This window comes from Sinohyriopsis cumingii, unplaced genomic scaffold (genome assembly GCF_028554795.1).
Source record: "Sinohyriopsis cumingii isolate HCF-2022 unplaced genomic scaffold, ASM2855479v2 utg001097l, whole genome shotgun sequence".
In the NCBI taxonomy this organism is placed as follows: domain Eukaryota; kingdom Metazoa; phylum Mollusca; class Bivalvia; order Unionida; family Unionidae; genus Sinohyriopsis; species Sinohyriopsis cumingii.
The window spans coordinates 253,841-323,517 of NW_028315958.1; the positions used below are offsets into that span (position 1 = coordinate 253,841).

Consider the following 69,677-nt stretch of genomic DNA (forward strand, 5'->3'; position numbering starts at 1 on the left):
ACTGAAGTCGAACCTGCATATGAACCAGTAAGAGAGAATATTAATCTCATTGAAAAATTTAATAAAGATTTTATCGAAGATATTATAAATTCTAAAGAAGATGATTTACCGGTAAAAATACACCTTGGTATGCAAAATAAATCTAAAATATTAAAACCGGGCTATGAAAAAGTGAACGATGATAATTTTAAGAAATGGGTATATTGTATACATTACAACATAAAACGAGTAAAACGTAATGATCCCATATTCGATATACTTAATGAAAAAGTAGAAAGACTTAATAAAGGACAACGTTCTCGACTGCGGCAACGAAAACAACCTTCTCCATCGCAAGAGTCTTCATATCAGCTTCCTCCACCCTTGCAACAGGAAGAAAGACAACATAAGACTCGTAAAAAAATTCTGCGCCTGTAATGACATTTATACCGGTAGATTCACCACGTGGATTTCAAAGTGATTCATCTGGCACACCCCAGGTCATCACTGAAGTACTTTCTCCGGCAATGCAACCACCAGTATTTAAAACATCTCAAGATGAACCTAAAACAGGATCTGGTTTATGTTCTGATAACATCATTAATGATGTATCACGGTTAGAAGTTCTCATAGGAGGAAAACGAGCTGGAAATAATTCACCAGAAATAATTAATGAAGCAGCTGATATTTGTCGGCGATTATTTCAAGGTGGTATCATGGATATCGGCGTTTACCGAGAACTTATCGATGAACTTGTTGATGACTAGTTGTTAAATAAATGGTAAATTGAAAAAGATGATCATACATAATAATCATCGTAAACCAGTGCAGGTCAGGGCGGTAAACTCACGATTACCAATCTACAGAGCTACTTACGGAGATGGACTTGGTGAAGTTATTCAGGGATTATTTACAAGGATAGCTCCAAAAGCAGCGCCTATTGCAAAACAATTATCGATGAAAGCTATTGATGTTGTTCGTGAAAAAGCTCCTGGTGCAATTGTCAATGTTGCTGGGAAGGCGTTCTCGGCAATCAAAGAAAGACTAGCACGATTATTGCGACGAAAACAACAACCGGTAAAATTACCAAGTACTGAGGTGATGCCCGCAGATGTAAGTAAAATAATAAATCAGGCTGCAAATAAAAAACTAGCGGAATTATCTGAAGAAGCAGAAAAAAATATAACAGCAAATTTAATAGCAGGAAGCGGTCTTTGTCGACGATGATTTAGATCATCATTTGGAAAAATGGTAATTATAATAAAAATGTTCAAGCGCGAAACAGACACAGCATTTGATATGGAGGCACCTGTCATTAAATATGAATCCGTACGTGATTATCAATTTTATTCCTATGACGCAAGACAACCAAATCAGCGGGGTAGAATAGAATTACAGGTTCACGATACAAGTAGATATTTCTTGCCTGCTGAGGCGTTTATTGAAGTAGAAGGTAGACTTGTAACCAATGTTGTAGCTAATACGCCATATGCTGCTAATTTGCGTGTTGGTTTTGTCAACAACGGGATTATGGCGTTGTTTGATAGCGCCACTTATATGATCGATGGAAAAAATATTGAATCAGTTCAGAAGGATGTTGATGTTGCTACAACAATAATTGGTCTAGCGAGATATTCTGACGACTTTACAAGATCAGCCGGTCCAACAATGATGTTTGCCAAGGATATTACCGACAACGCTGATCATATTCAGTATATTAAATTACGAGCACCACAAAATATTTCAGTTGCTGATCAGGCAGAAGATGCCAACCCCGATCGTGAACCAAGACCAGCTGCTGAATTTGATATTATAAAAAGTGTTAATGAGACTTACAACTTAAGGGTGCAACACGTCGAGCGGCGTTGTCAGGAAATGATAGAAATTTTTCGTGTGCAATTCCATTATCTCACATCTTTGGATTTTGCAGAAATGTTAGAAAGGTCATCTTTGGAGCTAAACACACAATTGTGCTCGTAAGAAAAGGTGATGATAATGATGCAATCTGGCGAGGTGCTGGTGTTGCTGATGGTAAAGTGAATATATTAAAGCTTTCATTGTGGATGCCAGTGATGACTCCATCTATTACTGAAGAACAAAAATTACTTTCTTTTATGGATTCAGGCGGTAAATCATTGCTATCATGGTTAAGAGTAACCACAGATGCTATTCAAAGTTCTATTAATGGTTTATTTACATGGCATATAGCAGCACAACAAGGTGTTTCTGCACCACGGCATATTTTTATTGCACTGCAAGATAATGCTCGGACGAATAATCAAGAACGTTTACATGTGATATTTAACAACCTTGGAGTTAATGAAGTTTCCTTACGGATAAATGGACATTAAGAACCAACTGAAGATATATTGTTAAATTTTAATCAAAATCACGTAGCGCGTGCATATCATCGTTTAATGTCATTCATGGGACGTGATCAAAATATAGATACTGGTTTGCAAATATCACAATTAGATTTTACAGGTCTATATCCGATTTATTATTTTTCGCTGGAGCATCTTGATCTTTCCAAACAATCTGTCGTTGATATACACTTTCGAGCTCGTGTTACTAACCCTCCTGCTGATATAGCTGGTCCACCAATTATTCGCGGCACCTACAGAGCAATCGCGATTATACTCAGCGATAAAGCCATGTTACTTGAAGGTGGTAGTGGTCGAATGAGAATCGTTGATGCACCAGTGGAACATATTTGATCGTGTTATTTAGAAAAATATTATTTATATAAAAATGTCGTATGGTCATGTTAATGCTACTCTGACCCCCGGTCAGGTTAAAAAGCTTCAATCAAAAACCGCCAACAAATGCGGAACTAAAATATCACTAAAACGAGATCGGATTTGTGGTGGTCCAAACAAATTATCATTGACAAATAATCAGATTAAACATTTCTATAAAGCCCTAGAATCAAAAACCGGAGTTCAATTTCATCTTTCTCCGAGCGCCATCAAAGACATGGTTAAAACAGGTGGTATATTTCCACTTCTCGCGGCTATACCAGCGTTAATAGCTGCTGCCGCGCCAGCCGTAGCAAAAGCAGCTGCGTTAGGTGCTGTTGGAACAGCTGCTGGAATGGCTCTAAAGAAAGCAACAGGAAAGGGATACAAAAAAGGGACGCAGCCTTAGATTACCGGGATCTCGTTGGGGAAGAGGTCTGAGGCTTCCACGTTAGACGCTCCAGCATCAAATTTTGATTTACTTGATGCTGCTAAACGATTAAAAATAAAAAACTTCAGAGGTGTTTTCATGCGAGATCAATTACCAAAACAACGAAACAAACTCGAAAGAGGTATTATTAATCTCGATGAACGTTCTGGACCTGGTACTTATTGGGTATCATAAGCGGTTGATCCACGTGGAATCGTTTATTTTGATTCATACGGGTTAGCTCCACCTGTTGAATTTATCAAGTATGTTGCACCACTTCACGCAAGAACCTCTGGTTCAAGAGTTTGGTATTCAACGTTACCCACACAAACAATGACAGATCCGCCAATATGCGGCCGTGAAGTAATTAATATACTTAACGCTACATCAAAATCATCCAAACCACCACATAAAGTCGTGCATGATTATACAAGCAACCGCTTCGTTGCTTGTAAAGCGTTTTAAACAGCAGATCTTATGTAATGGTTGATATTTACGGAAGATCTTCTTCACGCGTTAAGAAAAAGTCCGATGACGTTGATTTGTCAAAGTGCGCGACTAAGAATGACCTCGCTGATATTATGAACCTGGCTGGAGTTGACCCAGATGAGGTTGTTATTTTTCAGGATCGACATGGTAAACTAAAAACGAGCAACAGCAGATGGAATGATATAATTCGACGAGTACTCGGTGCGGTCACGGATAATATTCCTGTGTTTACTGACAGCGGCAGAATTAGGGATTCAAGTATATCGTTTAAAACCATCAGAGATGAAATTACAAAAAATGTTGCTAATCGCGTGAAAAACACCGGCGACACAATGACGGGTGAACTCAGCATGAACGGAAATAAAATAGTAGTTTTAAGAGATCCAACATCCGACGAAGATGCAGCAACAAAAAAGTACGTTGACACCGTTGACAGGTAAATTATCCACGTTGCGGGCCGAGTATGACGTTCACTCAAACGCGTTTGCAAATCTCCGTAGAAACTTTAGAAAGATTAATGAAACCTCAGAGGAATTCTTCGGCACTCCGTTGGTCGTTGACATCAAACTCGTTGATATCAAAACTAACCTATACACGATCAAACAAACACAGCAAAACATCGTAGCGGTAATTCCTGAGATCGTTAATAAAACCAGTTTGATTAAAATTCCAGCCGGAATAACTCCCGGGCATATTACCAACATCGTATACACGGTATCATCGGGATTTGCAACATGGTCGCAGCAAAATAAAACCATTAGATATACCGCAACAGTCACTGGCGTGTACAGGCTGTCTGTGTTTAGTGCTGCAAAATTTGAAATATTTACAACGTATCCATGGCGTCATTCAACTGACAAGTTTTCCGGGGTTGTGTCTGTTATATTAAATAACGGAACCGAGGAAATATTTATTCTGGAAGCAGCTGATAAGAAATTAACCGCAACATCTTTCTGGTGGTGTTTGGAATTTGTAGCTGAAACACCTCAATTGGTTACTGCATAAAATATAATGAGTACCTATATCGACGTTTAAAGATTTAGATACAATCAAACGCGTGAATGGCAGGCAGCGTTGAAAGATCGAGTTGAACAATATACAATAAAAATAAAAAAGTATCAACGACGATTAGTTATCATCGACGTTGTTGTTTATTCAGTATCCGCTGTTGTAGCTGGAGCTGGAATAATATTATCCGCGGTAACAATGATGGCACCAGTAGCTGTGACTATTTGTGTTTGTGCAACTACAACAATTGCAGGTGTGCTTAATATCATTGCAAAAAAATATGTACTTGCACGAATGAAAAATTATCCGATTACAAGATAAAATTACACATAGCAACTGTCGCATACACGAGGTTATCCTCGTTGTTATCAGCGAGTCTCAGTGATGGAATTATATCTGATTTTGAGTTTTCGGAGATGATTAGCGTATACAGCTGGGTTGGTATTAAAGGTACAAGTATTAATAATGACGGAATTACTCCAGCAGATCGTGACGAACACAACCCCGCACAAGACCACGATGATCTCGCTAAACTCGATTAATCCTGAATTTAACATCAATTTTCCAACTGCAATTCGCGCGAATGAAATTGCGCTAGCGCAATTACGAGTATACTCGTTGGCCAAACATCAGATCGAAATCATTTAATGGTACACCAGCAAATAACTCACTTGTATTTGCTAATAAAAACATACCCGATGGAACACCTGACTGGGTTGTTGTTGGAATACCAACTGGTAGTCATGAGATCGAACAAATCAGTGAGGAATTTCAACGTAGAATAAAATCAATAACCGAAAAAGAAGCAAAAATATTGATTAATGTTCATGAGCCGACGCTGTCCTCGACGGTAGAGATACATTCTCCTGATCATGCCGTTGATATTTATCAATCCACGATAAGATCCGTACTAGGTTGGCATGATGTTCCCCCGGTGTATGAAGGACCACCAGAACCTAAATTAATTGAATTTCTCACGGACGATGCCAAGTTTATAACAACTCCAGAATACCGAAATTTGTATCCATGGACTGGTAGGGATGCTCATATTATTCATCGTGATGGTAAAAGATATCCTATAGTACCGTTTTCTATCATTGATTTTGATATAAAAACTTCAACTAATATTGTTTATGAAAGAAATTTCAGATCAGAGGCTAACAAAATTAAAACCGAATACACAACTACATTAACGACATTAGCACGTTTATTTAAAAACTATATCCTGGAGTATCCCAATATCAATCTAAAACATCAGATCATTGCAACGGTACAACATTTAAATCAAATTGTATTAGATCTTAAATATTTTAATCAGACCATTATTGATGTAATAAATGCTAGTAATTATATAGATACAAGAGAAAAAAATAGTATCAAACAAGCATACATTGATCATTATAAAATAACTGAAGCAGAATTATTAAATTTTACACTACCAGGATTTGAAACTGGTGAATTGATAAGATCACTCAACGATATTATCAACAAAATCTTTCCCGAAATACTCGATGCCTGGAGAAAAATAGCACCACCAGCAACTGTTCTTAGATATAATAATGATCCACTCGGCGGCGGCAGACACGTATCACCGGGAATCGTTAATATAACATCGACAATCGCGGTTAATCTAGTTTGTGACGTAATCAAAGGCAGTTATCAAATAGATTTTGGAAAATCAAATCAGGCTCAACAAGGATACATCCTATACACGTTCACACCACAAGTTTCCCCCGACGATTTGATCGTGCAAGTACCAACCAATCCTGTTTATCTACGCACACATAATCAGTATTTGTCACGAATAAATTTCAAACTCACAGACCACCTTAATCGCTTAATTGACCTGCGTGGAGAAGAGCTTGTAATAAATCTATATGTGAAATCGTAGATCTTTGATTTTAAAGATCCAGTAAATATTATACAATGTACCAGCACGTGAGGGTTTTTAAACATGACAAAGAAGCACTTGAAAACGCCATCAGAACAGCGTTTTCACAAAACACAGAGCAATTTAACGTTAATTTAGTTATTGATGAATACGGAAGCGAGGATTTCTTATTAGCACAAAAACAGTTAGATGAACTCCGTCGAGAACATATTGTCGCGATCATTTGTGACAGAGATCAGATTCTAAATTATGCACACTCCTGTATTAAAGTCGATCAACTTAAAAAAAATAATATTTCAGAATAAATAAATAAAAATATTGGTGCAAAATATATTTGATGAGGTAATTGTGTTGAAAAATTCATCTTTTTGAAATATTTTATTTTTTTTTTCTGAAAAATTTATCATTTCACATAAATCTGAGTATCAACTAACACATCAAATTCAGAATAAATAATAATAATAATTCAGAAATAAATAATAATTCAGAATAAATCTGAGTACCAACTAACCCATCAGAGTTATAAATTTGATTGATTTGCATAAATCTGAGTACCAACTAACCCATCAAAATTATAAATTTGATCATTTTACATAAATCTGAGTACCAACTAGCCCATCAAAAATTATAAATATAATCTCAGAATAAATATAATCTCAGAATAAATATAATCTCAGAAAAAAAATAATTTCAGAATAAATATAATCTCAGAAAAAATATAATCTCAGAAAAGATATAATCTCAGAATAAATATAATCTCAAAAAAAAATAATTTCAGAAAAAATATAATCTCAGAATAAATATTATGATCAAAGATTTACACGTGGTCAGGCCAGTCATTTTCACTAGAATTATTACTTTGGATCGTTTCACCAGTAACGGGGTTACTCGCTAACATAATTTTTCTTAATAGTCTTATGCGAGTACTAATTGTTTTCTTTTCCTCGTACTCGTGGGATAACAGCGATCTAATTTTTTCTACTGCGGCAGAGAGAGGAACGAATTCTTTCACCTGATTATCTTCTACGGTAGCTAGCGACTGCAACATTGGCGCCTGAATCCGTTTCATGAGCTTGTATTCAGATGATAGTGTGTGTATTCCTTGGTTTTTACGTTCTTGTAAAATCTCAAAATCAGAAACTATTTTTTCAGGATTTAGTTCATCGGATATATTAATTTAATCTTTTTCCAATTTTTTAATAGCAACAATTACATCATTGATATTTTCGTAGTTCATTATTTAGTATATATATATTTAAAATAAAAAAAAAATTATTTCCCCTATGAACATCTATTCGAGTCTTTTAGCAAGTTCAGGGAGGGGAAGGGACAGTACAACCAAGAACTCGTAGCTTGCCACCGCAATCTACCAAGTTCATCATGCACACGAAATATTCCCTCTACGAGAGCCCCTAAACCGTCAAACAACGGTCTGGAGTCCCAAGAGGGAGGACGGCACAAACATATATTATGAAATGTAAACCTCTATTCGAGTCTTTTAGCAGGTATAAGTATGCAATGAATGAATGACAATCTTAATTAAGGACAGTACAAACATATATTATGAAGTGCAAACCTCTATTCGAGTCTTTTAGCAGGTTTAAGTATGCAATGAATGAATGACAATCTTAATTAAGGACAGTACAAACATATATTATGAATGAACCTCTATTCGAGTCTTTTAGCAGGTTCATTAAGTATGTAATGTAATGTAATGTAATGAAATATATGTAATGAGATGAGATGAGATGAGATGAATGAAATGAGATGAGATGAAATGGAAGGGTTCTGAGAGCGGAGGGGGGGGGGGTGCTGGCGGTGCCCCAATTAATTATAAAAATCGCTAATATGCGTAACCACCCGACCAATTGTCAGTCATGGGATTCGATCCTGGACCGCGAGCGTCACAGTCCAATATGATACCGATTGAGCTATCGAATTTATCTAACACTATATGTTTCGGAAGTTAATATATAGCTACAGCATTTCTGAATAGATTGTAAATTTCTGTATAGATTGTAAATTTCTGTATTAAAACAGTGGTTATAAATAGATTGTAAATTTCTGCATTAAAACAGTGGTTATAAATAGATTGTACATTTCTGCGTTAAAACAGTGGTTATAAATAGATTGTAAATTTCTGCGTTATAAACAGTGGTCATAAATAGATTGTAAATTTCTGTATTTCTGAATAGATTGTAAATTTCTGTATTAAAACAGCGGTTCTGAATAGATTGTAAATTTCTGCATTATAAACAGTGGTTATGAACTTGTGCATTAAAAACAGCGGTTTCTGCCAAGATCTTGCACTAACAGCGTGTTTGGTATTACCACGGCACCACCACCTGCAGATCGGTTTAAATATTTCTGTAAGATTGTAAATATCTGCATTAAAAACAGCGTGTTGTGCCTCGATTTCTCATAACAGGTTTAAAAATAACTCGCTATCTTGTATGATGGGAAATACGTTTATTTTTCTATTTTGTAAGTTAGAAACCATAAATATACTTCTACGAGTAATTAATTACGACGTATATGGTTAAACTAACCAATTACAACCATAAAAATTGGAAATTTACGAAGAAAACTATATATTACAAAGTAATCTCCCTTTTGCCTATTAAAAATTCAGTAGTATAAGGGGGACATACAGCGGCTCCAAATAATAAATGGTTAATAAATATAATTTAAGGTAATAATGATAGTTTATCTGATTAACAATATTGAAAGGTGATTTTCTGCTTATATTTTTTTGAGAAAGTGGATTTGTATATATTTTCCGCAACATAACGTACTGAAGGCATGCAGATATCAAAGTATTTCGAAGCCTCGTTCATTGATTGAAATATAATTTCTTTACCGGTTTCTGTATTTGTAGACTTTACCGCCCTCCTTGCAATTGTTTTATATCTTCCAGTATTACGATGTGTTAAGTTCTCGCTCTGTGTAACAGCTCGAAGATTGGATAAATTATTATCAATTTTCACCCCATTGATATGATCGATTACAAGACCGTCTTTGATCAACCCCTTGTGACACTCGAAAATAAATCTATGACAGAGATAAGTTTTCTTCCCAACAGAAAACAATAGATAACCCATATTATTAATATAACCAACTGGTACTTTTTTCTGACAGTGTCTTATCATACCATTAATATTTGATTCATAGTTTGTTATTGTAGGATGTTGGACAAATTCATTTTGCTCCATATATGATAATATTATTTGTTTTAATCACTGTTTGTCTGAAAACTTAGTTAGTTAATCCTCCACGGATTTTATAGCATTTTCACTATTATTATTTTTTTTGTCATAATATCTTTTAAGCTCTCTGTATCGTTTACCACCGCACTTTCCACATAATTCTGTTTTTCCTCGCACTCGAGCACCACATCGCAGACATGGTATTGGTCCTAAGCTTCCACGGTTAACGCACTGCATGTGTTGTCCGTAGAATTCCTTTTTACAGGATTTATTACAACGAGTCGATGAACACACCATGAGCCATCTGCATTGAGACATTGTATGCATAATATTTTAATTTAAATATTTGTTTGAAATATAATATGAACGAATTCGATAGATTATCCCGAATAAAGCCCTTGAGCGGAGATAGATTTAATCTTGACAGAAGATCTCCTGACGTGCCGATACGAGATTTGGTTGATCCAAAAAACAAGGGTTTGATTAATAAAATTCACGACGCCAAGAAAGAATTTCACACAGATGGTGCATCTCATGTCTGGTCAACAAACGCAACAAAAATATCATTAACGCTATGATGAACGACAAACGAGCAGCAATTATCATTAACTATCTTGATAATCGCAAGTATCTTTTCAGAATAAAATTCGTCATATTGACAGAAACAGATGATTGGATTATCCGTGACAAATATGATCCTGTCCACGGTGATAAAAAAACTGTCGTACTAATTAAAGATTCCAAACCAGGTCTATTGACTAGCATTGACAAACCGTATTATGAACGAGCATATCCTGTGACCGCGGTCATTTATGGAATCTATGTGATAAATGAAAAACCTAGCGTTGATAAACTAGCGCCGATGAAATTTTCAAAAATAAATTGTGTAGCTGAACGAGTAACAGAACATTTTACCGTTTCGACTCGTGGAAACGGTCTAACGGATAAAAGACGTAAAATAATAAACACGTGGGGAGAAATGGTTAAAGATACCGGTGCGTCTATCAAAGATGTCGCTGAGTTAGGAAAAAAATTAAAATTTCCAATAACCGTAGCGACGATAACGGGAGAGATTTTGTATGAATCAAAATATAGATCAAAAGGAGCTTCGATCGAAATTATTGATCATAACGCACACGCGTGGACTAACGCAGAAACAATATTTCCACGAGATAGAACTGTTAAATGTTATCCCGGAGACATGTTTGATTTCATTAACGAAATAAGTAAAAACGATCCTGTGTCAGTATGGTTATTTCAGTCTTGCGTGGAAGAAAAAAATCAATTTGATCAGTTTGTGAGACCAAATGGCATTATTAATCGAACAAATCCTCTTCACGAGAAAATGAAAAATCTTGCACTGCAATATACTGATGACACTGATGAATTATTGAGCAACTGTTTTACTGTTCCGTCAGTTGCGGCTCATTTTGCTAGAAAGAAAAATTCGTGGAAACCAACTCGGTTTGATTTTCTTAATGACATAGTATCCAGTTGTGTCGAATATGGACACGGCGGATTGTGGAATACTAAATACGATCACAGAGATGTTATTTCAGTTGATATGGTTGCGTGTTATCCCGGACGTTTTCTTGGATACGGAGATTGTTCTGTGTATTTTGAGCGATTCGGTCATCCGACGCACGAAATGACGCGAGTATCGATAAATGGACCATTACCGGATTTTGACCTAACTGGATTTGTTCGTATCGAGTCATTCGAAATGTCTAAAGGACTTCATCCAATTTGTTATGTTTGGTTTGGAAAACATTTTTCAGAACAAATGTGGACACCAATAGTACTATTACGGTATATGCTTGATTGTGCGATGTTAACACGGTTGATTGCAAGTGAAGCAATTATATCATATCGAAAACAAACCGAGGTTTGGTTACCACATTCGGACGAAACCGATTCGAAGGATCTTGGTAGAAAAATAATTGGCAAATTTACACAAGGAGGAGCATATGATCACAGACGACATTGCAGAAGATTGATCATGGACGATGCTGAGTTAGATTTTATAATCGCTGATACAACGAACAAGAACACGTTTATAAGTCGAGAAACAGTTTTCTTGTCAAATGGAAATAAACTAGGTACAATTGTGAGCTACATGGACGGTGAATCACCTCAGTATACTCATTTAAGATCATCGATGCTCGCGTATGTTTCAATAAATCTATTATCGATGATAAATAAGGTTTCTACGCTCGCCGTCAGAGTTGCTACTGATTCGTTTTATATAAGTAAAAAACATTCAATACTGTTAGAAGGATTAAACATAGGCACTTATGCTTCGTGGGGTTCGTGGAGAATAAAAAAGGAATATATGCTTGATTATTCCGAATTCGCTGATGTTGCGGTTAAAGATATTTACTGTAAAAAATATCAAACGTTGACAACTTCGTTGCTACCATCGGTATACGATCCAATAACTAGACACAAAACAGTTTATCTAAATGGACCTGGCGGTTCTGGTAAAACCACTCGAGATATCGAACTATTTCAGAATTCAGATATGATTGTGCTGACACCTACACATAGACTAGCGCGAGAGATGAAACAAACGCGGTGTTAATTCCTGTACTTATCACAGCTTTTTCCGATGGAAGGGTGATACATGGACATCTTTAAGGATGGGCGAGAAATACATTCCAAGGATTATAATATGGGATGAAATATGCACTGTACCGCTAGAAACATTAAAAACATTTCTTGATTGGTTGTTAACAAGAAATACTGCTTTGATAATGTGCGGCGATCACGGTCAACCACCGCCCGTAGCTGGACCATCTCCACATGGATGGCTGAAAAATTTCGTTGACCACTTCGAAGAAGTATCTAATGATCATAGAGCACTTGATGCAACGTTGAAGGAATTTAAAAAAATTAATCAGACTACAACCGAATAAAATACAGTGTGAAGTAATGCGCGAGATAATTTCAGAAACACCCATGAAAGACTTTCTGCAAACGTGGCGACCAAACGATTTGATAGTTGCAAGTAGAAAGATAGTTCGTGATACACTTCAGCGGGAGTTGTTTCAGTTACAACGAGAAAAGTTTCCAACGTTGTCAGTTCCGTTATGTTATCGACCAGCAGATACGCGACGGCAAAATATCGACGTTGATATACCAGGACACACCGAGTCAAGGAAACAGAATCTTGTATTGAATGATATTGTTGCAGTTGATGCTGATGTTGTTGAAGATGCTCTACGTGCTGATAAATCCCCGTGGACGCTTGGATTAACTATTACTGATACAGTTGTTTGGATCGTTGATGATCGTATCGAATGGTCGAACTTGGTTTATCTTGCAGTGTCTCGAGCTAGAAAAATATCTCAATTAAGACGAATCGTCATGGACCCGTCAATGATTAGTGATGACCTCGATCGTCGAGGCCTTGACGAATGTCAAAGCGATATAATAAGAAAAAATTATCTGGTTATAAACAATGTGATAAAAACAACAAACGCGATTTTGATCTTGATGTTGATTTTATTAATGCGCTGAAACAACAACAGAATAATCATTGTGCAAGTTGTAATTGTATAATGCTATGGCGGTATCTGAAAAATGATCCAAGACAATTTACCGTAGATAGAAAAAATAACAATCTTGGTCATACACGAGAAAATATCATGTTGACCTGTCTTGAATGTAATCGACATCGCGGCGCTGGCACCAGTGCTATTTAAGTGATTTGGGTGGTAATTGTGTGTTATCGGGAATTATCTGTAATTGTTCACGTACAAATCCACATTGAGGAGCAGTTGAATCCAGTCTGTAGATTGCGGGTCTACCTGAGGATCTTGTCATGGTGGATATCTTATGTGTGGTAACACTCCAAATAGGATCAGTTGCTCTTTTTTTACAGCCTTCAAGTTCACCGGGCTCGTATAAATACCTAACAGTGATATTACCTAATAATGGTTGTGCTGAAAAATCACGTTGTTGTGTAGGTATATTCTTTTTTGTAATTGCATTAATAGGTTTCATGTTGGTTGTTCGAGTAATCTCATTATTTAACGCTGCTATCACATTTGGTAATCTTGCCACCCATTCACGAGATCTTTTATCCTGAATAAATTCCTTCGCGTATTGATATCCAAATAACCGCTGAGCAAGTGTTCGATTAAATCTTTCAACAATTGCCTGATCACGATGAATTGCAGTATGTCCTCGTCGTATTTTAGTGTTATGTTGTTTCATCAACGATGATACTGGACCAAGAAATTCCTTGCCAGGATCAACTTGTAACAACTGTGGCCATCGTAGACCATCTCGTTGATAAATTCGTTTAAAAGCATCGGCTACCTCAGATACTGTTTTCGATGATAGCGGTTCTGCATCTTTATATCTACTTGCAACATCAACAACAGTTAGCGCGTATTTGTACGTTTTTCTACGTACAGTATCATGTGGTAAAAACAGAATATCAGCTTGATGAACCTCATTAGTAACACTGACAGAATATCAGCTTGATGAACCTCATTAGGAACACTGACACTGAAATGTGCAAATCGAATTTGCTTAGGACGCAGTAGATAAATTTACCATATTGCCTGTTTGGATAACCACGCTTTAGCAGCAGAATGTTTAACCGCTGCTGCATCAGCGAGTTTACTAATTGCTGCTTTACCCTTCCAGTATCCAATTGGTGAATAATAAATCGATTCCATTTATATATTACCAGCCCCTAGTGCTAATTTACCTTTCATCGCGGATCTTGCTAACCAATTAGCTAATTTTTCTTTGATATTTTTATTTTTAATAGCATTTAACGCATGCATTAATTTCACATCTGCAATATGCCTATGTTGTAGATCATTGCTTTTATATGCGACATCATGCTCATGACAAGCTCGATCAGTAGCGTTTATTGGATTCTCGCCTGGATTTGGTTGATCCTGATTATCAAGCCTGATATCAAGTCGAGTACCAGGACCGCAATAATTATATCCTGGTAGATGTTTTTCTCCTGCGTATTTAGCCCACCGAGTACCTGGAAACTTTGACGTCAAATTAGCAATATCACCACCCCGCTTATTAGGTAAAAACGAAAATTTCTTTCTACCGCACACAGAACATTTTCCACCATACGCTATTTTTTTATTTTTTGTTATAACCGTAGCTAAATCAGTAGTTGGAGTTTTAACTTTACAGCGTAAACAATATAAATCCATAGATATTTTATACAGCATGGATATAGTTGATTTCTCAGCGACAAGAAAACAAGAACCTGTCAAGCACCATCCTGCGTTACCAAATTCCATCAGAATGATAATAATAGGACCATCTGGAAGTGGAAAGACACAGTTGTTGCTCAATCGTATAATGAGATGGTTAAAATGGGATAAATTGTATTTGGTAGCCCCGTCAGTTGATGATCAACGATGTTATAATGTACTTAAGGATTTTAATGAAAACGCGGATAACGATGTTATCGAGTTTATAACCGATATTGATGAAGCACCATCAGTTGATTCCATAGACGGATTTATTAATAATTTAGTTGTATACGATGATGTGATGCTGGATAAACAATCAAATCCAGTTAGGATTTTTTCTCGAGGTAGACATAAAAATACCGATGTTATTTATGTTACTCAACGATACACACAAATACCAAAAGTGATCAGAGATAACTGTAATATTTTAGTTGTGTTTAATGGAGTTGATACACATACGTTGCGAAATATTCATCAAACCTGGTGCAGCGGTGACATGGATATAATTAAATTCAGAGATTTCTTTTCACGAGAGCAAGCTACTCCGCACGGGTTTATAACAATAAATTTGCACTATCCTAGAACAAGATATTGTATTGGACTTGATAAAATATTTGGATAAATTAATAGCAGCAGAGGGGGTGATTACCTCAAGCTGGTTCATTTTTTTTGCAATAGTAATTTTAATAAATAAGACAATTAACCGAAGTTCTCAAGCAAATGTTCAGCTCGAAATATTTTAGTTAGAAGCCTTATTTCGGCTTTTGGACGCTTCCAAAGTCGGTCTGTTCACCCCCTCTGCTGCTACAATGATCTCATTTGATGATACTGGCAAGTGGTGAATATCACAGTAAAAGCAAAACAAGAAGAAAAGCGTTCGTTTGATAACAAATATCTCAATTACAACAACTGAAACAAATAGAATGATGGAATTATAAAACAAAGTTCAGTTTACTAAACCTTCATATTGTCAATTCAACTTAATTTGAACCCTTGTTATATGAAACTTAAAGGTGCATGCTTATAATGGAAAACAATCAAACAGAGAACGACCTGAACGTAACATAAAATTATTAACTGTGTCGAGATTTTGGATGGGAAAATTATTTTACACGTCTGCCAGGCTGTCGTCGTTAACCAGAAATTGATCAAGGTCATCTTTAATGCAAAAGTGGAATGCAGCAACTCTTCTAAGGTAGACTGTAACTGGAAAATTGGATTATCTCCCATTAACAGCATTTGACTTGTATTAATACATTTAATGGTTGTTAAAATGACAATGCTCACCTTGACTATATGATGTGTTAAATCCAGTTATCATTGAGCTAATAATTGTAATTATTGTACAGCACTACGTCATTATTTCATACACAATTCTTAACAGCTCAACGTACCTGCGAATGAATGAAAAATATATTTCAAACCATTTTAACTGTTAGAAACCGTTTAAGAAGAAACGAAATAATTATTTCTCATTGACGTGTTCATAATCATCTCGTCATATGGTAGGTATAATCCTTCTCCTAATCAGCCTAATATGAATCTAATCGATGCCTTTGAGCTATTTGACAATCAAGCATATATGTGCATGTGCTCAAAATAAACTCCTGATTATTTTCTCATATTATTTGGTAATAGTGTGAAGTCCTTCGATAGCGTGTGTATACGTGACTTTCAAAATTGTGGTTGCATGTAATTGTCATCAATTGTATTCTTGACAAATAAGTGTGCTTTTGTGTGTACGTAACTTAAAATTAACAGAATAAGCAAACTCTGATATTAGGTTGCTCACTTTATTGCATTAGGAATTTGACTTTGGTCGTAAAGAATATATTTAAGAATTAAAATAACATAAACTATTAACTCATTTGATTATACTGGCAGGTAGTGAATATCACATTAAAAGAAACAAAAAAAAAATATGTTGGTTCATAACTCAACTTTCATTACACCATTTGAAATAAATATAATGATGGAGTGATGCAACAAATTTCAGTTCACTAAACTTTCATATTGTCAATTCAACTTAGGTTCAACCCTTGCTATATGAAACTTAAAGATGCATGCTTATAATGGTAATGGGAATATTGGAATATCTACCTTTTGCTACAGCTGACTTTTATTAATACATTCAAAGATGGTTAAAAATACAACACACACGCTGACTACATGAAATGCTAAATCCAGTAACCGTTGAGTTGATAATTGTAAGAATTGTACAGTACTACGTCATTATTTCATATAAAATTCTGAACAGCTCAACGTTCCTGTGAATGAATGAAGAATATCATATTTCAAACAACTGTAAATGTTTGGCAAGATCTAAAAAGAAATTGAATAATATTTGTCATTCATATGGTCCGAATCAGCTCGTACTATGATCGGAATAACCCTTGTCCCTATCAACCTAATATTAATTTAATTGATGCTTACGAACTAATTGAAAATCACGCATTTAGGAGCATATGGTCAAAACAAACGCTTGATTATTTTGCTCAGATTGTAGCGTGTGTAAATGTGACTGTCAAAATTGTGGTTGGTATACAAATATCAGACATTTTATTATTTACAAATGAGTATGGTTCGATACATACCTGAAAATTAATTGAATAGCTAACGTTTTAGGTTCCTCGCTTTATTGCATACAGAATTTATCAACGCTCGACAATAAAAGATGTGTACATGTAATTAAACAATATAATTAAGAATTAAAATAACTTAAAGTATGATCTGATTTGATTGTGCTGCAAGTGGTGAATACCACAGTACAAATAAGCCAAAAGTTTGATTGATGACTAAAATGGCAATTATATCAGTTGAAAGAAATAATATGATGTAACTGGAATGCATATCTGAGTTGACTAAACCTAATTCAACTTCATTTAAATCCTTGGTATACGAAACTTAAGGCTGAATGCTTATAATGATAAGGAAATAATTTATATGTAACAATTTTAGTTAGCAAATTAAAATATTGATTGAACAACATGCAAATTGTAAATGTTAGCGTTAAATTTGAGGGAAACTGAGTAATATTTGTCATTCACATGGTCCAAATTCGCTGGTAATATGGTCGGAATAATCCTTGTCCTAATCAGCCTGATGTGAATCTAACTGATGCTTACCAACTAATTGAAAATCACGCCTATAGAAGCATGTGCTCAAAACCAACTCTTGATTATTTTCTCATATTATTTGGTAATAGTGTGACGTCGTTCAGTAGCGCGTGTATACGTGACTGTCAAAATCGTGGTTGCTTGTAATTATCAGCAATTGAATTGCTTACAAAAAACATTTGTGTATACATGTCTTAAAATTAACTGAATAAGCAAACACTGATTTTAGGTTCCTCAAGTTATTGCATGAAGAACGTATTCGCGGTCTACGGTAACAATATATTTCAGATTGAAAGTAACATAAATTAAGATCTCATTTGATTATTCTAGCAAATAGTGAATACCACATTAAAAGAACCAACAAAGCAACTTTTGATTAAATTGATAAATAAAATGCTTATCATGGAACTCTAATACAAAATTCAGTTCATTAAACCTTCATATTGTCAATTCAACTTAATTTCTACCCTTACTATATGAAAATTAAAGGTGCGTGCTTATATTGGTAAACCATCAAACAGGAAACGAATTGATAGTAGCACACAGTTATTAATTGTATCCGGTTGATGGATGAGAAAATTATTTTGCACGTCTGCCAAGCTGTCATCGATAAATAGAAATTGATCAAGGTCATCCTTAATGCAGGAAAATAGAATGCAGCAACTCTTGTAAGGTAGACTGTAACTGGAAAATTGGATTATCTCCCACTAACTACAGTTGACTTTTATTAATATACCTATTGGTTCATACAAACACAACACACAATGTGACTTTGTGATGTGTTAAATCTAGTTGTCGATGAGCTGATAACTGTAATTATTTTACAGCACTGCGTCATTATTTCATATAAAATTCTGAACATCTCAACCTTCCTGTTGATAAATGAAAAATATCATATTTTAAACAATTGTAAATGCTCGGAAACATCAAAGAAGAGACTGAATAATATTTGTCACTCACAGTTTCCGAATCAGCTCGTAATATGGTCTGAATAATCCTTGTCCTAATCAACCTAATTTGAATCTGCTTGATGCTTCTCAGCCAATTGAAAATTAAAAATATATGACAATGTGCTCAAACAAATCCTGATCATTTTCTCTTATTATTTGGTAATAGTTTGACGTACTTCGCTTTCGTATATATATGTTACTGTCAAAATTGTGGTTGGATGTAATTAACGGTATATATATTGCTTACAAATAAACAAATAAATGTGTTTTGTGTATAAAATTACATTCTCACCCAACTCTGATTTCAGCTTCCTTACTTTATCGCATAAAGAATGTAAGCACTGTGTATGATAAGCAGTATATTTCAGAATTAAGATAACATAAATTAATATCACGTTTGGTTATGCTAGCTATTAGTGACTATCACAGCAAAAGAATTAAGGCAACAATCGTTAGAATAATAACTAAAATTGCCATTAAACCAGTTGAAATAGATGGAATTATAAAACAAATTTCAGTTCAATAAAGCTTCATATTGCCAATTCAGCTTATGTTCAATCATGGTATATGAAACTTAAAGGTGCGTTCTTATAATGGTAAAGCTGACAACGACCTGATAGTAGCACACAACTATGGTATCGGATTGTTAGATGGGATAATTTTTTACACGTCTGACAGGTTATCATCTTTAACGAGAAGTTAATCAAGGTTACCTTTAATACCAGGAAATAGAGCACTACAGCTCTTATGATGTGCATGGTAACTGGAAAATTGGATTATCTCCCTCTAACAACAATTGACTTTCATTAATACATTTCATGGTTGGTAACAACACAAGAAACATTCATCATATGCGTTTTTAAAACCCTTTATCATTGGGCTGATATGTGTAATTATTTATAGCACTACATCATTATTTCATATAAAAAAAATTAAGAACAGCTCAACGTACCTTTAAATTAATTAAAAATATCATATTTCAAACAATTTTAAATGTTATGTAACAATCTAAAGAAAAAAACATGAATAATATTAGTCATTCACATGACCCGAACAGCTGGTAATATGGTCGGAATAATCCTTGTCCTAATCAGCCTAATGTGAATCTAATTGATGGTCCAAAATTGTCGTTGGAGGTAATGATCAGTAATTGTATTGCTTTCAAATATATGTTTGTGTATAAATATCATATTTCAAACAATTTTAAATGTTATGTAACAATCTAAAGAAAAAAACATGAATAATATTAGTCATTCACATGACCCGAACAGCTGGTAATATGGTCGGAATAATCCTTGTCCTAATCAGCCTAATGTGAATCTAATTGATGGTCCAAAATTGTCGTTGGAGGTAATGATCAGTAATTGTATTGCTTTCAAATATATGTTTGTGTATACATATCTTAAAATTAACCAAATACCCAAACTCTGATTTTAGGTTCTTCTCCTTATTGCATATAGAATTTAATCACGGTCTACGGTAAATAATATATTTAAGAATTAAAATAACATAAACCATGCTCTCATTTGATGATACTGGGAAGTGGTGAATATCACAGTAAAAAACAAAACAAGAAGAAAAGCGTTCGTTTGATAACAAATATCTCAGTTACAACATCTGAAATAATTAGAATGATGGAATTATAAAACAAATTTCAGTTGACTAAACCTTCATATTGTCAATTCAACTTAATTTGAACCCTTGTTATATGAAACTTAAAGGTGCATGCTTATAATGGAAAACAATGAAAAAGAGAACGACTTGAACGTAGCATAAAATTATTAATTGTGTCGAGATGTTGGTTGGGAAAATTATTTTACATATCTGCCAGGCTGTCTTCGTTAACCAGAAATTGATCAAGGTCATCTTTAATGCAGGACAATGTAATGTAGCAACTCTCCTGAGGTAGACTGTAACTGGAAAATTGGATTATCTCCCATTAACTGCATTTGACTTGTATTAATACATTTAATGGTTGTTAAATTGACAACACTCACTTTGACTATATGATGTGTTAAATCCAGTTATCATTGAGCTAATAATTTTAATTATTGTACATTATTTCATACAAAAATTCTTAATAGCTCAACGTACTTGTGAATGAATGAAAAATATCATATTTAAAACCATTGTAACTGTTAGGAACCGTTTAAGAAGAAACTAAATAATTATTTCTCATCGACATGTTCATAATCATCTCATCATATGGTCGGTATAATCCTTGTCCTAATCAGCCTAATATGAATCTAATCGATGCCTTTGAGCTAGCTGACAATCAAACATATATAGGCATGTGCTCTAAATAACCTCCTGATTATTTTCGCATATTATTTGGTAATAGTGTGACGTCCTTCGATAGCGTGTGTATACGTGACTGTCAAAACTGTGGTTACATGTAATTATGAGTAATTGTATTGTTGACAAATACACGTGTTTTTGTGTATACATAACTTAAAATTAACAGAATAAGCAAACTCTGATGTTAGCTTGCTCACTTAATTGCATAAGGAATTTGACTTTGGTCGTAAACAAGATAATGAAGAATTAAAATAACATAAACTATTAACTCATTTGATTTTACTAGCAGGTAGTAAATATCACATTAAAGGAAACAAGAACAAATCTGTTGGTTCATAACTCAACTATCAGTTACACCAGTTGAAATAAATATAATGATGGAATTATAAAACAATTGTCCGTTCATTAAACCTAAATATTGTCAATTCAACTTAGGTTCAACCCTAGCAATATGAAACTTAAAGGTGCATGGTTCTAACGGTAATGGGAATATTTAAATATCTCCCTTTTCCTTGAGCTAACTTTTATTAATACATTCAAAGATGGTTAAAAAGACAACACACACGTTGACTACATGAAATGCTAAATCCAGTAACCGTTGAGCTGACAATTGTAAGAATTGTACAGTACTACGTCATTATTTCATATACAATTCTGAACAGCTCAACGTTCCTGTGAATGAATGAAGAATATCATATTTCAAACAATTGTAAATGTTTGGCAAGATCTAAAAAGAAATTGAATAACATTTGTCATTCATATGGTCCGAATCAGCTCGTACTATGATCGGAATAACCCTTGTCCCTATCAACCTAATTTTAATCTAATTGATGCTTACGAACTAACTGAAAATCATGCATTTAGGAGCAAATGGTCAAAACAAACGCTTGATTATTTTGCGCATATTGTCGCGTGTGTAAATGTGACTGTCAAAATTGTTGTTGGTATATAAATATCAGAAATTGTATTATTTACAAAGGAATATGGTTCTATACATATCTTACAATGAATTGAATAGTTAACGTTGTAGGTTCCTCGCCTTATTTCATAAAGAATTTATCAACGTTCGTCAATAAAAGATGTGTACAAGTAACTAAACAATATAATTAAGAATTAAAATAATTTAATGTATGATCTGATTTGAATGTGCTGCAAGTGGTGAATACCACAGTTCAAATAAGCCAAATTTTGATTGATGACTAAAATGGCAATTACATCAGTTGAAAGAAATAAAATTATGTAACTGGAATGTATATCTGAGTTAACTAAACCTAATTCAACTTCATTTAAATCCTCGGTATATGAAACTTAAGGCTGGATGCTTATAATGGTAAGGAAATAATTTATATGTAACTATTTTAGTTATCAAATTAAAATATTGATTGAACAATATTCAAATTGTAAATGTTAGTGTTAAATTTGAGGGAAACTGAGTAATATTTGTCATTCACATGGTCCGAATTCGCTGGTAATATGGTCGGAATAATCCTTGTCCTAATCAGCCTGATGTGAATCTAACTGATGCTTACCAACTAATTGAAAATCACGCCTATAGAAGCATGTGCTCAAAACCAACTCTTGATTATTTTCTCATATTATTTGGTAATAGTGTGACGTCGTTCAGTAGCGCGTGTATACGTGACTGTCAAAATCGTGGTTGCTTGTAATTATCAGCAATTGAATTGCTTACAAAAAACATTTGTGTATACATGTCTTAAAATTAACTGAATAAGCAAACACTGATTTTATGTTCCTCAAGTTATTGCATGAAGAACGTATTCGCGGTCTACGGTAACAATATATTTCAGATTGAAAGTAACATAAATTAAGATCTCATTTGATTATTCTAGCAAATAGTGAATACCACATTAAAAGAACCAACAAAACAACATTTGATTGAAATGATAAATAGATTGCTTATCATGGAACTCTAATACAAAATTCAGTTCATTAAACCTTCATATTGTCAATTCAACTTAATTTCTACCCTTACTATATGAAAATTAAAGGTGCGTGGTTATAATGGTAAACCATCAAACAGGAAACGAATTGATAGTAGCACACAGTTATTAATTGTGTCCGGTTGATGGATGAGAAAATTATTTTGCACGTCTGCCAAGCTTATCGTTAAAAAGAAATTGATCAAGGTCATCCTTAATGTAGGAAAATAGAATGCAGCAACTCTTGTAAGGTAGACTGTAACTGGAAAATTTGATTATCTCCCACTGACTACAGTTGACTATTATTAATATATTTATTGGTTCATACAAACACAACACACAATGTGACTTTATGATGTGTTAAATCTAGTTATCGATGAGCTGATAACTGTAATTATTTTACATCACTGCGACATTATTTCATATAAAATTCTGAACAGCCCAACGTTCCTGTTGATGAATGAAAAATATCATAATTTAAACAATTGTAAATGTTCGGAAACGTCTAAGAAGAGACTGAATACTATTTTTCATTCACAGGTTCCAAATCAGCTCGTAATATGGTCTGAATAATCCTTGTCCTAATCAACCTAATTTGAATCTAGTTGATGCTTCTCAACCAATTGAAAATTAAAAATATATGACCATGTGCTCAAACAAAATCCTGATTATTTTCTGTTATATTTTGGTAATAGTTTGACGTACTTCCGTAGCGTGTATATATGTTACTGTCAAATTGTGGTTGGGTGTAATTAACGGTAATTATATTTCTTACAAATAAATGTATGTTTGTGTATAAAATTAATATTTCACCCAACTCTGATTTCAGCTTCCTTACTCTATTGCAGACAGAATGTAAGCACTGTGTACGATAAGCAGTATATTTCAGAATTAAGATAACATAAAATTAATATCACGTTTGATTATGCTAGCTACTAGTGACTATCACAGCAAAAGAAGGAAGACAACGATCGTTAGAATAATAATTAAAATTGCAATTAAATCAGTTGAAATAGATGTGAAGATGGAATTATAAAACAAATTTCAGTTCAATAAAGCTTCATATTGCCAATTCAGCTTATGTTCAACCCATGGTATATGAAACTTAAAGGTGCGTGCTTATAATGGCAAAGATGACAACGACCTGATGGTAGCAACTATTGTGTCGGATTTTTGGATGGGATAATTATTTTACACGTTTGACAGTTATCATCGTTAACGAGATATTAATCAAGGTTATCTTTAATACAAGGAAATAGAGCGCTGCAGTTCTTATGATGTGCATGGTAACTGGAAAATTGGATTATCTCCCTCTAACAACAATTGATTTTCATTAATACATTTCATGGTGTGTAACAACACAAGAAACATTCATCATATGGTTTGTTAAAACCCTTTATCACTGGGCTGATATGTGTAATTATTCTATAGCACTAGATCATTATTTGATATAAAAATTAAGAACAGCTCAACATACCTTTGAATTAATTAAAAATATCGTATTTCAAACAATTTTAAATGTTATGCAACAATCTAAAGATAAAACCGGAATAATATTTGTCGTTCACATGGCCCGAACAGTTGGCATTATGGTCGGAATAATCCTTGTCCTAATCAGCCTAATGTGTATATAATTGATTGTTCAACATTGTCGTTGGAGGTAATGATCAGTAATTGTGTTGCTTTCAAATATATGTTTGTGTATACATATCTTAAAATTAACCGAATACCCAAACTCTGATTTTAGGTTCTTCTTTTTATTGTATATATAATTTAATCACGGTCTACGGTAAACAATATATTTACGAATTGAAATAACATAAACAATGCTCTCATTTGATGATACTGGGAAGTGGTGAATATCACAGTAATATACAAAACAGGATGAAAAGCGCTTTTGAGCTAGTTGACAATCAAGCATATATGAGCATGTGCTCAAAATAAACTCCTGATTATTTTCTCATATTATTTGGTAATATTGTGACGTCCTTCGATAGCGTGTGTATACGTGACTTTCAAAATTGTGGTTGCATGTAATTGTCATCAATTGTATTCTTGACAAATAAGTGTGCTTTTGTGTGTACGTAACTTAAAATTAACAGAATAAGCAAACTCTGACATTAGGTTGCTCACTTTATTGCATTAGGAATTTGACTTTGGTCGTAAAGAATATATTTAAGAATTAAAATAACATAAACTATTAACTCATTTGATTATACTGGCAGGTAGTGAATATCACATTAAAAGAAACAAAAAAAAATATGTTGGTTCATAACTCAACTTTCATTACACCATTTGAAATAAATATAATGATGGAGTGATGCAACAAATTTCAGTTCACTAAACTTTCATATTGTCAATTCAACTTAGGTTCAACCCTTGCTATATGAAACTTAAAGATGCATGCTTATAATGGTAATGGGAATATTGGAATATCTACCTTTTGCTACAGCTGACTTTTATTAATACATTCAAAGATGGTTAAAAAGACAACACACACGCTGACTACATTAAATGCTAAATCCAGTAACCGTTGAGCTGATAATTGTAAGAATTGTACAGTACTACGTCATTATTTCATATAAAATTCTGAACAGCTCAAAGGCTCTTTTGAATGAATGATGAATATCAGATTTCAAACAATTGTAAATGTTTGGTAACATCTAAAAAGAAATTGAATAATATTTGCCATTCATATGGTCCGAATCAGCTCGTACTATGATCGGAATAACCCTTGTCCCTATCAACCTAATTTTAATATAATTGATGCTTATGAACTAACTGAAAATCACGCTTTATTGCATATATATCTCCACCATTTTTAGGTTTACCCCAGATAACATCTTCACCGAATTGGGCATAATTAGTACAATTTTCTTACGGCCAATTGCATCGGTGGCTGTGTCCTCTGATTGAGTACTTAAATTTAATCCCAGTGGAGTTCCTACGGCTGAACGTTAGAAATTCATAGGTAATTCAAACTATACACACAATCATGTGTTGAATTCAACTCCTTTGTAGTTCCTAGCTTTCTATTACACTTGATTTTCATCATCAGTTGACACAAATTTATTTATTTTTTCTTCAAGATAGATGACTCTGACTCCGTTTATTAAGTACTGAATCATGAAAGAAAGCCAAAAAAAAAAGTGGTTTAGATGATATGAATAAGTTGCTGATAGGAGATTGTATGCAAGTGGGGAAGATATTGCTCTGTTGAGTGAATGAAAATATATTTAAGTAAATATCACAAAGAAGCACCTTTTTATTTTGTAATATTGACAAGGCTGCTTTAGTAATCCAATCAGTTTCTGAAAGCGGGTTCACTGTGAACTCAGTACAAGTCCGTACGTTCTCACGTTTTATATCTGACATTAGCCGATATGATGGGTTGGAAACAAAGTACATACAACATTGTTGTGAACAATGGCTGTCCAAGGAAATGTACACATAATCCAATCAATGAATGATGCTGGCCTAGGAATGAGAAACATAGTGTTTATATCAGACCACATAAATGAGTCCTCTGCCGGATCATATAATATGGATCTTACTAACAAACAGATATGAGCAAATTCGTGTCTACAAGATCCACTGGACAAGGATATCGAAAGTCATACTAAAGTAGCTAGCTGTAGAAATCTTTTTGCAAAAGGTCACACAGGTACGAGCCCATGTTTCACCAACATAGAAAGTCACAAACATTCACAACATTCTCCTGCATTATTTCGCTTCTGGTACATGTACATTAAACAACTGCCCATTAACTTCAGCTCAAAATAAATCTCGAACAAATATCATAAAAATCATAATACTAATCATGTAAACCCATTATCAAAATACTTATCTTTGAACACCACTTTGCTTATAACTGACGGTACCTTAGGACTCACTAATTTATGTTGTGTTTACAGACTCTAATTTATGTTGTGTTCGCGTGATTGTGAAAACTCTCTTTGAATACGATGCAAAGTAGTTCTGATGATATTAATCATCTGATGTGCATCAAATGAAAGCATTAAACATTTTGCTCAAGTAAATATTAAAAGTCAATAAAATTAGAGGAAACGTCAAGAAGTATTGAATTTTAAAAGAGATTATTTTCCGGTGTTCCATACGTTAATCGTGGTATGGCAGTATATTTTGTATCAACATGGTCATCTTCTTCAGATTCATAAATAGCTGGCGAAAATATAGTTTTGGATTAAAAGGAAGCCCTCCGCTTAGTCCAACTTTGCTCTCTTTGTTTACACATCACCTAGCATTCCGTTCTAGCAAAAGTGTATTACACATGCTTTGATAACAATTTGTACAGCTTCTGTTATTTGCATTGTTTATATGTATAATTCTGTATAGGTTGCTGTTATCTTATTCTCATGGGTGGTACACGGGTGTGTGATGTCGGACGTACACAGTATTTTATGATAAAAGACCCTTGTCAAAGCTCAAATGATTAACGGAACAGGCACGACACTTATATTGTTGCCAGACTTTGTTGGATATTTTGGAGACAGTTGGGATGTCAGTTGCTAAGTCCCTACATGTAATTGTTATGTTCTCTTACAGTTCTAATCCTAAGTGCACATTTAACAAGAAATTCATTTAACATTAGTGCTACTTTAAAAAACAAATCGAGATCATCAACGAATGGTTCAACATGGCTTGTCTACAAAATATAAAGTATGAAAACAAATCAAATATCATTTTCCTTACATTTTTCTAAGGACTGTAAAAACTTGGCCAGTACAATTGATTCCGCCCTTCTCTCCAGATTAGATGAACACTAAAATGTTATTAGCAATTAAGAGAATCCGATTAGCATTCTTTACGACATAAACAAAAAAATGGAAGTCATTTACGTTATATTCGATTTTATATACTGTGAAGAGATTGAATACTATGCTGGCGAAGAATCATTGTCCTGGGGCAGCATGTTTCCTAAGCAGAAAATCCGCTCGTGATCTAAGTTCAGCTTCGTGAATTTCTACCTGGAGAAAAAGAATAACCATCATTTTAATTTGATAAAAGCTAAGATCGAACAATGACATTTATTTTAATTTTGCTTATTCTGTCAACATTATTTCGAAGTTATGTATGTATGTATGTATGTATGTATGTATGTATGTATGTATGTATGTATGTTTCTGTGTAAAAATATAAATACCAACATTATACTTATGAAAGCCGTTTCCCTCATTTAATAAATTGATAACGGTTTGATTTTGTATTTGCTATTTTGTTGGGATAGATAAAGAATTATGATACTTTACATGACATAAAGCAGTATTTATCCTTTCTAAGTCTCAGCACAACGTTATTGTATGAATGCTTTACAATCTATTTTCGTAAAGATCATATTTGGATGGTACTTAAACCTTCACAAACTGACATCAAATAAACATGCAAATATTTTATCTTTAAAGAAAACGTTTGGATCTTGATTAAATAAATAAAAAATGATGCAGTGTGTCTGGGTGTTTAATGACACAGCAACTAAACAGGTCATTTAGAGTCGAGGCATTTGTAAAGGTCAAGCACAGAAGGTCAAGGACACAACACATTAATAGACCCAATCATGGTATGATTCAAACTCTTCACTCTTTCCGTTGTAAGTCTTGTAGGAAGAAAAAAGAAAATGACCCCCACCCCCAAAACTAAAATGAAATAAAACAAAACTAAACAAAACGAAAAAGGCCCGCTAAAACAAAATTAAGCCAAAAAGCACTCACATATTGTTAGAATTCCTGTGCTTGCGAAATGTCACAGGTGAAGTGCAATAAAACTAGTCTTACCGTTGTCGTAGGACAAACATCAAAGTCGAGATATTTCTTTAAGTCCACTGTTTGTGACTCGTAATTTTCGTCCAGTGAGTGAAGCTTCTTACACAAATTGCACCAAGACACCTGGTCTGTAAGATCTATGCTGAAATAATTCCTCCATTCAAAATAACTGTTGTAAAGCGTTTCATTTTCGTTTACCAATTTTATGTAGTCAGCAAATTCTTTAACCGATGGAAAGTCATATACATTGATGTATGAGTTAGGCACATATCCACTCAAAATATTTACATGTTTCCAGTTAACAACAGGGATTTGCTCTCGATCTAGTGCATTCCAATACTTTTCTGTTATGTAATCTTTACAATGATTGCTCTCAAATGCTAGGTAAAATCGGTACTTTTTCAACTCCTCGTCACATTGTTCATTGCCATCTCTCCATGCTGTCCCACACATTTTATTGCCGTAACATTTTCCAAACATTTCAATATCCATATATTGGGACATTTCATTAATCAGAAGGTAACGTCTTGCAGGGTCTTTACAATTACTGATAGCTCCAACCATAAACTTGGACTTTTCGGAATGAATGTTTCTCTTCTCATAACGTTTCATTTTGACTTCATCCAAGTACTGGTATCTGCCATAAGGGATGTAAATCGTTGCGTCGGACCTGTACCACATTGTCCAGTTGAATATTTCTCCAAATATATTTGTATCACCAAAGAGGTAAAATGGAGGCTCGTGATTGTGAATTATCCACACCTGATACGGATGTGACTCATTAGGAAACTGAATCGTTCCTTTTGTCCCTATTTTCCAATTAGGGACCCATATGTCAGTCAGATGGAAAAAGACCGCATCACTATCCATCAAAAGCTTCGGGTTATCAGTCACAAAGCACTTAAAAGGACATGTCTGAAGATTTCTTTCAACACGATTACGATATTCAAATTTGTCTTGATTGAACTCTGTCCACAACATAATTAGTTTAAAGTTGCTTTTCATCGTTCGTCTAGCAAGATATTCAACCGTTTGCATAGTGTATGGCCTTTTAATTAGATAATCATTATGTTCATAAGATTTTTTAATAGTTGTAAGAACATATATAATTAAGATCGATATTATGAAGAGAAACATCGGCCGCACTCGTCGCACTTTCATGTTAATCCTCTTTCCAAGACTGAAGTATGGTCGGATTCTTCACTTCATTACAAAATCACCTTAAAATAAATATATAGATTTATATTGTCATTGTAAAACGTATGTTAAAAATGATTCATGTTTTAATGTATGTGACTCTCCAAATCTAAGGTCTAAACTGCTTAAGTGTTTAACGTGGAAAAAATATATGATACAATTACTCCTGCAATAAGCTGGATCTCTGCAGATGCGCACTCCTATGAATAATGTTTTATAAGAGAAATATATAGTAACAACTGTGGTTCAACACTTTTAAAGTTCTCTTTGTTCGTATGGTAGCTTATGACAAAGGAATACAGAAATAGTTAGGATCCTATGATCTTAAACTAAGTAAAAGTTGTAAATATTCTATTTAGAACATCGCTATCACAAAATACAGTCTACGATCGTGGGCAAAAATAACCATGTAATAGTGTTTACACATCATCAATACAATCAACAATCACGGACACAAATTAAGCACACAATATATATATTTATTTCACATCTCACATCTCTTCGTAAAGATTTATACAGTAAAGCTTTGTTTCTAAATATAAGTCAAAACATATGCTTGATACTATAATATTACATTTGTTTCAACTGTATAAGAACCATACTACTTAGACTGAAAATGATTTTGAGGTATGGGCTAGAGTGCCAGAACTGTTTCGTCCGGTTGAAAACTTATTTCCTTTATATTTTCGTCATACATTAATTTCATTTTGGACTGCGTATAGTGATGACTAAAATAGTTCCCTAACAGAAACAAACCAGGAAATGAACGCCTTGATCCCAATATTTTCCTGTCTCAAAGAAATATGATGCACATTATTCAAAGTATGATGAAATGTTTCCAAATCTCCTTGATTTTCGGGCTGATAGGCAGAATATTTAAACTGTTGGATATCTAATTCATGAATAACCTGCTGGAAATTCCAACCTTAAAATTTGACCCCTAATCAGATTAAACAGACTTGGGAAGGTCAAAAAGTACAAAAACCTCATCAAAACTGTTAATTTGGTTATCTTTTATGTATTCCTTATGGTCAACATGTATTGGCGTTGGACACACTGTGCCGAGAGGAATTCTTATTTTAAATGAAACCTTGCGATTCAAGGAATAGTCATCAGCTGTACAAACACCATCTTCCAAAGTTTCTATCCTTTGCAAATCAAGATAGCTCATGACGCCACTACAGACGCTATTCTTGAGCTCTTCAACTAATATGAGCTGTTTGGGATTATTGTAATACTGACAAACCGTTTTGATGAAAACCACCTATCAAATAGTCAATATTCTTTCTTTGCCGATGAGTTTGTTCATGTGTACTTTCTACAATTTTGTAACCTCTGTCGATATGCGTTATGCACAGATCATAACCCTTCAAGATATATCTCTTGCTTTTATGATAATCAGCACTTTGTTATAGCGACAATGAAGTGTAGACTTCGCTAGTTTTGCCAGTAAGTACACTTTGTGATAATAAAGTCCAATGCTCTCTTAGCCAGTGCAGATTGTCTGCAGTTTTCTCAAATCGGATAAAATATTGATCTCCTACATTTCTTTAAAGGGATTATTAACCTACTATTTCTTGTAACATCAAAACCTGTAATTGGAGGTAAAATGGATGAGTGCTTTCCGCATGCACGCTCTAATTATTGTAACCTAAATCCTTTTCCTCTTTCTGAATTTATATTTCCCTCTCTTCTTTTTACTATTTCTATTTCCCTTTCCTCTCTCCGAATTTCTTCGCTCATTTGCTTTTGCATCTAATCTCTTTCTTTTTCTTCTTTTTACTTTGGCTTTCTTTTTATGTCCTTATTAAGCTAAGACTTTCTTAACTATTTTTCCATCTGGTGTTTTAACTGCAATTTTTTAAACTTCATTTCAGAGCCATATCAATACATGCATATCAAATCAAGAGAATATTTATCCAAATAAAGTATTCCCATCAAATACTGAAACAATATAATCTGGAGCAAATCGATAGCTGCGAGAAGATGACTGAACATTGACATAAATTCGATTCCCACTGAGACAGAGAGCTAAACGTCTGAATTTTAATAAACAATGTAAATTGCGACGACATTGATGTACGCACTGTATCTTTTTCACTTCATATACTATATTTTTGAGCTTGAAGTTGAGCAGTAAATTTAACTGAATAAAACAGCAGCATAATCTATCAGTTGCGACAAAATACTTTGATATTGTAGATATTGACTTATCACTCTTAAACACTCTTTAATATAACATTGAAAGATTCTTAATTTTAATTTCCAGTATAAAAAAATATAGAGATCTAACTATATATTTATATATATATATATATATATATATATATATATATATATATATATATATATATATATGTTTGCTTTGGAAAAATGTAACGGACTACTAAAATAATAGAAAAAGTATTATTGTTGTTTTAAATGTGATGGTCACTTTCTAAATAACGACGCAATAATGAAAAATTATGTCTCTGGAAGCAAAATGCACATCTTACGGCTGATATGGAACTGAGAGCCAGATATATAAAATTGATATGTTCACGGAGTGCCTCATACATGAAACAATTTCGTTTCTAATCATGAAAATTTTCTTGGATGTGTCAGCAAAAGCAAACAAAATTTCAGAACAAATGAACGTCTTAGTATATCCACTATATGAATGTCTGACGACCTTAGAAACAGATTTATTTGCCTAGCTAACAATATATATGACATATAAACAATAGTTTAGAAGGGAAGTAACTTTATTTAGATTTGAGTTTGATAGATAGATAGATAGATAGATAGATAGAGACGCACGTGTTATATACAGCTTCAAATATGCATATATTTTCTTCTTTCATTCGAAGTAATTGTTATACAAAGTTGCACTGTTGTTGACTGAAGTAATATAATTTCCCGCTAAATAGCCCACCAGACGAAGCTATAGTTTCTAATATAACAACATAAATGATTAACTTTAGCGTCTGACATATTTTTCCGTCTGAAGTAGTTCACTTTCTTCTCGGAGTGATATAAGTTTCATTTTGTTGAGATAGACATAACTGTCTTATCTGGAAGAATTTAATTATCCAGTTGAGGAAGCCATTCACAACTTCTAAATATAACGTCATTTCAAGGACACACGTTCAACTGATATATCAACAGCAGCCTGAAACAACTGTATGTTGCGTGTAGTCTGTTCTGCAGTAATATAAACTGTTGAGTGTTTTGACGACGCCATAGCACTGGGCTTACTATTGAATGTTCCATGGGAAATATACATGCAGGGCTTTGCGGATTCTTATCACAGTTGCTTCTCTTTTTAACAATTGTTTATCTCTAATATATATTGTTACTTAGAGATCAGATCTGAAACAAAGCCTGGAAACCACCGATGTATTTCACGAAAGCCTTTTTAAAATCAAAACTTCTAAAATAGCTCATGTTACTGTTTTTGAATGAGAAGCGCGTACACGAAATGGTAGACTTAATGAGAATTTCCTATTTCAGTTATATTACGTTCTCCGCGTATTAGAACTTAACCCGATTCTGTGGATGTCCACGTTTGTATAGCGGATATATGAACACGTTGAATTCATCGTAAGATTATTATATTTATTCTGATGCATTTACTTAAATAGTTTTGCTTGGAAACAAAAGTATTATCATGCTGGACACACTATATAAACATAGACAATATGACGCCTGATTCTCAGTTCCATCTTCGCCGTAAAAGTTATATTTTGTTTCTAGCTGTAAGACTTTCCACATGTTCAATACAGTGAATACTTTTATTATTTAATAAGTATTTATCATGCGACTATCCTATTTAAAACAAACTTTTATTATCACTATTTATTAAGGTTTTGTATGCATTTGTTTCCAAAGCAAATAACTATGTGTCTATATATTTGTTTACGTATTTATATATTTTATTTTGTTGGATCAATAAACTTTTTAAAATGAAAATTTAAGTTAAGAATCTTTGTATGTTATTTTACACATTCGTTATTCCATTTGTAAATATTTTGTTGCAACTGTTAGATTATGCTGTCGTTTTGTTCCAGTAAATGTATTGTTCAGCTTTTACCTCAAATATCTGGTATAAGGAATGGAAGAAAATAGTTCGTCCAGCAGCCAGAGATAGATGCTGTTTCAGTTTTGTTATGATAACTTTAAGAGAGAGAGAGAGAGTGATTATCCTGGAATTATACGTTGCAGTGTGGCACATATGATCAAATGGTGGGGTGGTATCTGTCGTGGCTCGGGAGTCAGCATCTATGCCAATAAGTGCACGATAGTTAAAGATGTTATTAGGGTATTCATTGCTTATAGATAATTTTACAGGACATGAATATTCTTGTAGTTATTCACAATCGTGACAATATAAATTCTTGTATTTATATCTGGAAGATCAAGCTAGAAGAGGATAGGGAACGTGAGGATTTCTTGAACAAAGGTGACATCAATTAAATTTGATTGAGAAAATACTAGCGATGAAGGTATATTTGATTTGATGAATTTGATGTCAAGGATTATTCTTTCTCAAGGAGTGCGCAAGACACATGAATTATCCAACTGCATGCGACTATAGTTCTCTATTATCTTACTTAAATTAGTGGCTGGATTGGTACTATTTTGATTGTAGTATGCAACTCGTTCATCGGTTATAAGATAAGTTCTTCTTATTATGATAATTCAGTAAGCTTAATAAAATGCTCTTACTAGTATAACACATAAGACTCAAATATAATACTGATATCACATTTATTTACTATCGGTATTATATCAGTATGATTTAAAAGTAGTTTAATAGACATCAAGGCCTTGAAGAGCTAGTCGAGTTAATTAGTTTGCAAATGTTTATGGCTTTAATAGTTTGAAAGATTTGGACACCGTTATATTCTTTTTAGTCATAGGTTCTGAGGATAGTATTATTGCCAAATGACATAGTCCATAGCCAATATGCCCTTTTACTGAATCCATTTTATCATACTTTGAGTAATTATATCATCGTTGAATTATCTGCATTTTCCAGTGTATACAGTAATGTCGGTATTCATGCTAAGAAGTCATTCTAGAAATATAGAAAAACAGGACCATAATACTACCATCAAGGCTCGATAGACATAGTATTGATAACACAGGTTAACTATCCATTTGACTATTGTCTTTATTAATGATCATAATTGCTCACACTACTCCATTTTTCAAACAATTCTCAGTAAATTATTCAAAGGATTAGAACTCTAAACTTGGCGCAAATAATCTCTGTTCATTTCTCTCTCTCTCACTCTCTCTATCTCTCTCCTGTAAAAGCATTGCTTATAATTATTAAAGGAACTAGGTAAATTTGGAAAGAAAACAGCGTTAAGGATGCAGTGTTTAAATGTGTTGTCAGATCTGGGTATCTATATCCTAAAATTCAAGTTGTCGAATATTTGCTGGATGTGTTACACCACAAATATCTCTCGCTAAGTGAATTCTACCTCTGCAAGAATTGAAGAGTAATTTCATTAGCTAAATATCAAGATCTTGTATTCCTCTGCACCGATTAGCGGTACATTAATCTTGAAAAATGTCCGCTTTTACATTTGTAGGATTATCAATGGGTGAAGTTCCAGTTTGTAACCATATAAACACAAGTGTACAGCTTTCTGCAGCTAATGAACTTAGCGTCTTACATAGAAACTATATAGTTAAATCTTAAATGAGCTATTTTGCTTCCGCATAATCCTGTTGTGATCTAGTCCCTACGAAAATCACTAATATTTTCCTATGTTTTTTTTTCTTCTAAAGATTTGCTAAACGGTAAACAGATCGGCTTGAATTCAGTTGAAAGTGGCAATAAAGCCAACACTCAAAACGAAATGTTTGTTTTATTTCAGCCTCTTGGACTATGCGTAGGATGATCAAACAATAAAGTGTTGTTCAACCCGTATTAAAACTGTTACTTGCACTATAATGCAACATAACCATTACCTATTTTTGACACGTACCGTGTCCAGCGTAAGTATGATAGTCATTGCATAGTCTTAACATTTAATCAATGTACTAGATGTCATAAAAATATTTAAAAAATGAAGGAAACATACATGTAACTTAAACAGAGTATTAATACTTATAGACACCATTTATGAACAGTTTATGAAAGTCATTTTTTCAAAATCTTTAATAGCATATCTATTTTTCAGGATGAGGTGAAAATATAAAATCTTCCTTTAAAGATTAAACCTAACCCTCTGACCCTGTCGCACTCAATTTTACAAACGTTCGGCTTAAAGTTTGAATCTACATTATTTAAAGTCATAAACAGGATGCCAGATTTGTGACTAGAGTAAAATACGGACCTTTTCAAAATTATTACATTAGAAAAGTTATATAGTTAGGATACTAATTTAAGTTGTGTAATTCTTTGATAAATTAACAAAGTTCAGTAACGATTTACAATTTTACAATTTTAACTATGAAATTGATAACGCTATTTCAAGGAAGAAATTCGTTCCGAAAGTTATTTAGTTCCATTATTTATTTTCTTCATGATAGTCGCTGGTCGAATTATATTTACAGATAAGTCTATCAGGTTTGTTAACATTACCTTCTTGTTAAGTACCTGATTCCATGCATTACAATATATACAAACAGGAAATTTACAAAATGTACATTAAAGTTATTCCAATAAGAATTTCAGATGATTAAGCGTTTTATCCAAGTAACTACTCACTCATATTTTTTTCTCATCTGAGCTTTTCCAGATTATATAAAATAGGTTTTTAGTTTTAAAATGCAAATATGTTATATTCAATGAGGAATACTATTTCTATAGTTTGGATTAGAAAGTAAATTCTGTGGTAGAATGTGGCATTTTAGAACAAGCCAATAAGAATATAAAATGTTTTGATCATATGCGTTTCAGGGCATTATTTCCTAATTGAAATCTATTCTATGAATTTCATCCATAACAGCTTTGGAAAGTAGTTAATATGTATTCATGATTTGTCTACAATATCATATAAATTATCTTCCGTTGCGGCATTGTCTCCGTATATTTTCTTTTAAATATGTACATGTTTTGAAATGAATTGTCAGAAAGAGACATTTTATTTATTGGAAAACACTTTCAAAAGTTGGACATAAACAAACTATTTTGGGTTTGTTTTGGTTTCATTCAACATTTATATCATCAGCGTGTCTGCGTGGGAAGAAAAGAAAGTTTCGTTCTTTAACATTAATTTGCCTTTATTAATATAATTTAGTATATTATCATACAAAATAAATGAAGTATTGACGGACAGACATTAACTATTAATATTGATTTGTTTTAATTGTATTTATTGTTTTTGTATATGGTATGAATGTCTTACTATAGTGTTTCTTTCTATTACTTTTTTAAGCGTGACAGTAGTATTTTTGTATTACATTTGCAAACATATGTCTAACATGCTTGTTTAGAATACGTTTTGTTCATCCAGTTAACTGAGCCACAATTACACATTCAATAACAATACAAATATGATTTGTAAAAGACGTTCTTCCTATCAAATGTCCTTATTATTTGTTTTTTGGGTTTAAACCAAAGGGAGAATACTTGCACAAATTTGATTCCATTTTATCTCCGATCACACAAAATATGTTCTGCTATTATTACAGCATACGTCTCCGTTTACGTTCTCTTAGATTTCTTTAACATCTTTTACTTGTTTTGAACAAGATCGATTTTATTTACTGGACTATTATTTCAAAATTATCCCGAATTACACTTTACGGTTTCATACGGTTTAAGGTTTCATACTTTGTTCAAACTTTTAGTAGTGACATATCCACCTTTTTCTAATACACTAATCAATGTTGGACAGACTAAACCGATTATGTTTTTATTGAAATTTTTACGCTTATTTCAATATGGTGTAGTAAAAGTTGTATTGATTTCCAACTCCGTTATAGATAAAAAGTTTAAAACAAATATACTGTTCAACGTTGAGACCTTTTGATAAAAACTGTAAAATAGATTGGCCCTGAAGAAAGATATAATATTTTATCATATTGTCTTATTGTGATCAGTTCGTTTCTTCTTAATGCTTACAAATATCTTTAACGCTATACAGGTTTATTCATCTCATGTGTTATATCCTTTTTAGGTTAGCAGCGAAATATTTCTCTGAATCATTAACACCAGAATTTAGTCTAACTTCGATTCTCGATGACTTTAGAGCTAACAGTCATTTCCTAAAAATATTGATACTTTCGTATGCAGACATTGCACATGTATTTCCGATTGTGAGAACCATAATCTCCAGAATATGTCCGTGAACCACATTGACCGCAAAGTACATTTAATAATTAGTTTCAGTTTATACGTTCAGTTACCTTTATTAACTCAGTTCATTATATTGTTGTCTTTTTTAAAATACATTTATGAAGTAGCGAATGATTGATATTGATTATGGATATTCACATATATTATTTATACCGAATGTTGTCGTACATTGAATATCTACACTGAAGATTTATTTTCAATCTTTAACACAGGTTTGCAGAGGTTGTTTGCAATCTTGTAGCGGGAGTCGCAGTAGGTCATTCGGTAGGGTGTGATCCAAATATCAAGGATCCGATACTACCACATGGCAGCGTCTGTTGTTTGCCACGTTATATCATTGGAATAGGCAGTTCACCTCTCATTTTCGTCTGCATTATATAGCCAACAATGTATTAATGGTCCCCGTAAAATTAATGGAAGCAAACCAAGCAAAATAACCTCTTCACAATGATCTTAGTTATCAACTCTTTTTTAGTTTTGTGATTTCGAAAATTAATCTTCAGTTCTAATATTGTACAATTACTTTTCTGAACTAAATGTACGTATCAAAGGACAAAGTTTTCTGTTGTAGTATTAGCGATGAAATAATCATTTAGAGACCATTCTGGTATCTTCAGCGACTGCAGCAAACATTGCTTCATTGACGCCATTCATATCAATAAGACCGTTTTAAATTTACTTTAGGTAAATTCTGTTTTAAGATTTTTAACTTAAATTTACAACATATTTATTCCATTTGGCCTTCTTTATCTTTAATTGCACACTTTAGTGCATATATCATCTTAGCAGCACAATGCCGAGATAATGTATGTTTTAATAATTCATTGATATGCCAATTATAATCAAAGGTCTATATCTAGCTGTGTCCAAAAATCTTTCAAAGACGCATTTTTAAGTAAGTATTCAGTTACCTTAATGAAAACCGTCTTTTTATATAAATATAAATCAGGATTTCATCCTCCGCTATTTTTCAACTTATTGCAATTCATTAGATCAGTCTCAATGTTCTTGTTTTGTATTTTATGACCTATGAAAAGCGTTTGATCGGGTAATGCACAGTGGTTTGTTATTTAAATTGAACGAATACTGTGTTTCAGGTAATGTGATAAAATGGTTTGAAAGTTATTTCCGTAATAGAAACCAAACAGTGGTTTCGCACGACATGTTATTCGCAGGAAATGATTACAAATGATGGTGTACCGCAAGGACCGTGCATTGGCCACTCTTGCTTTTAACTTATGTAAACGATATTGTCGATGGTACGATTTCTCTCACTTGTTGTTTTGCAGATGACTCATCTCTGCATTTTTTATTCCCTTATTGTACTGAAAAAGAGCTTGTCATGAATAATGATACAATAAAACTGCACTACCGGTCCAACAGAGGCTCGAGAAGTTAATCCAGAACAAATAGTGGCTACGTTTCTCACGAACAAAAACGTAACGAATAATCCTGAACTTGCTGTTGATAATATGGAATTTAAAGATTCACATTGCCATCTATGATTATTATTTTTATCAAATACCAAAACAGCATCGTATCTAACAGCCAATTTAAGAAACCTAAAATGCAAACGTAGCAGGTCAATTGTATGAAAACTATAACTTATATCAGGCCTATCTTGGAATGTGCCAGTGCATTCGTGACGCATGCTCGTTGACCGATTCAGAAGAATAGGAAAAACTAATGCTTGGAGCGGCATTGTCTTCGGACAAAAATTATTATGGTTATTTGGAAAACTAACACTATGCTTAATTGTCTGTATCGTTTGCACATTTTCATCATTTTGTTATTCAATATCCGAATTTTGTCTCACACTCAATAAATGCACTGGTAAAGAGTATATCATTCTGATCTGGATCCAAACAAAATTAAATTTAACATAATTATTTAGAAAAGAAATCTACTTTCAAGAGCCATGAGAAAAATATAAAAACAGCATTATGTGAAATCAGTGAATTCCAACAGTACGTATTCGGCAGGGCAAATAGAAACAAACGTTTGCTTTTCAGAGGCCTGAATAAGATAGGTTCATAATGGAAATGTGATGCTTTAATGTAAAATGTAGACTGTATTACCGTGATTTTATGATTAATAGTAAACAACATTTACATATAATAAACAAGATTTGCCTTATTCCTTATATGTATTACTGGATATGTCCTACGTCATGCTTTCCAAATAGTCAAGAATCGCGCGAGAAATGGTTGATTTAATTGCAAATATAGACCCTGATGTGAATGCTTTTTTCCGACTTATTAGATTCATTCTATTCATCAGAGGCAATGAAATCTTTCCCATTATATTAGCTTAATTGATTTTTTTTATATCAAATTAAGGCTCAAACAACTAAAATACCTGTTTATTTAGATGACATAACCAATAAGAAGTCATAACAATGTTCCATAAATGTAGGTGGTATTCTGTTTTCATAAACATAAAAATAACATATTACTTTCCACACCATATATCATTCAAAAAAATTCTCAAACTCTTGTCTGGGATTTCGACATAGAAATTGACATATATAGAGAGACATATACTTTTTTTGCCCAAACTTAAATAAGACGTTAGAAGATTTGTATTGACAAAACGTTTAATTTGAACCGAGAGGTAACAACTTTAAGCATAATTATTGCAATATTTTCTTAATCTATAGTATTTAACTCGTGTCTAAAAACAAATAAACATTTTTACCTAAGAATACCAAGAAAACTAAACTGAATGATACCATGAAACAGAGATTAAATGGTTTATGTGATTCCGATACATCATGATACTACACTTTCAAAACGTCATAAAGACATTTTTTAGTATCCATCCGTTGAAACGGCGTTACATCATGCTAGAACTAGTTAAATTAAAACCGGATGCAGAAAATCGTGTAATTAAATAATTATAGCTATTAATTGAGATCATTGGATACTTTTGTGAAACAGTAAACTTAATTTATTGATCTTTGTGTCAGTTAATATAAGGCTTAATGGTTCCTTCACGTTTTTTCCATCTCCTCTCAGGTCGGTAATTACATATTATACAACCAACCACGTAGCGACAATACCCTACAAAGTCAACGAAGTCGAATCAATGTGCAAAAATAATTCGTGCAAAACTAAGTGTCGGAATTGTCATGATGATTGCAGAAGAATTATAAAAGGTTCACCGTTTGTCAACATACATATTCAGTGGAGAACACTAAAAATATTGACAGTTTAGTTATTGTTAAGTTAATGACATTACAATCATAAAACATAGGGACATAATGAAAAGAAAAATGCAATACAAACTGTCAACAGTACATACTCGGAATGCAATGCTTTAGCAGACAGAGCGATATCGAGTTTGTACAGAACATTCAAAGATTGTAATAAAGTACCAATTTAGTTACATTTATGATTTTTTCAATAACACAATCATTTTAAATAGCTGTATGATGTCGCTCCTACTGATGATAGTGCTGATGATAATATTACTAGTGTTACTATTAATACTAATATTAATACTAATCTTTATTGGTAATATCGGTCACATGCACCAAATACAAACTTAGCATGGTGTTTATGCAGTTAAAGGAAATACATAAAATTTGGAATGCTCATCAGACTATTATTATCAGATTGACATAATCGTTGCACATAATAGCTGGCTGAAACATAGCATATTATTATGGAAAATTAAGAATGAAATAGGATGGTAATGCATGTATGCTGAGCTAATCAGTAATTAACTTACAATAGCGTATCCATAATATTTCCTACTTGCTATAAAAAAATTCTTACTTCGCTATCTGTTGAAAAAGAAAGTTAAATCATGGCGTTAAGAAGCAAAGTCTTAACATCTCATTTGTTAAATCATATTACCAGAACAAGTTCTGAGCCTAAATTCATATGCCATTCCAAAAGCACATATGACTCGAGACGACACTGCTAAAATGATATTCATAGCAAACCATTACTTATTTATCAATTTTGGCATTCTGTAGTTATGACCTCTTACTGAAAAAGTTATGGTTTGTACACTAAATGCAAAACGTATCTGATACATATGTAAACTAGACCTACTTGTCATAGATTTGTGTTGGAATCACATACATTCACACGCTTCCAGATATATTTTGATCCATACTTCAATAAAATTGATATCTTTCAGTTCTATAAAACCTCTGTTGTACAATTCTTCATACAAATGTTTCAGCGTTATATTGAACTGTGAGCGAAACGTATGAAGAAAATCTACCAACTTGTACACCTTTCGATGCATATCAATTTCTGCGTCAGAATCTCCGACAAGGTTTGAAGAAACATTTTGAAGGACATAAGGTGCGGAGAATAACAAGTTTGTTTCATTTTTATGAAAAAAGAACTGAGCAATGTAGCTTCTCCATATATCGGAAAAACTACTATGAACACTTGTTGGCAGTGCCATGTAAAGAAATGAGGATTTTGTCCATAAAGTTGCACGGGCATTGAATGGACAATACGAAAATCGAGGAACCGAAATAAATGGGAAAGTTTTCGTTGCTTCAAATGTTAAAGAACGTGGTCTCATAAGTCTGAAAATATCGTCCACATCAGGTTCTATGTTCGCAGTGGACTGAATTACACCAATTGTATTCACCGGAATGTTTGTGCTACATAAATCTGGCATTGTAGCCGCATCACGTACGAACTGAAGTGGAAAACCACGAGGCCAAATGTAAGATTCGTCTGCTCCAAAATAAGGGTAGGGATTAAAGAATTTGTACGAACCTTTACATCTCTTTAAAACACGAATATTTCTTCGGTTGTGAATAATACTGATATCAAAAAGCCCTTGATTAGTGTCATCAAAGTCCCAGATCAGTTCAGCTCCATTTCGAATCGCAAAAATATATCCTACATTCTTTCTGGCATAATGTCGCCATGGAATTGCCTTTGATAAATCGGGATATAAATGTTCTTGTTCTTCGGGTCCTAGAAAGACAAATCTCTCGCCTCTATACCCTAAGTCTGATATGTAAATGTCTTTTGGTTGTGAATTTATGTCTGCGACAACAGCCACGCACCATCTGCTATCAGATATTATTAGACGGACTGAATCTGTGGGTTTGGAAGTAGTTGTAACTACTGCCCAGTTTTTGCACTGAATTTGTTTTATAGGTGTTATAACTCTTACATTTGCACCAAAATGACACCCCGGAGGTTTACTGTACAATTCGTCATTTAAAGAATGTGCCAACTTTGTAATTTTACTATAGCTTATACTATCACCAGAAGTAGTTCGTAAATCGATCTGTTGCATAATCCTTTTCTCCAGGGATTCTAGACTGTTAGTCAAGTATAATAGTAACACACATCCAGTAAACCATATAATGAATAAAGACAATGAAGCATACATAGTTATGCTTTTAAGTCTTCGTTTGTTGCACGAATACATTACAAAGACGCCTATTTCCCATATTCCTCGTCCTGTTTTATTATAGTTACATTATTGCTATACATGTCCAATGGAGATCAATCGTAGTCAGGTCTACTTTCATACGAATGTTCGTTTTCAATTTACCAATGAATAGACAATGGTATAAATGGCTGATTCGATATAATCGCGTGAACTTTCATTTCGCTTGTAACTCCTGAATGCAGCGATCAAACTTTAAATGCCATAATAGTTTCATAACAGGTGCAAAGTATATTTCCTTTCATAATCAGAGCTTTTAGCTTTTAACTTTGCAGATTAAATTTTTTTCAATAACTTTAAATCACAATTGTAAAACAATAGTTACGGATATTTAAAGAAAATTAGTAAATATTAAACAAAATAATTACCTAAATTAGCGTGCGGACCTCACATATTCCATCCTTGTTTTCAAACCTTGAAATGTATATGTATATTGCTTAAGGTAAAGATTCTAAGAAAGGCGTGGATAAAATTAAAGTAAAAATAATATGCAATCGTCGGAAACGTATTGAAAATGTAATTCACAAGTTACTCGATAAAACTGAATGAATTACTAAACGTTTACTGAAGGTATAGGTGTATTGCTATGTAAAGTTATTAATGAGTATGTGTTTGTAAACTGTTTTAATTATATATAATAAAACTTCAAAACAGCACGTTTTGAAATTTGTGTCATGAACATCGTGTAATAATAATAATAATAACAATAATTATAATAATAACATTATCCTTTAAACATTCAATGCACCATAATTATATAGTTTCCAATTTAAAATATGAACCTGCAAATGCAGAAAATATACATGTAATTAGTGCACATCCACAAGCTTAATATCTATTGCATATAAACTGCAAATATTGTATAATTTAATACAAATCTTGTGATGTCGTCAGATATATCCATTACAGTCTCCGTATAAAATGTTGTGCAGTCATATAACCAGGAGAAGTCACTAAAATGTTTTCATTGATTTAAATATTAAGTGTTTATTTAATGTAATGATACATAATGTTCCACAAATCGTAAGGAAAATATGTCTAAAATGTTTCGCACCAAGTTTGGTATATATAAATGATTGGCTTTCTTCGAACGTGCATTCCTTGAAATAGTGCTACATAAATGCTTACAAAACATTAAAAAGTTTTACTATTAACACATACCAGAATGTATGATGTCAAAAAATGAAACTTATTCCTCAGCCAACCCGACAATACACATAAGCAGCTGAACTTTCAATCCTTGCATTATGTATATGATGTAGTAATTGATGTAGTAATTGAGCAATTTGAATTCCTCAAATGGACTTTTCCCTTAAATTTAAGTTTAAAGTTTGGCTCTGATGATTACTTAAAATGTCCTTACACCTTAGTCATACAGAGCATTGAAATTCAAGACTTCAGTCTGCAAAAGGATATCAACATCTTGAATTTGTAGGGATTCTATACCTTCAGCGGATCCCCTCCCAACTAATTTACTATGGTGCTGCTAATAATAATTTAATCTTGCATCTGTTGTACATTGTTTAACATCCCAGTGAAGATGGCTGGAAAATTTAAATTGCGTTAAGGAGATTTGAACTTGCCCCGAAATATTGCAAGTTGATACAAAAAAATAAACTAAGACAATAGGTAAAACAAATGTGTGAAGAACTGTTGGTTTTTCTTTGCAAGAGTAGAAGTTTAAAGAATTGTTATAATTTTTCTTGTCTTGTTTTTTTTTTTTTCTTTCTTGGCATCCGTCCGTCTACGAGAGACGATGGCATAGCTCCAAAGTACGCTTTTGCTTATCCTTCTTTTTAGCTCTCTTTTCAGCTTGCTTTATTCTTCTCTTTTCCTCTGCGTTTTGAACTCCCTGCCTGACAGCTAGACGCCAGCTGGAACGTTTGTTTGCACAGCTCTCCCAGTCGTTGACATTGATGTTTGCTGTCTTCATATCCTTCTTGCAAACATCTTTGTAGCGCAGATGTGGTCGTCCAGTTGGTCGTGCACCTTCTGCTAACTCCCCATATAACAGGTCCTTGGGAATGCGACCTGGGTCCATTCTCTTGACATGGCCGAGCCAGCGAAGGCGCCTCTCGCTGAGTATGGAGAACATGCTGTTCATGTTGACGCGTTCTAGAACCTCTGTGTTGGGTACTTTGTCCTGCCACTGGATGTGCAGAATGCGCCGCAGACATCTCAGGTGGAAGCTGTTGAGTTTCCTCTCGTGTCTTGCATAGGTGGTCCATGTTTCGCTGCTGTAGAGAAGTGAGCTGAGCACGCACGCTTGGTAGACACGCAGTTTGGTCTTCTCTGTGAGGTTGGGGTTGTTCCAGACCCTCTGGTTAAGTCTGGCCATCACTGCTGCTGCCTTGGCAATCCTGCCGCCCACCTCAGAATCAATGGAGAGTGAGCTGGAGATGTTAGACCCGAGGTATGTGAAGTTCTCGACAACTTCCAAATTGTACCCATCGATGGAGACAGAGGGAGGGGAGTCTGTGTCCTGTGCCATGACATTTGTTTTCTTCAAACTGATGGTCAGTCCAAATTCCTTACATGCATGGGAGAGGCAGCATACCAGCTGCTGAAGTCCATCTTCCGTGTGTGATGTCAAGGCGGCATCGTCGGCAAAGAGCAATTCACGGATGAGTACCTCTGTGACTTTAGTCTTAGCACGGAGACGGGCGATGTTGAACAGCTTGCCGTCAGCCCTGGTATGAATGTACACTCCCTCGCTGCAGTCCTTGAATGCGTACTGGAGAAGCATGGAGAAGAAGATGGCAAAGAGCGTCGGTGCAAGGACACAGCCTTGTTTGACTCCGCTAACGACTGGGAATGCTTCAGATGTTGCGCCATTGAAGCACACTGTGCTGTGCAGGTTCTCGTGGAACGACATAATGACAGCAAGCAGACGTGTGGGGCAGCCGATCTTCTGCAGGAGTCTGAAGAGTCCACTCCGACTAACCATGTCAAACGCCTTCGTCAGGTCTATGAAGGCAATGTAGAGGGGCATCCGCTGCTCGCGACACTTCTCCTGCAGCTGACGTAGTGAGAAGATCATGTCTACAGTTGACCTGCCGGCTCGAAATCCACACTGGGATTCTGGGTAGACGCGGGAGGCTAGGATCTGCAAGCGTGCCAAGGCAACCCGAGCGAAGGCCTTTCCGACGATGCTGAGGAGGGAGATGCCCCGATAGTTGTTGCAGTCGCTACGGTCTCCTTTGTTTTTGTACAAAGTGACGATGTTGGCATCACGCATGTCCTGTGGGATGTATCCCTGTTCCCAGCAAAGGCAGAGGAGTGTGTGTAGGGGCTGAAGCAGTGCTGGTTTTCCGCTCTTGAGGACTTCAGGCGGAATGCCGTCGCTTCCAGGAGCCTTCCCACAGGCAAGGCAATCGATGGCTTTTCCGAGCTCTTCCAGGGTGGGCTGTGTGTCTAGCTCCTCCATGACAGGCAGGTCTGGAATGGCGTCCAGGTCAGTTCCAGTGACATTGTTTTGGGTTGCATATAGCTCGAGATAGTGCTCAACCCATCGCTGCAGTTGTTTCCCCTGGTCTGTGATGACTTCGCCCGTCTTTGACTTGAGGGGGGCGGTCTTGTAGCTGGGGGGGGGGGGCTGTCGCTTTTTTGATACCCTCATACATTCCTCTTGTATCCCCGGTGTCAGCAGCTGTCTGTATACTGTTGCAAAGGTTCAGCCAGTAGGTGTTGGCACAGTGGCGGGCGGTCTTCTGGGCGTTATTCCTTGCAATCCTGAGTTCTTGTAGTGTTCTGGGGCTAGGTGCAGCCTTGTATGCCAGAAGGGCTTTCCTCTTTGCCTCAGTCACGGGCTCCATCTCCTCCCAGTTTGTCTCATACCAGTCGACATTCTTTCGCTCCCTCTTCCCGTAAGCTGTGATGGCTGAATTGTACACAGAGTCACGGATATGGGACCACTTGGAATCAATGGTGTCATCAGGTGTCACTTTGGTGAGGGCTTCCTTCAGTTTGCTGATGAACTGCTGTGTTTTCTCTGTGTTGCTTGCACAGTAGGTGTTGATACGTGGGTGACCCTTCTTATTGTGTGTTATAATGTGCACACACATACATACATACATACATACATACATATATATATATATATATATATATATATATATATATATATATATATATATATATATATATATATATATATATATATATATATATATATATATATATATATATGTTTTAGAAATTGCTCCAGTTATTTATCCCTAGGTACGCTACCAGACGTTTCTTTTTCACTACAGGCAAGCTTATTAAAATGGTCACCTTCACACGTGGTAGCCTGCTCACAGCGGTATTTTTAATTTCCTTTATAAATGTCATGTACATAGCAGTCATCTGACATCTGCGCTCTGTGACCATGTGTTTACAAACCAAACAATGGTCGATCTTGCTTTCATTGGTCACATAAACAGTTCAGCAGTGTCCAATTTTAGTTTGCAAATTAAACTATTGGTTGATGTGCAATGCATTTATTTGATAAGGGATTGTCATATGAATTGACTTATAAATATTTCATAACTCGGTTGTACCTCACCGTACTCCAGTCACACGGTCAATCAAACTTAAAGGCTTCCATATATACGGTTCAAAAGCGAGGCAGTTTAACATTAGAAATAGAAACATCGGCGATATCCGATATCAGCACATCCATTTATTAAATTTAGTTTTGATAATATAAAAATGAAAAAGCTGTGTATATACGTATCCAAACATTTGTCCAGTGCTGAAGTCTTAATGGTGCAAGCAGTGGAAGTAGTGAACACCATGGGTCTTTCAGTCCCAGTTTTGAAAGAATGGATCTTTTGAATGGGCTGTTCGCCTAACTTCTATATAAATAGTTGCCCTTTCAATAGGTTAAATGTGTTTTCAATATCTTAGGCGCTACATTGATGAATTCTGATCAATCAAACTTGGCTATTGGGCTAGTATTACCTTTAGAAACGCAAAAGGTAGAAGGGTGAGTAAAATCGGGAAGCACCGGAGATTGTCTTTAATGAATATTCTACTTAAAATGAAACTGAAACTGGCCCATATCCCCCTACTCATATATGGATTATGATTGTTGCATTCACAGGACATGGCCTGTAGAAATTTCATTTTTATTATATGCCAAAAATATTGATATGGTGAGAGAGCAACGCGTTTGATAAAGCACAATGGTGCAACGACTGACGGAATTAAATTAACAGTCTAATATAAGATTGCAGCCAGTTGGGTTGAGACAAGAAAATTCAAAACTTAAAGTGATCTTCACTGAATATATAAATAAAGGCCAGGTAGTTGGTCAAGTACTCAGTTGGTCAAGTACCATAACTTCCTATGGTACTTGACCAACTGAGTACTTGACCAACTACCTGGTCTTTATTTATATCTTCTATGTTAGTGTTATGCCAAGGAAGAATGTAATTTAGTGATCCGAATCCATGTCAAGAATCTTAATTGTGAACCACTGGAAAACTAGCCATTTATATATAATGACTCGGCAATGTTGTGCATAACGTAGTTACGTCCTCTGCCTCAATTCTAAGGTCACACGGAAACAAAAAATAAATGACACCAACTTGCAGAACATGTTTGAAGTGTAAATTTGAAACAACTATATATCTTAGTGAAATTTGAGAGAGTGATATAAACACTCACTCACAATAAATTTACTAATTTCAATCTTTTTATGCAACAGGTAAGGTCATGGATCCCATTTAATTACACACATGTTCCTCATTATGAGGTGACTTCACCCTGAGCCACAATACTTTGGACTATGCGATGATGAGGGAGTTCTGTATGATAGAGAAGTAATTTACACCATACTAGTCGCATCTCATCCATTAATGTTAGTAACACTGGAAGAAGATTGCAAGTCTGTAACATATATCCTTGTCCAAGCACAAGGTCTGATCTGAATAAGGATTCAATCAGGCAGCATAGCTAAGAATAAATTGCTGTTGACTTGCAACAAGAAAGTGGTGATCCGCTCTTTTTTTCTCGATTGATATGTTGATTGAGGTAGCAATGCAAAACCTATCCCGTGGTTTCAAGCATTACTTGAAACGCACGAATAAGGGATTTGGGGCCCAATATTATTTTCTTTAAGTAGACAAAAAAGAATACAACCGTCGTGCACGAACAACAAAGTTGAAGTAAGTAATTAGCTAAGGGTTAATCCGATATCTCACACAACCCGATATGCATAATGGTAGTTTCAGATCATGATATTTAATTGGTAGGCAAGCGTCGCATTTAAATGCAGCTTTTCAATTAGTGACATAGAAGCTATTGGATGACATGCACAATCTGCTGTTCTAATTCAGAGTTCTCGACAGTTAAATTTAACAGGTTTATTGGCTGTCAAACACCAGCATTTTTTGATTTCAGCAAAACGTCCCACTATGTTGGCTTAGCGATGTTGCGGGATTCATCCGGTAAACATCGTTGTTGTTGTTATTTTTGCTGTTTTTTGCGCCTAACGCCATTTTTCAGCACACGATAGGCTATAGATAGCGGCCAGTGAAACGTATGGAGGAAGCTACTGGCAAGCTTTCTCAATATAAACACTTGCCCAAAATGCTAACAAACATAGACATAGGTGACATGGCACTGATCGGTAAAAATGAGGATTTAGACCACCCGGCTACCACAGGGCATAGTAAGAAAACCCATAATATTCCTTATCGATGTAATTTTTTTTAATTGCATGTAACCATCGGTTGTGCTGCCTTCATGTCAGTAGCACCATTAATCAGTTATATCGGTGTTTCAGCCATTTATCCTTTGAAAGAAACCAATGGTAGAGATTTGATGTTAAATTTTGTTAGTAAATTTAAGAATACATACCTACTGATATTACTATTACCCATCCCGCACACATTTTTCTGCAGATGTGAGTATACTCGTTGATGCATTGCGCAGCTTAACGGATAAAGAAGTGTCTCTGCATGATATATATATATATATATATATATATATATATATATATATATATATATATATATATATATAATACAAATATATTTTCCAATGAGATGGGAGTTTTCTGTAATTGCATCAACCACGTTTTAATCTAATTCTCTCTACATCGTTACAGATATTACTTTCATTCATATTCGATTCAAACATATGTCTATATATTGTACATATCGTGTCTTTGCAACCGTCTTTTAATATTCGTTCTACAATTAACTCCTTTGGAGATAGCTCGATTGAGTTCATTCTCATTAAAGATGGATACTTAAAACTTTAATTATCAAATCTAGGGCCCCGCTACTGTGGCAATCTGTATAAAAATCAAAATTTCTGTAATGTGGACTTTCTTTCAGTCTAGAATGTGGATACAATTTCTAGTTCCCATCACGTGCCTTTATTCAGTTTTCTCGTGCATTTGTTAACTGTGGTCAAATGTTCATAAGTATAATTATTACGATATTTAAAATGTTCACCTAAATAATAGGTTGCAAGGAATATAATTGTTTAAATGTGTTTTTCAATTTTCTATGTAGCACTTTCAGACACGTCGTCCTCTACATTGCCCAAAGTGTGCACTATAAACATAGTCAATGACCAATCTGCAAGAGATATAACTTATGCTAAAGAAGAAGAAGCAGCTGGCAAGTAGGGCATACCTATATTTTGTTTACATTCAGATTCTGTTTAAGAACAGTTGTATCTGTGGGACGCGAGTGGTTCTGGTGACTCGTGATGAGTCACGCTTACAAGTTGAGCACTAGCATGACCAGCTTTGGTCAGGTTTTCTAGTGTATATGGGCGATGCGTTATACTCTATTTGATTTTGGCACATCCTTAGCTGCATGTGCTGATGGGCTACTGAACTAGCCAAACAAGAAATTCAAAAATATGTTTTGATATAATATACAACGTCGCGTTATGTTCAAAGTAAAATCACAACCGCTATAACCTGCACGAAATGTAACCATACACATTACGATAACATTTTAAACATTAAAGTAATGTCTACCTAATATCATTGTTTTAAACATTTTCTCACAAATATTAACAGTGTGTCTAATAATACTAATACTAATACAAATACTAATTGTAATGTTCTATCTGCAGTAAAAAAAACAAACATGGATTCTTGCCGTTGTTGATTTTAAAATAACATAAGTGATGTCAATGATACCATAAAATAATGCAAGAAAAATTGCTATTTTTGTGTCTCTTGCTATTCTTATTGATCAGCCTTTGTATATTTAAATTCAATTGGAAATAAGTTTAATGTTTTTGTTAGATTAATTTAGTAAATTCATACATGTGCAATTGTTTCTGAACTTGACAAGCACCTCACTTCTTTTGAAATAAAATCGAAATGCTGCACTTTGATTTTCGGAAAGTATGGACGATATAAGATGTAATTATCAAAGATGCTTAGAGAAATATATAACTGCATAACAATCAACCATTTCGTATTGCAAGCAAAGAATATTATAAGGTGAACTGTACAACAAAATGGCAATGTTTACATGATTTACATGGGAAACCAATAAATGGTTACTCAACTGAGAAATTCTTTTTGTCTGAAATAACCTGCCTAAAATTTCCATTTAAATCTTAGCAGATAAGTGATAAGTTTAATTTATCATGCTCTTCCGTAACACTGCATTAGCCATCCGTTATACTTGAGTACTTTACGTTTTTTCAACATCCCCAACATTCCTTAGACTTTGTAGTGATCTCTGTTACAGAAAAAGTAAGTATATACTGGGACTTTTCATATCTCATTTTAACCTTATTAGATTGTCCAACATAAACATTTATTTTCTATTTGCACATCTTTGTAAATGCATTTCTACACGATGTACAATGTAGTATACCCTGCCGATAGATATCAACATCTTACCACAAAACTGTCTAGTCTTTATTATTCATGTTCATTTTCACGGGACAAGCCTTCTAAGAAACGAATACTTTAAATGAACACCTGTGTCTGTATCAATAGTTTGGGGCTTAAATTGTGGGTCAGACATGCTAATATTAAATGATAGTTATGTACCAATGTTGATAACTGAATATAGAAACTGAAACTGCAGGATATGAATGTAATGAATGTGATTTGATTTCATACATGTCCAAATATAGAAAATTCACAATTAGATATTTTTTAAAATATTTGATAACGTCCGTTTTGCTTAAGAAATATTGCAGCTGCCGAGCTGCTCATATATCATAATATTGGTTGATTCCCTTTATCTGGAGGAGTTACCTTCCTACGATAGGTAGTGGCTCCCACTTAACGTTGTTCTTCTCCACAGCGAACTCGTTCCACTGTGGCCAGTCCAGCTTATGGCAGTGCGCCTTAGTGTCCTTGCTGTCCCAAAGGCAAATATAGCATGGAAACGTGGTAAAACAGCCTTGGAGACCCATCATAAATCCCACCATTTTGATGTCTTCGATGACCTCCTAGCCATACTCATCATACTTTAAGGCGTCCAACAAGGTCCTGATGCTGTAGTAATCCTCTTTGAGGTGCACCGAGTGAGGTAGGGAAAGAGACGGGTATTTGTTTCCATTATAGAGCAGTACGGCTTTGAGGCTCCTGGATGAGCTATGATGATAAGGCTCCACTCATTCCGGTTACAGGCTATTCCGATTGCCTCAAACAGACTAGTCACATTGTTATCCAGCAAGTTTCAATGCTTGAGCATAGACGTGAAAAGCTCGGTATTGGACTCGGTGAGACCAAGATTTCTGATCAAGTCGCTGAGGTCTTTTTGAATGGGGCAGTATGGGTTTCTTTCCACAGCTCCACCTCTGAAATTGTCATCTTCTCTACAACGTCTTCCTCGCTCTCCGACTTTTTGCTCTCTTCTAAAGACGGCTGCTTTCTCTCAGGTGGAGTGAGTATCGGGAGGCCAGGGCAGTGTTGCACCGGGGCGATGGATGAAGGAGGGCCCGGATACGTTATAGTAGGTGCATTCTTGCCAGTCCGACGTATGGAATGGTCCATCATGCAGAAGGAGCAGTCGCTTGAGTGGTCAGTGGGTTCCCGTCAAATGCACGGGCTAGCGAACTTCATGCCTCTCTTTTCCCCTCTGTACTATCCTACAAAAATCTCTTTATTTCACCCATGACTAATGTGTAAGAGATTTTCGCAACAGTTTTCATATCTGATATATGTTTTCAAAACCGGTAAAAATTGTTAAACATTTCAAAATTAAAATCTTTAACAATTTTAAAATTTTTAAAAATAATATTTATAACATAAAATTTCGAGCAACAATTGTCCATCTTACCTTCCAGAGTATTTTGTTTGCAGTGCTCGCAAGTGAAACGAGGTGCCCAGGATTTGTCTTGATCCAGGACAGGCATGCTGTAATATGCCTTGTGGGTCTAAGACATTTTAGCAGATGCTTCCACGGAGTACTTTTTCGCGCTTGTCATGATAAATTGGCCCCATACATATCGAAATGCATCTGCCTGATGTTTGCAGCCTCTTGATGCCATCTCAGAAAAATACAGATATGTATCCAGCTTGAACTAAACTGAACTGGTGGGCTTAAGACCCTGTATTTATAATACTATTATAATACTATTATATTACTGGAAGGTTCTAGAACGTTCTAGAAGTTACTAAAAGTTTACTCAGCACTGAATCCATCTGAAATGTTCTGGAAAATAGATACATTTCAAAATATCACTGTAATGGTAGCAAAAACAAAGTTTGTAGGGAATAATAGCTATTTCCTATCATTTTGAGGCATAAGAAATTAGGTAATAACACTTACTGACCAGGAACAACAAATATTCGTTACACGGTGTTTCAGAGTAAAATATATATGGTTCATCTGTTCGTGTTTCCTTTATATTGTTTTTTGGCAGTTCAGTTCATTTATTTAACTTATTGTTTTGTTTGGTTGTGCTCCGATTTGTTTATTTGCATTCTCCTTGTATCTCTTTGGTTATAAGAAAAACAGAATCTTCCGAAGATAAAGTGCTTTAAAAACTCATCCTGTGTACTTTATTATCTAACCAAGTATTCCTTTTCAAGTTCACTTCCTAGCTGGCTAATGTGATTAGTATTACTGAGTATTTCAACGATTTTTACAAGTCACTCAACGTATCTGTGGTTGGGTTCATATGTACATTTGTAAAATAGCTTGATCATCTGGCACACCATTGCAGCTATAGGTAGTAAACATAATTACAATAGAAATTACAGAAATCAATACAAGTTACTGTGCAGCTGATGGCGATAATGATGACATTGATGCGAAAAGGTTAATAATAATTGTCTTTGCTGTTCTTATTATCACTGGTGTTATCGTTACCATCGTTTCATTTTAAAAATAATTGATATGAGCAAGTACAAGCTATATTTCAAGCTGGTCAACAATTGCAATCCTCTTGATCCACCTTTTTACTACCAGACTGATACGTTTTAAAGAGGTTATTAGCTCCTTGAGGAATATTTTAAATGAATAATATTCCAATCTCTAATGCATGCATTTGCTTATCGCTATCATAGATTTTACAAAACCTTACTCGAGCTGTTTTTATAGTAGTTGGTTAATTATATCTGAATCTCCAATGTAAGTATCGCTTATGATCCAAAGCAGTCATGACGAATCGTTAGATTACTATAATTGTTAATTTATTTTAAAGGTGTGTGTGTGTTTTTTTAGAATATACCTGTTTCTTTTATTTGCATCGGTTGATAAAGATGTGCACATATATTTTTGACATTCAAAATACACTTGTACCGACAGTCAGGCTGAATTATTAAATAACGAATATTAAAATACAGTTTTTGTATCAATGAATTAAAGAGGCATATACAGTTCTAACTTAAAACTTGTCGATATGTTCCACGTGTTACAGAAAACAAAGCATTTATTATATGTTTATAAGAAAGACTATGTACTACCGAGACTGAAATAATTTGGGTTTATTGTGTGTTGTCAGTGATAAATGGAGTAACAGAGCTGTTATTGCCACGCGTTTAATTTTTTTCACCCGAAAAAAAGTGATGGTTATAGTAAATACATGGTATTAGATTGATAGTAATAACATAAACGTGATCAATGTATATGATCATAATGATGATAATCGGGACTTTTCTGTGACATAATCGCTCGTTAGTTATCGTAATTCATCTATTATGATTTCGTTGTTAATGAAATGTTGTTCAGGAAATGGAAATTAAATATACAATATTATTTATGATAGAAATCCATTGACAGGAAATTAAACCAGGATATCAGGAATGAACTTGATGTACTAGATTCTTGTAGTGTAGTCAATCCAGATGGTAGAACATTTACTTGGAGACAACCCAGTTCTGTAAAACAATATAGATTAGATTATATCTTGATTAATGAGGGCATGTGTTCAAATGTCACTGTTTCAGCTGTTTGATCTATTGTTCCAGGATACAAAACAGATGGTTCTGATCTTAATTTAACCTTGACATTATCTACACTATCTAATCGTCTTGGGTTTATTGAAAATTTAATCGAAAATTATTAAGAGAACAAGAAAACACTATTTCAGTTAATAAAGAAGAATCTTGAGGGTGATAAAGCAATACCGGATTAAGGTAGTAGGATGTCCTAGAGCAATTTCCAAATGCCATTCCCCCCCCCCAAAAAAAAAATACAAAACTAAACAAAACAAATCAAAACTATTTCGATGCGGTACCAGGCGGCGACCTGGAGCATCAGTTTCGTGGTGATAAGTCTTGCTTGTAATTATCAACTATACTTTTGAACATTTTGAAAAGACATATTAGATCTAAAACAACTAAATATTACCAAGCAATGCAAAGGAAGAAAAAAAAAACAACAAAAAAAAAAAAACAAAGTGCTTAAAGAATTGAAGCTGAAAGTTTAATTTTAAAGAAACAGAATAATCGATTAAAGCACAGGTCACGAATAAATAAGCTAAAACTAATATAGAAACCCTTGATTATTTCAATAATATTTGGTTACAAGAAAAGAAACCTTCAAACTTATATCAGCAATTAAACACTCTTTCAAATGTAAATTCAGACAAAAATGTATACTCAGCAAATACGAATTTAAAATCTGTGATTTAAGAATTAGTCAACACTTAAATAAATAAAACTTATGGAAAATACCTGACATAATCCGAGCAGTTAACGTGTTTAAAAATTGTTTAAAAATATAAAATGATTATCTATAATCTTAGCTAAGAAGTGCACCAAAGATGCAAAAAACTTAATCACATTTTAACTACAATTCATGCACACAATCTTTGTAATTACTCAACTGTTAAGGACGAACAAACTACATTGATGAAAATAAGTGCATTTTAAATGAACAAGGAGAGGTTTGTAGGTAGGTATGTACGAACTTGCAATATAATTTAATATTCGTTAATGCAATCTTTGACAAGAAGAACTATGAGCACTGTTTACTTATGCAATCTACTACCTTACATAGGTCTGTCAAGTAAATCAAAAATGTTTATTTAGGACTTACGGGACTAATGATATCGAAGAAAGCGAATCAGTCTGGAAATGAGTGAAAATATAATATATACATCGGTTTGGTTGTCAGGGATTGTTTTATAACAAAAATAAACTTTAGTGAAAGGAACCTTTTGAAGACATATCCTAATTATAACTGAATGTTTAAACGTTCAAATCTTATTAAAATACAAGTATAAGTTATTTTGCCAAAAACAAAACCTCAGGCACTGTTTAAAACTTTGCAACCTCTTTTATTGATACAATCAAATATTACCATCCAGTTGGTAAATGTGAAATAGCATTATAGAAAAAAGTATGCATCATGTCTAGATAGTGCAAATTAAAAATTTAAAAATATAAAACATATCTAAATTATCAATTCATCTATTAAAATAAAAATGTAATTTCTAAAAATGTAGGCTGACACCAAAGCTACACAAATATCATAAGTCAGTTTGCTCAATGCAGATTCGCTGGAACTGAAGTTGCTTTTGACTCATTATATGACAATATATAACAACTAAAGTTTAAATATTAGGCAGAATAAAACGGAAAGTTAAGCAAATTGCGTTTCATTCGTTTTACAGTTAATTTTGTTTTGTGTATGCCTTGATATCATATGCCCATAATTAAAGCTAACAAAAAGATGTGTGTAAATAATAAATGAAGATAAATATGTACGCGAGAAGGAACGGCAGGGTTAGAATGCATATATATATATATATTATGGTTTTTAAATATTTAGAATTGAGAGAGTATAGATAAAAATGGGTAGGGGTAGGTAAAGCAAATTGAACTGAAATATTAAATATTTTTTTCTTCTAAAGGTTCATTTGATGTGCTTTTGAAACCGTTATTAAATTCACTTTTCTGCGCCTAAATATCTTACCAGATCAACATGTACAGTAATGAAAGCTAGACTTTATGGAATATAACTTTGTTCTTAAAACTGAATGATTTGAAAACACTGGATTATCCATTTGCTTAACAATAACCATCTAATCATCATGAAGTCGGCGACATGCAATTAAACTCTCTCTGACGAGCTGAACTTTGGGAAGGAGTTAAGTACACTTACGTTTATTGTTTACTTCTTTTTCAAACAATAAAGAGTTATCAGCCTTCTGTAATTTTCATGTAAATAATCATAAAATAGATGATAAACACCGGGTTGTTAGTGTTTAGGTTGATTGATTAGGCATTTAAAGAAATAGATTTTGCTATAATAATTATGGATATGTGCTTTACTAAGCATGCCTGTAAAATAAATCTTACACGAGTTACATTATTAACATGTACAAGTATTACCTAATTACTATACGATAGGCGACATGCATCATAACAATCTTTGAGAAGGCGATTGTTTAGGGTCTGGAATCTTTGCATATAATGCAGCCCGCAATATTTCCATGGTTGTGTTAAAGCTTGAAGTCCGCGTACCACGAGATGTATACATTTTTCGTGAAAAGAAAAGAGGCTTGTCGAACATCCTTTCAATGAAAAATGTATAAGAGTGGTTTATAATTGATGCAGCGATACATAGTGTACATATATTATATTTACGTCACCTGCAAATACATGTGTTTACACTTTGAATGGAGTTTAAGATTGACTACAGGCAACTGTGTATTGACCGAATGAATGAAATACTCACATCCCTACCGAGTGTATCCACTACAAAATGTAGTATGTGCCTTTCGTTCCTATTTAAAATCACATTTGCAATTTTATAAGTTGATTATTTGTTTTTTGAGTTTCTACCTTTTACATTGACACAATCAATATAAGACACATTTATGATTTAAAATTGAAAGATGGTATTAATGAAGAAAGTAGAGCATTACAAACACATGATTAGCTCAATCATTGACATGAACGCTCAGCCCTTCAAGGACCAGCGAATGGAAATTAGTACGGAATAGAAAGCAAGCAAATGATGAACAAACATGAGGTAATTCAACTATTTTAATATATTTACTGTTGATCTAAATCATTATTCGCCTTTAATAACAGTACTAACGACCATAAACTCTCTCTCTCTCTCTCTCTCTCTCTCTCTCTGAGTGAGAGAGAGAGAGCCAGAGAGCGAGACGGTGTGTGTGTGTGTGTGTGGACATTTTCATATTTAATTGATAATAATCAATTTTAGAACATTACACTAGGTTTCAAAAATGACAACTAAACATTATATAAACAACAGTATTGACCGCTCCGGTGGACTAGTGGTTAGTGCGACCGCGTCGGATGCGGATGGTCGCGGGATCGAACCCTTGCCGAATCATACCAGAGACTTATAAAAATGGTACTGCTGCCTCGCTGGGTGCTCATCATTAAGAGGCTCGTGTTAGGACTGGTCGGCCTGGTGTCACGATAATACGACTGGCGGGGGACATCGCGGTACCTGTCTGCCGCATGGTTCCCCAGTGCAAGACATCACTATAAACTGCCACACTGCAGATATCGTAGTAGTATGACTGAAAATTTGCTAAGGTTACCTTACAAATTCTGATCACAAACACGACACACATCATAGTACATGTATGAGTACCACGTAACAAAGAAATATACCGTATAATGTGGTCAGGGTTTGTGACTTTCAACCTTTGATTATATGAATCCCAAGGCAAGTGCACACATACCGTTACAAAGAACCATATTCTTGTATGTTACTTGGTTTAAGTTCAATTTCAAATTTTCATACATCTCAAATTCTTTATCTCCCTCACTCCAGGTTGCTCAGCACGAAACGCAGACAGGATACAGTAGCAAAGGCGCAGTTGCAAGAATGTTTATATATGCAGTGCTTCATGGGCGGATCACAAATTGATATACCAACAGTATTGGTATATCAAATTGTTTTATACCAACACTATAAAAGCTATGATAGTTTTAATATATATTCATATTATGTCACTGATTGCAAAATGGAAACTAGACCACTTTGACAGGGATAGAGTGATCATATAAACTGTGGACCATTATGTAAAAGAAGATTGCGATATGTATAATCATTCACAAAGATGATGATGTATAAATACTTTGGGAAGATCGCAAAGTATGAAACTTGCAAATAATAAAGAATTACTAACTGCAGACGACCTTTCTTAATTTGTTTGCCTTGCCCACGGGATAATGCCCGAGACTAATATGAACTTCTTCCTGGCATCATGCAAGTAGATTCAGAAAGTCCTAATAACAATAATACGAGTGTTTATTATATTCTGCATCAAACTGATATCTTGTGCTCGTAACAAATGACGAGATTTACAACTATAACAATTTTACGAGATAGGTGAGTGGGAGAGCATAACATTAGATTCAGTTATTTTGTATTCCTACCTTTTTAACACCTTACATTATCAATATTCAATTGTTTACATGTAATATATTACATTGAAACAGTTTCAGATCACATATCGTAACAAGTTCATGATCTCTCCTCCAAGAGGTTTAAACTAATAGGACCAAGGCAACACTGTTGTGTACATATTAGACATCAGGTCAGCACCATTTTTGTTTAGAACAGACTGGACATCCTACCTTTTTCGTGAAGACCCTGATGGTGGTGATATAACTTTCTATTATGGGGAGCAAAACTATTTTCAGGGTACTTATCATGGTCACCATACTTAACATCAGATCGGCACAAGTTAATTTAAAACCAAAACGGTATAAGAAGTCTGTTGGTGAGAACCTCAAATTGGTGCGACAATCCACTCAGAAGTACCGAGAACAATATTGTCAAGATGAATGCTCTGTTGTCCATTTTGAATGTTTGAGTGGCATCATTTTCATTTAGAAACAATTAGACTACGTGTGGTAAACTTTGATGGCAATCCTCAAGGTCGAGTCGTACTAGTAGACAATGCTTCTTTACAGTGTGTTATCTTAACATATTTTTATGAAAATTCCAATGAGCATAGTTCACTTAAAGTGATCGTGCATGTGACTATCTGAACAATTTCCTTGGATTGTATTGTAAAATATTACCGCGAAAATAAGGCATTACCTGAGACGAATATGAGAAGTGCTAGGCATTTCCCTCCTCATTGCTCTAAATTATGCGCCAATTATTTTTGGACTAAGGATGGGAGCGGAGTTCTGTACAGTTGTAAATTTCCATTCACTTCCTCAGCTTTCCTTGATTAAAGACATACTCTAGTTCAGTACGAAATATATTTTTAGACTAATGGTAGCAGGGGAACCCCATAATGCTGTAAACTTCAGGTTCCTTTTTACTGTCCTCAAAATATCTATTGTTACAGCGTTAGTTTTCAATGAAAGCAAAACTGGTGATGGTTTGTCATTGTATGTATTATACAGGTGGTATAATGCAAGGATTGTTTCTCTCAATATAAATGTGGGAAGTAGCCTAGACTCTAGATACCGCTGACATGTAAAAACGGAACTTTTAAAACATGTAACAACGCTTGTGATGTATATTGAATTTGTATTTGTGGGCCTTTATGATTATTTGTTACGTATCTCTAAAGTGTGATTTTGACCTTGGTCAGTAATTGAGTTTAATGCCTACCTGATAAAACTCTTATATATTTGTAAACAATATAATACATAGCTAATATTTATGTATGATTTTAGATTATAAATTAAGATTACTATTACTTGAGATAAACGTTTACTTGAGTTTGAATTTAGGACACTGGTGTTCCTCTTGGGAATTCCAAGTGTACTTGCTGCATTACATATTCTTTACTGAAATTTTAGTAAGAGAACTAACTTTGTTTAAAACTTAAAACATTCTCAAAATAACATTCAACCTGGTCCTGTTATTAAATGTTGTTTTTTTTTAACAATGGGAGAATTAAGAGAACTTCTTTATTGCATGTCTTGATATCAGTTTGTGAGGACTCAATTTAGGCTGCATTTTAGTTAATGTTTCAGAGGATTCATTTCCTGAAATTATTCACTCGAAATTTCAAGGTACTCATTATAAATTCTTATGCTATATCACTATTTTGGAATTGTACTGAATTGATTTAAGACGATTTGGATTATATCACCCTGATACATGAAGACTGTTGGCATATTAGCACATTCGAGTCTATTGACATATGAAGTTCAATATTATAATTTGTTTGCATTACTGCTGGAATTCATTAGAAGAAGAGAAAGACAACCGCAATTTCAGAAAGAGCAAAGAGAATGAGAGATAGAGAAGATATATAAATGGAGTGTGTGTGTGTGTGTGTGTGTGTGTGTGTGTGTGTGTGTGTGTGTGTGTGTGCGATTTGGATATTTATCATAGCTTTAACAATTTTTCAGTCATATCACTACAATGTCTGCAGAGTGGCAGTATATAGCGATGTATAGCACTCGGGTATCATGCCGCTGTCCTACCAAGACACATGATCCTAACACTAGGATAACAAGTGCCAACATTAAACTCTTAATGCTGAGCACCTAGCGTGGAAGTTGTACCATTTGTATGTCTTTGTTATGACTCGACCAGGGTTCGAACCAGCATCTTCACCCATCCAGGACTGACGCTCTAGCCACTAGGCCACTTGAGTGGTCTAAAGGCAATTCTACCAAACCTATACCGATTAAAATATTAAGGGACACATGATGTTCTCAGAGTCTTTTATTATCAGGTACATTGCCTGTATCTGAGAAAAAATCTGGCCAGAGTGTTCTTATTCAGAATCTTAAGGCATGCTTTGTTGTTCCACTCCAGTGTAGTGAACTCATGACTATTGGATTACGAAACGCAGTGATCCGCCTATTGCGCTGCTATGGCCACCTACCCAATACTGTTTGAAATCAAAGAATTAAAGTAAATAACAGTAGGAAGTTGAGAAGAAAAAGAAAAAAACATTAAATGGTTAAATTGCATTATTATTTAATTGAGCCAGTTACACATGTATAAATATGACACATATTTCAGTGCATACAGTAAATGTTCATCTCCACAAAAATGTTTAATATTAAAGATGCAACCCAAATCATGTCATTTCAGTCAATATGTATGTCGTTATAGAATAAATACAAGAAGCTGGCCACAGCCTTCATATTGAGCCCATTCATGAACAACATTCAAAATGTTGGTTACAATGGTACTAAAATGAAAGAAACTAAATAACTGTGCCATTGAGGGTAATAAAAGGGTATTGACAGATGAACGAAAGGACATAAACTTCCTTGTAAGATGGATGGGTCTTGACAAACATGGCATCGCAGGAAGACATGTTGAATAATGCTGCATTGTCACATGAAAACATCATCCTATTTATCATTACTGTCTGCATGGACTATCTATTATGATCAGATAAGCTAATTCCTTCCAAACTTGATGAAACGTCAGACTGTCAATTTGTTTTTGGAAGGAACATCAATAAACAAGACAATTTCCTTTGTAAAGTGTAAATGTATTTTAGTAATTCAAATAATTCCATCTTTACTTATTCACAGAAAGAAGCAAACAACGTTTAAGATATATGTGCTATAATTCCAATTAGATTTTTTCCATAAATTTAATATAATGATAAAAATGAAACGTGGGCAGCAGACCTTTGAACACTCTTAAAACCGGTGCATAATACAATCAAGAATATGTGACATAATTTCTTCGATTAACATTTTAAAACATCTGATAAACATAACAGTTGCATAAACATATTCATCTGAGAGATGTTTAAGAAGGTTGACCTTTTTGTTAGAGCAATTATATATGATGTACATGAATTTAATATAGAAAATCATGTAGATATTTTAAAATCCTTCTCAATGTCGGCTGCTATTTTTTACCAAAACGATAATTATGTAACATTATTTTTCATTTTTTTGAAGGAATATATATAGTTTTATGTAACAACAAATTACACGATGAAAGATAACACGATTTGAATTACATAATCCATATACATGTTGATTTGGAGTATAAAACAAGGCCGAGAGTTTCTATTCCATAAGTACCAACTTATAGGCCAGCTGAATGTAATTTATACCTAAACTTTGTGCTTTACTTCATTTCATTATTTGAAGGACCATTTATCATGCCCAATGTTGATATCTTCCAAGGAGTCAAGATACTCAGTATTGTTTGCATCAACAACCCATTCACGATTTTACTATGCAATAGCAGTCAGAAGCATTATATGTATCTATGAGTCAAATACAAAGGAGCATTTTATGAAGCTGCTACTAGGGTACCAGTCAGTCATACCATGTAGGGCATCATCCCCGATCCATGTACTGCCTGACCAATCCCTGTTCTATAGCATGACCTATCGGCAGTCAACAACAATGACAAGTTTTCAAGAATATCTCTCATACAGTCCATATTGATAAAACTGCTCAGATTTGATTCTGTATTAATCATACAAAATTTACTCTGTTGCTTTTCTCCTTACAGGAGTATATGCAGATTTAATTAGGTATTTATTTTCTTCAAAATGTGTTGAACATCATTTCAGTAGATTGAAGAGTTATGTAAGCATAGATATGCCTAATATGTTTGAACTAAGTGTAAATTTTCTTTTAACAATAACTCTCGGTGGTCCAAACATTTAAAAACAACTGAACTACTTGATTCTATCTGGATATACTTCCAGAAGGAAAAAGACGAAATGGTAATTTCAGTATGACCAAAGCAACTAGACAACGGAACATGTATGCAGCAGATATTATTGAGGAAATGTTGTGTGATTTGAATTTTGAATGTAGCTTTAAAATATTGTCAGTCCTATCGCAATGATGTCTGCAGTGAGAAAGTTTATAGTGATGTCTAGCCCGCCCAGTCACACAGCACCGATCTTAGCAAATGTGAGGTCCGTTTCGGATCATTTTGGTGCCCCCCCCCCCACCGGATTTATGCAAGCGAACCCTTGTGAAAAAGGTATTTAAAAATAAACTTTAAATTTGTTTTATGATAATGAACTTAAAATCGGTCCCACTAGACTAAGAGACCGACCCTGCAGTCACATTATCCTGACACCAGGTCAACCAGTGCTAGCACTAACCTCTTAATGCTGAGTGATAAGCGAGGCAGCTGCTAGTACAATTTTTATAAATCTTTCATATGACTCGGCCGGGCTTCGAACTCACAACCTCCATCATCCGAGGCAGACAATCTAAGTACTAGGCAACCTGCACGGTTTGTTCAGGAAGTAAGACAATTACCAGCTCTGATTCCACTATACTTATCAGATGCGAAACCTTACACAGTAAGACTAGGGTAACAGTGTTATGTTGCGCAGTTAGGAACCTTAATGCTATAGTAGTCCATCATTCAAACATGGTATTAACAGTAATGCATCCAGTGCTTTTAAAATTCTGTACTGCCCACTTAACGGGGTCTTCAATGGGAAACCTACATAATTCATAAGCACCATTTAATATTCAAATAAAGCTAGTCATAAAAACGCATTGAATACTGCATATGTAATAAAAACTATGCACTATTCATTTGAATCTGAAGAAAGCAATCTCAAGATAGAAACAATCATGCTACTGCTTTGACAAGTTAAACAGATTCAGGGTTCTCAACAAATTTCCAGACTAAAGAGTCATTTGACAATTAAGTCCAAAATCTCAAGGGCATTGTATTATATGTGTTCTCAAAGGTTGTAATTTAAAGCATTCCGTACGCCGTATAAGTGTGGATATTGCAGCTATATAAATGTGCTTTAAACACAATAAAGTATGTTCTAATAACAGCAGCGACAATAACAGTTTCATCCTACCCCATTTCGATGATGTACTGTTTTGCCTCAAAGTCATAAACTCACATTTCTCATGAGAATGAATCTCTCCATGACTAAAAGTTACTTGTCATAAAAATCTATTATTCTAACTATCTTGTTTTGAATCAGTAAAGTTCTCATCAATGTCCTTAGTAACTATTTCAATGAGGCAAACCAACCTCTGCCTAAACCAGTCAGCAACTAAACAGGTGTTGGCAATGTGACAGGCAGTGGACACCTACATCAGTAACACTGTTCAGAATACTGTAATGAAATCTCTACTTCCATGATGAACTGTTGTAACCGATTTTCTTTGGTTGTTCTTTGTTACTGAAAATACCTTTATAATACATTTCATAGCTGTGTCAGTGTCCATTATATTTGTTTTAGGGGCCCCGAGTGGCCAGTTTCTAAAGCACTCTCCATTCCTGATCACTGCCATCTCACCTCTGTATGCATGGGTTTGAGTCTCAGGCTTGGCTAACGTGGATACTTGAGATAGCTTACCAGCAGCTTCTAGTGGGTCGATGGTTCTTCCTAAGGTTTTCCAGGGTACTTCCTCAACCAGTTATACTGGCCGTCATGTCTATTCTATCTTGTGCTGAAACATGGCATTACATCCTTCAAAGTAATATGATCTTAAATCTGATGATAAAAGAAATGTTACTTTAAAAGTCAATTTCTAATAGTCCTTTAACATAATCTTGATATTTAACTTAACCTGGCCTATATACTTTAGTTCCTTTGAGGATAATCATGACAATGATAAGAATGATAATACATTTATATTAAAATCTTCTCCTGTAACTTTGTCTTTTGTCTATGATTATCTGCAATTCTCGAGGAATGGGTTATGATGGATGCATATGCACATTGCCCATTTATTTTGTTTTAAAACGGGTCACAAGATCTATCTGATAGGCTATTTTTTTTACTAACAAGTTAGCATCATGATTTTCTCCAAATTTTATTATTTTTGCTTTCGAGACAAAATCTCTCCCTAAACAAATTTTAAATAAATATAAGAAAACCTTTACGAATGTTAAAGTGAGTTGATTGTCTAATTTGTCAAGTGAATTGGCGTTTATTAAGTACTATTTTTGTTACTTTGCAACACTTTTTTCTACTGGAGCATGTATTACAACGGTGGCTCGGAGAGCAGTAGACTTGTGTGAAGGAGCGAAGTTTGACAAATCTTAACTCGGGTAGTTTGGGGGCCATATATTTATGGATGATGTCACCAAGATTTGTATGGGAACTATATATTTATGGTCAAATATCACGTAGCTCTGTGTATGGATAATACGTGTATTTGTTTATGGCACAGGACAGTGATATCTTCTGATGTCCAATCTAGGCCAACTATTAATCATGTGCTAATAATAGCAGGGATATCATGAGTGCGTGGGTCCATTCCCTGTCATAAAACAGCCTTCCTGTCAGACCGCAAAGGGGCCCAAAAAGGTCTCGCGGCTGAAGGCTACATTATCAGAGTACTTTGTACACATGAACGCCTTTGGGATGAGGCTCTCTTTCCTTCCCCCATAAACAAGTGGCACATTCACATTGTGCGCACATCACTATAACTGAAATAAGCAAGCAAGCAGGGAGATAGCATGTAAAAGTTCATGACTCTGTATCACTGTAACAGAATACCAGTGAAACAAATATTACAAGAGACGTATTTGCCCAAGAAAGCTGTTGTCAACATTGTACGTTGTATGGTGGCCATTAATTAAAGTTGCAGTCTCACATTTGACTCATAGCAATGGCGATGCTGCTGACTACCGTATATATGTATGGGATAGTCCTAAGTCAAATACAGTTCGTTAGGGCTTAGGGTGGAAGTGTAGAAGTATAGACAGCAATATGCAGAGTTTTCCAAATTTGAGAATTGATTTTCTGCAGGAATATTCGTATGAATGTGAAAGTGCTCTGACATATCACATGCTGACATGGTCATCAAATTTAATAACAAGAGCAAGTTCCACTAAATCGAGCTTAAACAATATTCTAAATATACTACCCCGTTTGTTTGTAACCCCTTCCAATTTAAAAAACAAAAGGCACAAATGAGATCAGAAATGCTCAAAGTTAATCAGTTCAAATATTGACTTAAAATTTCAAATCTGATTATGTCCAGGGTGGCCCATACACACTTATCATCTGTGCATTTCAATTCAAACGAAGTTTTCAGTTTGAAAGACGACCATGCTTGTCAGTCATTACGTGTTCTTGCACAAGTCCATTTTCAGTTAAGTGGCATATGCAGGACTACACATGTATGTACATAGAAGGAAAATACTATGTTGTCTACTTCCAATATTTACAATGTCAAATCAAGCACACATAAAAGATGACCAAAAAGGTTTGCCTTTCCCGTGGATTTAATAAGCGGTGGAAGTTTGATATTCATTAGTGAAAAGATATATAAAACAAAACTCTCAACATTATGGTAATTTGCGGAATTACCCGGTAGTTATCAAATATGATGAACACATCACAATGCTGTCTGAGGAAAAGCGACTCACCCATAGTGTATGCAACATGCTGCCGCGATAGTATGGAAAGAACGTTAAGCTTGAAAGGTGCGGAGGATGCTAGTGTTATTGCCTATCGGGTCACAGTCAGGTTACAAATTCAATGAATGAAATGACTAAGTTCTGTGCACTTTGTATCACATTAAAGATTTGCTATTGACGGGGTACAAACAAACGGGGAGCCATATATATCTTTAAATATGTCAACAGAGTCACATTTGGCTATTGAGTAACAGATGGTGTGTTGTCAAATATAAAGTAGAGACGGAAGTGGTAGGAATTTCAAAAGAATAATGATAGGAAGGGCAGAAATAAGTAAAAGTGTTCAGTGTACGGTTTAATCCCTTAATACTCAGACCAATCCGGCTACCGTAACGGCGATGAGATAAGGACCTCCAACCGGCATAGTCCTCAGAATCACTAGGTCTTACTTGTAGCTGACTAGTTCATTAGAACGTGATTTTGGAACACTCCTGCTTGTGAGATACCAAGCCAGGATTCAGACTATATTAACTAAGTTTGTTCATTAACGAATCTGTCATGTACAGAGCCTTATTTTCTGTTGGGGGATATATTGTTTCATCAAGAGTGATAACTGTACTAGTTTGAAAGGGACCAACCATTAACATTTCACGGTGATCAGGTAATGATACAGGGGTATTCCATATCCCTTCTTTGCCTGACTGTTTTTCTCTAAAACAAATCTTTTTCGTTTTCGTTTTATTTTGAAATAAAAAACAAGAACATGCACCATATTATTCTTGTACTATAAGTTCATTTTGCTCTCTTTTTCTCTCGACGATCAAGTTGTAAAGGAAATGGAGAGAGAGAGAGAGAACCGGTTCTTCTTCTACCAACTCTTATGACATCAATGTGAACTGTTTTGACATCGGAATATAATAATCAAGACCTTCGTACAGGGGCTCGTTGCTTACAATTTCACTGTAAGTCATAATTATTTTATCCTTTGCATTTGACTCATAGA

At 34.4% G+C, this 69,677-nt stretch overlaps 1 protein-coding gene and 1 long non-coding RNA gene across 5 annotated transcripts; one reads left to right on the top strand and one right to left on the bottom strand.

Annotated features, from left to right (window-relative positions):
* Nucleotides 1–25,402: 25,402 nt before the first annotated feature.
* Nucleotides 25,403–53,359, bottom strand: LOC149772857 (alpha-(1,3)-fucosyltransferase fut-5-like). 4 transcript variants are annotated; one of them, XM_089947195.1, is made up of 4 exons: nt 53,224–53,293; nt 44,363–44,408; nt 29,075–30,282; nt 25,403–28,270 (listed from the first exon to the last, which is right to left on the bottom strand). In XM_089947195.1, exons 3-4 carry the CDS (start codon nt 30,221–30,223, stop codon nt 28,196–28,198), a joined length of 1,224 nt encoding a protein of 407 aa, XP_089803321.1. In that variant the 5' UTR covers nt 30,224–30,282; nt 44,363–44,408; nt 53,224–53,293; the 3' UTR covers nt 25,403–28,195. The 4 variants fall into 4 exon arrangements, with proteins under 4 accessions (XP_089803321.1, XP_089803319.1, XP_089803322.1 ...); XM_089947193.1 differs by lacking the exon at nt 44,363–44,408 and having other exon boundaries at nt 53,224–53,359; XM_089947196.1 differs by lacking the exons at nt 44,363–44,408; nt 53,224–53,293 and adding an exon at nt 43,307–43,996.
* Nucleotides 53,323–60,543, top strand: LOC149772858 (uncharacterized). Its single transcript, XR_016417566.1, has 2 exons — nt 53,323–53,994; nt 60,182–60,543. It is a non-coding gene; the product is annotated as an uncharacterized LOC149772858 (long non-coding RNA).
* Nucleotides 60,544–69,677: the final 9,134 nt, after the last annotated feature.

Excerpts from the sequence above, each read along its gene's own strand:
- LOC149772857 (XM_089947193.1), bottom strand. The coding sequence starts at position 30,223 with ATGAAAGTGCGACGAGTGCGGCCGATGTTTCTCTTCATAATATCGATC. Across the intron at positions 28,271-29,074 it reads ATGTTTGTCCTACGACAACG|GTAGAAATTCACGAAGCTGA; the intron begins GTAAGACTAGTT and ends CTTTTTCTCCAG.